General features: G+C 49.5%; 5 protein-coding genes across 13 annotated transcripts in view; 2 read left to right on the top strand and 3 right to left on the bottom strand.

The window, feature by feature from the left end:
• The first annotated feature begins 6880 nt into the window (after positions 1-6880).
• ADA (adenosine deaminase) lies at positions 6881-19246 on the top strand. Its single transcript, XM_015881473.1, has 11 exons — positions 6881-7008; positions 11069-11130; positions 12567-12689; positions 12764-12907; positions 14016-14131; positions 15314-15432; positions 15840-15911; positions 16024-16125; positions 16288-16355; positions 16466-16595; positions 17610-19246. Exons 1-11 carry the CDS (start codon positions 6973-6975, stop codon positions 17709-17711), a joined length of 1074 nt encoding a protein of 357 aa, XP_015736959.1. The 5' UTR covers positions 6881-6972; the 3' UTR covers positions 17712-19246.
• Positions 19247-20300: 1054 nt separating this feature from the next.
• PKIG (cAMP-dependent protein kinase inhibitor gamma) lies at positions 20301-33498 on the bottom strand. Of its 4 annotated transcripts, none has more exons than XM_015881478.2 (4): positions 33205-33498; positions 28136-28203; positions 21922-22097; positions 20301-21186 (listed from the first exon to the last, which is right to left on the bottom strand). In XM_015881478.2, exons 3-4 carry the CDS (start codon positions 22070-22072, stop codon positions 21107-21109), a joined length of 231 nt encoding a protein of 76 aa, XP_015736964.1. In that variant the 5' UTR covers positions 22073-22097; positions 28136-28203; positions 33205-33498; the 3' UTR covers positions 20301-21106. The 4 variants fall into 4 exon arrangements, with proteins under 4 accessions (XP_015736964.1, XP_015736962.1, XP_015736961.1 ...); XM_015881476.2 differs by lacking the exon at positions 33205-33498 and adding an exon at positions 32989-33172; XM_015881475.2 differs by lacking the exons at positions 28136-28203; positions 33205-33498 and adding exons at positions 23770-23956; positions 24254-24347.
• Positions 33499-43791: 10293 nt separating this feature from the next.
• SERINC3 (serine incorporator 3) lies at positions 43792-51403 on the top strand. The gene is made up of 10 exons (XM_015881461.1): positions 43792-43926; positions 44256-44417; positions 44845-45038; positions 45783-45862; positions 46540-46677; positions 47519-47688; positions 48393-48483; positions 48883-49060; positions 49475-49702; positions 50462-51403. The coding sequence occupies exons 1-10, from the start codon at positions 43888-43890 to the stop codon at positions 50598-50600; spliced, it is 1419 nt and encodes a 472-aa protein (XP_015736947.1). The 5' UTR covers positions 43792-43887; the 3' UTR covers positions 50601-51403.
• TTPAL (alpha tocopherol transfer protein like) lies at positions 47865-58770 on the bottom strand. 4 transcript variants are annotated; one of them, XM_015881471.2, is made up of 6 exons: positions 58666-58770; positions 57547-58002; positions 56671-56864; positions 56141-56251; positions 55243-55440; positions 47865-47991 (listed from the first exon to the last, which is right to left on the bottom strand). In XM_015881471.2, exons 2-6 carry the CDS (start codon positions 57989-57991, stop codon positions 47926-47928), a joined length of 1014 nt encoding a protein of 337 aa, XP_015736957.2. In that variant the 5' UTR covers positions 57992-58002; positions 58666-58770; the 3' UTR covers positions 47865-47925. The 4 variants fall into 4 exon arrangements, with proteins under 4 accessions (XP_015736957.2, XP_032304466.1, XP_015736958.1 ...); XM_032448575.1 differs by lacking the exons at positions 47865-47991; positions 58666-58770 and adding an exon at positions 58499-58516 and having other exon boundaries at positions 51815-55440; XM_015881472.2 differs by lacking the exons at positions 47865-47991; positions 58666-58770 and adding an exon at positions 58083-58442 and having other exon boundaries at positions 51815-55440.
• A 4189-nt stretch (positions 58771-62959) lies between these two features.
• Positions 62960-67951, bottom strand: part of HNF4A (hepatocyte nuclear factor 4 alpha) — a 27444-nt gene continuing 22452 nt past the window's right edge. For all 3 annotated transcript variants that reach the window (XM_015881468.2, XM_015881466.2, XM_015881467.2), the window contains exons 6-10: positions 67450-67537; positions 66786-66941; positions 66298-66534; positions 65796-65918; positions 62960-65150 (exon numbers count right to left, since the gene is read on the bottom strand). In XM_015881468.2, coding sequence (XP_015736954.1) covers positions 65008-65150; positions 65796-65918; positions 66298-66534; positions 66786-66941; positions 67450-67537 — 747 coding nt within the window. In that variant the 3' untranslated portion in view covers positions 62960-65007. The remainder of the gene's footprint in view (positions 65151-65795; positions 65919-66297; positions 66535-66785; positions 66942-67449; positions 67538-67951) is intronic.

A 67951-nucleotide genomic window follows, 5' to 3' on the forward strand; every position in this document is an offset into this window, starting at 1 on the left:
ACCTTGCTCTCCCTCCATCCCTTCCCTTTGTTTGAGCCTCTTCCTTTCCTTACTGACAGCTCAGGAAAACCAGGAGCCCTGAAGTTAAAAGGGCTGTTGATGGCTGCTTCCATCCCTCTGTGGCCCCTTCCATCCCCTGGGGGACCACCAGCCACAGTGAGGGGCAGCCACGCAGTCCTCTACCTGGAGGTCACCGCATCCACCCCAAGCCCAGGCGAGGAGAGATGAAAAGTATTTACCATCTGGTGGCCATCCAAGTGACTTGTGAGAAAAGAATTCCAGGCTGCCGTCCAGCTCCTGACGGTCAGGCAGCAGCACCAGAAACACTCTGCTCCAGCTGGGACCACTGACCCCTGTGGGCTGCCATGGGGGGCTGCGGCTGAGCACAGAGGACTCCTACAAGTGGTGGCCATCTCACTCACAGCCCCTGCGCCTGCACAGAAGTTGGAGCTGAGGTTGCACTGGGGAGTCGATGGGCTGTGGTGACTGAGAAAGGGCTCTGTTAGCCAAAATCATGGAGAATGTCATAATTCAGACTTGAGGGGGCTTATCACTACAACATCCAGCTGTGTTGTGAAGGGCTGGTGCTGCTTCTTGATAGGTACAGCAAAACCTGGGCAACAATTCAGAGTGACGGCTGAAGCCCAGACGAGAGCCATCCATAACTGTCCCCATAAGTTAAACATTCAGATAACCCAAAGAATAAGAATTTGGTAAGATGAAGCCTGGAAGCCTCAGGCAGATGAATCTTCCCATTATTATTTGGAAAACAGTGTCAGGAATCATCACGTATCGAGTGTTGTGAGTCTCAGAGAGATTATTTTTGGTACAAAGCATCTCCAAACATAAGCTTTTATAGTCTCACTGCAAGTTTTGTCTCCCAGACAAGATATAAACCCAGACCCTGACCTCATGGTTCCAGACCCTTGGTATTTTCTATGGGGCTAACTCATGTTTCCTGATCACACTGCTCATTCTTTTTGTCTATTTTGTGGTATAGGGCTGAAATAAGCTTTGTTCTCCAGCCCTTCTCTAGGTGAGGTGTGCTGCAGAGGGTCCCAGCTCCCAGTGCCAGAGCCATCTCCCAGGCGTGCACTTCCCATCAATCAGCTCCTCCTGTCCTCGTCCCCAGCCAAGTCCATAACATCACAGCCCAAACCTTTAGTGTGTGTGTGGGATCCAGCCGAGAAAAACAAGCCTCCAGGTCTCACCATGGTTATGAAAGCAGCGATGTCGCCCGGAAAGTATGTACCAGGGAGCAGAGAGCTGCTGTGTTGAGAGGGGTGAGCGGGGGAGGTGGGCACCCACTCAAATATGACTCAAAATCAGGGGAAATTATTTCTGATGAACGTAATTACTTCGGCTCCAGCCCTGATCAATACGAGGAGATGAAACGCTCATAAACCAGCCGAGAATGCGAGCTATGCGCCGTGATTTGTAAAAGATGTTTGGCTCCGGGCTGCTGCTGTCAGGCTGCCTGTGGGGCAGGGACCTGCTGGGGGGGCTGCAAACCCACGGCCCCCTGCGAGTATCCCCTGTGAGGTAGGAGAGGTGGTCACCCCACACGGGTCTGTGTTTGTTAAGAGCACACAGCAGCTGGGCTGGGTGGAATGCATGATCTGATCACAGCATGAGAGCCCCTGTAGGATGGGGTGTGGTGTCCTGGGTGAGAGGGTCTTTGGGGAGGGGCGTGAAGAAAGGAAGCATTTGGCTGCTGGGTCTGCATGCATCATGCAGGGTTGGTGACAGCAGCCAGACCCACAGTTTGCACGCCCTGCTCCTGGCCAGGACTTCTGCTTCTGTTTCAAGCAGCCACAGCCCCAGAGGAGCATCTCAGGAGGCAGTAGTTGGGAATTAGGCTCCAGGAAAGGAAGCACAGCCCAACACAGCAGGGGCTTTGAGCTCAGAGAGGGGTATCTCCCATGGATACAACTGAGCATGGTGTCGTGTACTCTGCTATCACCCAGTGCCCGGCTGCAGGCTGTGTTTAAGCTGCGTTTGGCTGCAGCTCGTGCCATCTGTACCACATTTCCAACAGTTTCTCTGCCTCCTCCTTTGGGCACAGAACTTCCCTATCCAAAATCCCATGCTGGGATTCTGCTGGAAAGCACAACCAGCACAATGTGGTTGAGGTTAGAAGAGCCTCTTCCCTGGCGATGCTGCATGTGGTCCCGCTGTGCTGTGATCTGCCACTGCTGCCACCCAGAGTGAAACACAAACACTTCACCAACCTCAGTCCTCGAGCACAGGGCAAGGAGCTGAGCACAGCCAAAGCCAACAGGAAGCTCCTCAGAGCAGCAAGTGTGTCCTGAGTCACCTGCCTGTGCCCACCCAGAGCTGAGACCTCCTGGTGCCACCTGCAGACCCCATCGCATGGCAGGAGGAGGTGACAGTGATGCTATGTCTTTACCATGCTCGCCCTTGGGACACCCTCCTCGTGGTGCTGCTGCTCATTTGGTGGCACTTAGACCTGGCCAAGCCCTGGCTGCCCATTCATCCTCAATAGCCAAGGACAGACACCTGCACTGAGCCGCATTCCCCAGCTCCAACCCTCCCATCCCAGAGCACGGCCCGTCTGCACGCTGCTCCTGGCAGCATCTGCAAGGAAATAGCTGAAGGTATTGAGAAGGGGAGGCAGGAAACGCTCTGCATTTTTTTTCTAAATATAATGACACTGATGCTGTTTGCAGTGGTTAAAAATAGCCGCCCAGAGAACCTGCCTTTTTCCTGTTTGCTTTCAGCTCTCACTTTCTGAGTTCTGAGGATCTGTGTGAAAATAAACCCAGCAGAGACGATCTCGGCAGCGTACAAAGCCAGAGCAGACGGCCACGTTCAGCACCACCAAGTGCACGGAGCCCAATGGACCCGAGCTCACTTGGGCTGCACTGGGGCACCCTGAGCTCAAGGAACAGCCATGGGAGCCGCTTCTGCTGCTGCAGGTGCTGAGATGAGAAGCTGTGTGTTATTTGTCAGCACAGCAGGACAAGGTGTGTGTGTCCTGGCAGGAGCTCTGCCTGATTTATGGCAGGCCCTGATCCAGGTGCCCTGGGAGAGGCCGTCCTGGCAGAGGATGAGAAGCAAGTGTGTGCAGGGATGGGCTGTGGGGAAGAAAGTGTGGCATTGTAGTAGGGCTGCCTGGAATGCACTGCAGCCAGGAGCAGGGGATGAATGAGTGCATCAGCCCTGTGTGCATTCCCCTGCCCTCCTCACTCCTTTCCCACATGGAATTGGGGCAGGGTGAGGCAGAGGGGCAATGGATGGGAGCATTGCTGGCACTGTGCTGGCAGAGGCTGGCATTGCCATAAAGGTCAACATCACCATACAGCAGCAGCTGACAGCACCATATGGCGGACCCTGAAATAACCATACTCCAAAGGCTGGCATTGCCATACAGTGACAGCCCACTGCTCTGGTCTCGTGTTGTTCTTCCCAGCCCGACCCGGTTATCCCGCACCGCACCGCCGTTATCCCGCACCGCACCGCCCTTATCCCGCACCGCGCGGCCTCTGCCTCCCCCTGGCGGCAGCGCCGGTCCCGCGTACAGCGCATTAACGCGGGCGTTTATCTTCTCTCCTAAGCAAAACCCTTCTGCTGCCACTGGGGAGAATTTCTAGCCAGGCTTGCATCACGCCTGGGGAATGGCTGGAATGGAAGCCAGCTTTGCTAGAGACAGCTGTCTACAAATTGAAGCTGTTTTCTTCCCAATAGTCTGTTTTCAATTTCTTGGGCAGCCCTTCAAGCCAAGAACAGAACAAAACAAGAGCTCCAGGAGATCCTATAGAATATTAATTGGGCCAGAGCCCTGGATTAGGTGGATTAAAGCGTCTCCAGCAGTTTCCAGCTCCACACAGCAAGGATTGGTTTCTCTCAGACATTCCTTGCTTGTCTGTGTGGGGCAGCAGCCAGGCAACCCAAGGGCCCCCCAGCACCGTTCCCATCTTGAGCTGGCACGGGGGGATGGGAGCACCTGGCTGCTTCACTGCTGCTCCTCCCCTTCACCCTTCTGCCTTTCTCTCCATTCCTGCTATTTATCCTTCCATATGCAATAACCCCTGGGGTAGAAGAGATGATCTCCACATCTCCAGCGTCTTCTGCTCCTGGCACAGCAGATCACATTGGCTGGGGACCCCCAGCTTCATGGGCACCCAATCCAGATGGCTGCAGGGGCTGACAGCACTGCAGCACTGCGTCAGGGTGGTGGAGGAGTCAATGCAACCCCAGTTTCACTCAGAAGGATGCAACACTGCAAGTGTCAGAGCTCAGATGGCACCAATTGGCAGCCCCACCTGTGCGCCCACATACCTGGCCCAGGAGCTCTATTGAAGCACAGCCCAGAGGCTGCATTGAGTAGTGCAGGACTCCAGCTGGGCCATACCTGCGTCCTGCTGAGCTGCGGTACTGCAGATAGTCGGAGGGGGGCAACGTGTGACCGCTGTGCTCCGCTCAGTCCCAGGCACAGCGGCTGTGGGGAGGCTTTGTTCCGCCTTTTCGTTTGTCTTCGTCTTTATCTTTTTTTTGGCTGTTGCAGCGAGGACGGAGATGCGCGGCGCCTTCCCCAGAGGAGCTGTGCTCGGGTTAACTCTGCCCTCCGGCGGCCCAGGGCAGCGTCTGGCCGAGCTGCAATCCAATTACCGGGGCCGAGAGGGCAGCTCGGAGCGACACGTGCTGGTCCCCTCGGTCCCGGGGAGGGCTGTGCCGGCTGGGTGTGCTCCCTTGGCCGCATCCCGCTCCCCGTGTGAGGGTCGGGGCAGGGACGGAGCGGTGTGTGCCCGAGTCGGGCTCCTCCTGGTGCGGGCACCACTGGGGGTTCTGCTCCATGTAGCAGAGGCAGCACAGCCCCTACACGAGATCTGTGTCCCTGATACACGGTGACCTCTTGTCATCCCAAAGCTGCGGGTGGGAAAGGGCCCTGCTCTCCCAGGGGCTCAGTGCTCTGCCAGGGTCCTGGAGGCATTTCCAGGGCCGAAGCACTGCCGGACCCAAACTGCTGCTCCTCTCCCCAGCACAAAGCAGTCTCCCTGCCTTTCCTTTGCAGTAGTGCCATTCTGGGGAGGCCTTTCTGCTCCAGGTGCCCAGAGCAGGTCGCATTACCTCGGGGTGACCTGATGCTCAGTGCAAGCCGGCTTGGTTTTACCATCCCTAATCCCATTAGGGGATGAGCTTGCAGCAGCCAACGCGGCTCTGTAGGTGGCTGCAGCCCAGGACGTGACTGTGTGCCCTGTGCTGCCCTGGGTTTACTGTCACACAGCTGGACATGCATCGGGTGTCCCCCTTTGTTTGCTATGGGAAGCTGCAACCAGCCCCCAGGACAGCATCATCTGCACCCCAGAGCCACTACTGGGTTGGCTCACCCTGGGGCAGGGATTTTCCTAAATCAACACTGATGGTTCTTTACTGATAGAACTTAAACACTTTTCCTTCCTTGGCTGCTTGCAATGGGCTGCAGCGTGAGGCTTTTTATTCACACAGGTGTGAAAATGTGAGTTTGTTTTGTTGTTGTGGAAGATCTGAGCCCAACACAGGTGTGTGGTTCAGTATTCTTTGGAAAGCTGTTGGAGGGGAAGCAGGTGGCAGCAGCCCCTCTCCCAGCTGGTCCCCACCTGTGGGGGCAGAGGAAGGAGTGGGTTTAAATATAGACCCTGTAGGAAATGGGCTCTGGAATATCCACTGAGATCACATTTCCCCCTAGTTTGCCTCTTGGGTTTTCCTCCCGTGGTTGCCTCAGAGGCTCCTGTATGTACATGGACAGCCTCAAGCACATGGACCTCATCCCTCGTTCTTCCCTGCTTTGCAAGCACCCAAGGAGTTCTTCCTTTGCAGTGATTCAAAGGTGTGACAGAAATGGGACAGTCAATGAGGCCTGAGGCGCTGAGCATTCATGGGTGGGACCTAACAGGTCTGCGTCCTTCCTGTTTCCCAGGTGGGAAACTGCTACAAGGACATCGATAGGGAAACATTGTTTTCATGTCAACTGTGCAGATTTGCCTGGCTGAGCAGCGGGGAGGATGGATAAAGTGGGTCAGGGTGAGGTCAGTCACTCAGCCCACGCTCTCATTCGGAGGGCTCTAACACAGCTGGGTGCTGCTAACAGCAGCGCTGCTGGTGGCTGTCCTGGAAAGAGCTGAGTCAGCAGAGACAGGCATTAGTCAGCAGGATGAATCCCACACCTCCTGCAGCACTCCCTGCTTCAGCTCTGTTTGCCTCCTTGACCTCGGCTAACAGCTTTTCTCCTGGCCTCTTCTGCCTTGTAATTTCCTTTAACCTCAGCAGAGGCTGTGAACTGACCTCCCACCTCCTGCTGCGGTGACTGAGTGAGGTTGTGCCTTCAGGAGACCATGAGAGAGCATTGTGCTTTGCCTGGGGACCATACGTGCTGCAGATGCTTTGGAGCAGAATTCAGACCTCTGAGCTCTGAAACTTAATGTTTCCAGATAGATATTAAAAAAACCACAAAACAGAAATAAGAACCCAGTGGTAGTACAGAGGTGATGCTGTCAACGGGAGCTCAGCAGGATGGTGCCACCTCCCCCCCAGCTGCCAGCTTTGCTCATCCCTGAGCCGTGTTTGCAGGCTTCCAGCTGGATTGGGCTGTTGCAGGCAGTCGGAGCAGCGCTGAGCTCTGCACCTTCCCCCAAACACCATCCCTGGTGCAAACACAGCTGGGCAACCAGAAGAGAGAACTGTTTTCCACCCACTTGTGGCAGCGCTCACCTCTGCAGCCACAGGTGCTCCCTGTGCCCCTCGAGTGCCACGTGCATCACCTCGGGGAGGGGAAGGCAGGAAGCAAAGCACGAAGGGCGGCTGAAAGGAACGAACGAAGCCGCCCTGCCGTCGGGTCGGGAACCACCGGCTGCGTAACACCCCGCCGATGGGGCGGGACGGCCGGGGGGGCGGAGCGGAGCGGAGCGGAGCTGAAGAGGAGCCTGCGGGAGTGGAGAGGGCTGCGGGAGCGGAGAGGGCTGCGGGAGCAGAATGGAGCGGGGTGTGCGTGTCTTCGGGGAGCCCAAGGTGAGACGGGGCCGGGCTGCGAGCCGGGCTGTGCCGCGTGTCAGCCGGGTTTGTGTGCCGTGCCGTGCCGGGTCAGCCGGCCCTAGTGCACCTTAAGGCACAGCCCGCAGCTGCACCGCGGTCCCTATGCAGAGCCGATCCTCCGGGCAGCCCGGTGAGGATATGGCCCGGGAGGTGGGAGGACTCTGCAGGATCCCTGCTTTTGTATTTCCTTCTTTGCTCTCTTAAATTTATCTTTCTACTTGAGGTCGTGTCTCAGTGACTGGGATCGAAGGGTGCTCGGCTCTTTTGTTCTCTGTGTAAATGCATTGCAAATAGGTTCATTGAGCAACAGACCTGTTGGAGGCGAAAGGGAAGAAGATGAGGCAGGTGTGCTCAGCAATAACCGCCTCCCGGGTGCTTTCTTTGCAGGGAACTCTCTCGTGGGCTGTCGGGGTGCTGACAGCTGCTGGTGGTTAAAGCCTCGTTAAGGCTGCTTCAGTTCTGGAGATGTTGGCATTTCATCAGCTCCACTAAGGGCAGAAGCTGTTAGTTTACCCCAGTGGTTTCATGTTTTTGGCTGAAAGAAGCAAGTTGAGTTCTCCTTTCAGTTGCGCTTCTCCCTGCTTGCTCTGTGCAGGCAGTGGGATGCAGAAGAGAGGGAGCAGGAGGGCCCTGTGCTGCGTGAGCTCATGGGATCAGCTCTGTTGTGTGGCTGTCAGGGGGATTTCATGAGTCAGGCAGTCCCTTTCAGCCCCACCAACCTGCTCACGTGAGGTCTAAAGGCAGTCAGTGGGCCCTGCTCACTTCTATTCATCCCCCAGGACCCTCTGCCATTGGAAACTGTCACTTTTGTGCTTTAGGGATGTTTCTGGAATCCAGAGCAGCTTTGAGCTGGGCCACGTGCTTCTCAGGGCTGTGCTGGACACTGTGGGGCTGAGCTTTGCCCCCTGCTTATTGTGGGCCATAAAGAGCAGTAAAGGCTTGCATGGAATGGGAAGCGTGGGTATTTCTTGCAGGTGGTCACCTGGGTCTCAGTCCATTACATTTCTCATATAGAGACTCAAACCAACACCTTAAGGAGGTGGCAGAGCTGTCTGCCAACAGCACCTGTGGGTTTTATGGGGTGTGAGGACAAAGCTGCATCCCTGCTGCTTCACATCCCTCGGAGCAGCCTCACCTGATGCTCCTGACAGGAGCGGTGTGGCTGCATAGTGACATACATGGCTCAGCTCATGGCAGCGCGCTGTCATAAATGCAGTGCTGGGGAAGCACAGCCCATTCCTTTTGCAGAGGTTGCTGTTATTTTATCTCCTGAGGAACAGTGGTCTCAATGTGCTTCTGCCTTAGGCTTGGACCAGCTGTGGCTGTGGTTATGCAGTTACTGAAATCAATAAAGCAGGCTTCAGATTATCACCTGCACTGATAAATTAATGCATTGATAAATGACCATGGGCAGTCGCTGTTGGGGTTTTAAATCATTGCAGCTTGTGCTTGGATAATCTATGAATATCTGCTAGAAATGGTCGAAGGAAAGGTGAGGTTTGTGGTCCTTCTACCATAGCTTCAGGGCTGTGCAGCTCCAGCACTGACCTGCTGCTGACTGCTTGGTGGATCGAGAACAGTCATAATAAGGAAAGAATGGGCACCTTGTGTGTAAGCTCCTTCAAACACACTCGTGTGGACGATGCCTTTATGCCACATAACAGCCATGCAGAGCAGCCAGCAGATCGGTCACGGCCTGGTGGGCACTGCTGTGTGTCTGCAGCTGAAAGAACCGAGTGTCTCATGAGTCTCTTCCTCCTTGTATCACCAAAGTGAAAATAATCAGACTTGGAACGGTTTTGTTTGCACTTTGCATTGGAGTTTATTTTTTAATCTTACCAAGTTTCAAAGAAAATACTGCAGTGTTTTCAAAGGGAGAGGCCAAGCTGGAGCCCTTAACACTTCTCTTTGTTTTGCTTAAAGCTGAACCATTTTCCTGCTCCCTGCTCTTGCACATTTCGTGCTGTTGTTGATCTGATGTTTTCTTATTTTTGCATAGAAACGGAAAACAGTGCTGACAGCCGCTGTGCTGAGGACACCCGTGGGTCGGGGCATCTCATGTCTTTGGAGCTCACATGGGCTTTGGGTCAATGTGTTGCCAAACTTAGAGGTTATTGAGCTGCCGTAGTCCTGGGCTGAGCGTGCTTGGTCTGTAAGCCCAGGTCCTTCCAAACAAAGCTGCGATTCACAGTGAGATGGGATCCACACACATGTGCCTCCCAGTCAAGGCTGCTGCTTGTTTGGGCAGCATCTCCTGCAACCTCATGCAAACTCTTTCATCTTTATCTGCGTACTTTCCTTGACTTAAAGCAAGGTCACGTTACCCACTTCTATCTGGGAGAGCCTTAGGCTTTGTTTGCCCAAAACAAACACAGAAGAAAGGAGCTGCAGTGGAGCTTTGCAGCCTCCTACACACCTGGGAACTGCAGGGTTGGTGAAGGGGGCAGTTGAAATGCAAGGCATGAGAAGCCTCGTGCTGGTGCTGCAGAGGAGCACTGCTGCTGTCTCAGCTGCCTGCATTAGCAGCAGGAGGTGGGTTGCATTCACAGTGCTGAGTGTGCTTTCATGTGAATGGAAGTGTGGTGTTGGGATAGCAGGGAGTGTCTGAGGGCTGTGTGGGGAAGGCTCAGCTTGCTGGGTTTTCCTGTTGGGGTGGGTGAGTCCCAAGCAGGGGGTCACAGGGGCTATTGAAAACCTCAAGGAATGGAGCTCACATGGTGTTGAAATTGCAGTCAGAGCTCAGGAGTGGAAAACATGCCAGCTGTCCACATCTGGTGATTCAGATCGTGTCCATCATGCATTCCTTTATCTACTGCTCCCCAGGACTGGTCCTTGCAAACAGCATTGCGAAACTCAAGGGAGGGGGAAAGATCAGATGGTGCCCTTTGAAAATCTCCATCTCTGTAGGGTTTGGGTCATGACTGTAGGGTAGTAGAGGTAACAGCCGTATCTTTGTTGGCAGGGTTGTGACCCCTGGCTGGCTGCAGTGCAGGGTCACCCCCACTGGATAAGCAGATGTTTCCCAGCTGTTTGTGGCCCACACCTGGCTGGCACAGGTCAGCCAGTCTCTCCCTGGGTGTTTTGGTATATGGGTGTCTTGTTTCATCCACATTGGAAAGACTTGGAGCGAGAAAAGCTGGTCTGGAGGCTTTCCTTCCCAACAGCTGCTTTGTGCTTCAGATTCTTCCTTTGGTACGCAAATATTTATTATATGGCTATTCTATTCTGTTGCTGAAAAGCAAACAATTCAGAAACACCATGATCTAACTGAACTTTATTTTACAGCTAAAATTTTCCTTCCCAACACAACTTCCAAATTGCATTTGTTGTGTTCCTCCAAGGCTCCAGCTGTCTAATTGGAAAAGCTTGCTTTCCCTTCTCTGTGACTCTTCTTCCAAAACAGGATTTCACAGGGACCTGAGTTACCGTCCCATTTCTTTGGAGTCTAAATGAGTCATCTCGTTTTGAAGTCAGCTTGTGAGCGCTATGGGGCAGCTCTTGTACTTCTGTGTACAGCACCTTGTGCATTGGACTCTGTGTGTAGCTTTACAAAGGCTGCGTGCTTTGATAACGCCAAATAATTAAGATCGTATCTGGAGCAGATTCCTGGAAGTAGAGTCCAAGTTCTTGGGTTATGACTCTGTTATTGAGTTGACTGATGCTTGTTTGAGGGCTGTTTTTTCAACCTTCTGAGCCACACAAGCAAAGTATGGATAAGGCAGCTCCTGGCAAAACACTTCAGGTTACTGAAGAGCACAGCAAGTTTCTAAAGGGCTGTTGCTTAATCTAAAGTTGATGAGTGCCAGATCTGTTCTATCTGGATGTGCTGCAGGAATAAGAAAATAGTTGGACAGGACTTTGGCCATCAAAACTGAACTTTTTAATGGTGATGTCCTTCCAGTGGTTTTGCATTTGGTTTCTGTGACTTGGTCCCTTTATTAGTGGCATTCATACCCGTGTTAGCACCTCATGGCCGTCTTAAGGCTTCGCTGCAGCTCCAGGGGTGCCTCCCTGATGTCTCTTTGTGTTACTGCAGGTAGAACTTCACGTCCACCTGGATGGAGCCATTCGGCCAGAAACAATCTTACACTTTGGCAAGTGAGTACGTGGGGGAGGAAGGCTCTGGGTGATGGTTTGGCATTGGGAAGCTGGTCAGCTTTGAGTGATTGGGGTGAGGAGCAGCTCTGCAGCTGAGGGCAGAGGGAGATGAAGACTTCCTCCAGCTGCTGTTGTTGACAACATGAACAAACACGAGCAGGTAATCACAGATCAAGGATGTGGCAAGCTGAAAGACTGATTTCAGGAAGCAGCTCCTAAGCACAGCTCCATTAATCTGGGGAGGAAATTGGTTTTAGGAAATTTGGCTTAACATCGGCTCCCAAATCACAAGGCCAGCACCAACAGCCTTGTGCTATGGAGTGTCCCCAAGTGCCATCTCTGGAGTGGGACTGCTTTGCTCAGGGCTGTGCACAGAGAGCTCCCAGGGCAGGCAGGGGAGAGCTGAGATAGAACCAACAGCAACATGTAAAGGGCACTGCAGGGAGGAAAGCCGATGCCTTGGCAGCAATGAGCATCCCATCCCCGCTGAGTGCCAGCAACTTAATCTGTGCTGATTGCATCTGAAGGCTGAGCGTGGGGCTGCTTTCCTGCCTGCCTCAGTGGGGAAGTGAGCGGCGTGTGCCCAACCCCACAGCGGTGTTGATGGGGCTGCTTTCCTGTGGGGTGGCTGCTGGCAGCGGGCTGCTAGAGCTGTCACTGCTGCCTTGTCTCTATTAGTGGAGAACTGTCCGTCAGTCGGCCGTAATTCATCCTGACAGTGCTGGGAAGGAAAGAGGATTAAATACAAATGTCTGGTTATTATTCCTGACTTAGACTGGCATTTGTGGGTAGGTGACAGTGTGTGGATGGGGAAGCCTGCCTGGAGGCGTGTGGTGTATTCAGCTCACAACACGCTGGCACTTGGGGACCCATCCCAATGTGGTGCTGGAGGAGGACAGGCACAGGCACCTCATCTGCTTAGTGGGGCTGGGAACTGCTGGGGCTGCCCCATGCTCCTGTGTGGGGTGTCCCCATGTGTGCTGCAATGTGGGGCTGGGGAATGGGCTCACTCACAGCACAGCCTGCGTGTTTGCTATGGTCCCAAGCTTGTGATCCTCCCTGATTGCTCAGGCCCTGGAGCCTCCATGAGAAATGACTTTTCTAAGGAATTTTGGCAATTCCGGGACTGGGAGGTGCCAAAAATAATCCCAAACCCCTTTAGCTGAGCTCACGCTGAAGCTTGCACTGTGCCCTGGCTCTGCTTCCACGGGGTTACTGTGGGCTTGTAACTCCAAGTGTTTTCTCATGGCTTATGTTGCCATGCTCCCTTTGGAGGTCTAGGACCGCGTCTGCTCTGGAAGGACAGTGTGTGCCATATCTCTTCTGGCAAGAAACAGCAGCCGGCTCTGCCAGCTCAGGCCACGCTTGCTGTAAAGAATAGGCTGATTGCAAATGTGATAACCCTCCCCATCAATAAAATGTGGCTTCATTTCCAGGAAGAGAGGGGTTCCTCTCCCCGGCAGCACTGTTGATGACCTCATGAAGCACGTCAGCTACAAAACACCGCAATCACTTAAGCTATTTCTAGAGAAATTTAATCACTACATGCCCGCCATTGCGTGAGTACCCCCCCTCCCCTTGGTGGGTCCCCTGCTGGTGGCAGGGCTGATGGATCCCATTGCTGTCCCTGCAGGGGGGACCGTGAGGCAGTGCGGAGGATCGCATATGAGCTGGTGGAGACGAAGGCAAAGGAAGGCGTCATCTACGTGGAGGTGCGGTACAGCCCTCACCTGCTGGCCAACTGCCGCGTGGAGCCCATCCCCTGGGGACAGCCCAAGTGAGTGTCTCCTCTATCCCATCCCATCCCACAGGGCTGGAGCCCAGACGGGAGTGTTTGGCTGCAGACAGCTCACCTTGCCTACCCCATCCTCCTTTCTCTTTAGGCAAAGTGTTGCAACTCAGTGGGATGTGAAGGCTAATGATTTTATTATGTTTTTTTTTCTTTCATAACCTGCTGCAGCAAGTTAATTAGTAAGATTTTATCACGACTTTTAATGTAATTGTGTTTTTAATTGTAAGTGCTCCCACTGTGCTCCCTGGCTGGTGCAGCTCAGCTCTCAGCACTAAGGAGCCATCACCCATGCAGGTTGGGCAGTACATCAGTCACACGAGTCCTCCTGCTCCTCCAGCACAACCGGCTCTGGCACTCCTCCTTCTCCTAGCCTGTGGTTTTCCTCTTCACATACCTTGGCATGCTGTCATGTTTGAGTGTGCCTTGCTGCAGGCACTTAGTTTTGCATGTGTGAAGCAGCTGTGCTTGAGCTTTTGGCTGGAGCTGTTCTCCACCTGCGGGGAAGCAGGGATAATGTAGGGGCTGCCTGCCTGCAAAGTGGCATTTGGAGCTGGGGGAGGCAGCAGTCAGCATTGCAGGGGGCTGGTGATCTCCTGGTCCTTGTCTCACTGTCACCCCTGCTCTAATTAGTGTCTAGTGAAACCAGGGCTTGGCGGCCCCTTGCAGAACATATCGCAGTGGCTTTTGCTGGGATAGCTGCTGTCTGGAGTCTGGCTTTAACCTTGTACAGATCACTGGCCAAAATACAGCTCAGCTGGGTAGAAGGGACCCCACAGGCCTGTTGTACAGGGGTATTAGGGCACCTACTGCTGCTAAAGTGCCCCAATGGGATTGTATTGGCAGTCCTGTTCTCTGTCACTTTGCTAAACTATACTAGATGTCGCTGTGTGGTTTTACGTCTGAAAAATGTCTTGTAAATGAAGGTGTGGTGTGGGTGTTTTCTTGGGAAATCTGGTTTGTGCTCTTGGGGATGTTGCTATAAGCAGGACCTGGGAAGCTTTGCCTTTGTGGGACCTCTGCTCACTGTGGGTCCCTGCAGCTCCTGCCCACCCGCAGCACTCCCCGGCCTCTCACCATCTCTTCTTCCCCACAGGGGAGACCTCACTCCAGAGGAAGTTGTTAACCTCGTAAATCAGGGACTGCAGGATGGAGAAAGGGATTTCCGCATCAAAGCCAGGTCTATTCTATGCTGCATGCGCCATATGCCAAGTAATGTATTGCAGCTCACCCGCTGCTCTGCTCCCCTTCCCTGATGCGTGGCGCGGGAGGCATCCCCTGGGTTCAGGTCCCTGCAGGAATGTGGGGAGAGCACCAGTCCCATGGCCCTGGGTGTGATGTGGGACTACACATGCTGAGAATGAGCTGTTTTCCCTCTGTCAGGGCCCTCTGCTCTTAGTAAAGGCTCTGCTGGTTGTAAAAATGGAGCAGATCTGGAGCTGAAGGCCCCCAGGGGTGCCGTGATTCCTATACCCTGCTCCCTGCCCAAGGACCAGAGCTCTTCTAGGGCCAGCACAGCTAAAGCCAATGGAGCAAGTTGCATGGCCATAGCTGTTTGACACTGAAAATGAAGCAACAATCCAAACCTTGAATGTTGGGCTTGTGATTTCTAGGAAGAAAGGCTGCTGAAACAGGAAGCTGTAAGCCTGCATTCAAAGTGTCTGCAGCTGCAATACTGCAGGGTGCAGGCAGCACGTGCATCATGTGTTTGCACAGCAGCAAGAGTTCCCCTTGGAATCAACTGAGTCTGCATTTTAGTGCACGTGCTACCTGAAAAGGTGGTGTCAGGGCACAAAGTTTTCCCTCTGAAGCCACCTTGGAACTTAGGAATTGTTGTGAGAGGCAGAAATGTCAGCCAGAGATATTGGAGCTGGTAATAAAATATTGGCTCTAACCTGATGGGGTGAAGGTAGTGATAAGAGATGATGAATTTGCACCGATTTTCTTATGTGTTCCTATGACTTCAGGACTGTAGGTGCACAGCAGGTGCCTGTTAATTATTAACACTGGAGTTTATCTCTGTTTCTTGGCCTTCTTGTTAAGGGTAGGAGGTGCAGTATCAGCTAGTAGATGCATTTCCTTTTCAAGAGGTCATTCTGTGTCCTGGTCAGAGATAACTCTCAAGTGGTTGTTGGCCATTTGTTGCTCTGTTTCTCACCGATACCACAAAGATAAAACTGCCAAAGGTTGGTTTGCTGGGAGGCTTTGAAGCTGCTTTCCATCATCATGTCTGGGGGAGCTGGTGATGCTGTGCAGCAGGGCAGGGTCGCTACTGTGCAAAGGTGCACCCCGACCTGAACCATCCCATGACACCACGTGTCCCACGGTTAGAAAATGCTCAAGGTGTGATTCATACACAAACTTTCTCCTGAATCCTGGTACTGTCTCTTCCAGGTTGGTCTCCAGAGGTTGTGGAGCTGTGCAAGAAGTATCAAAACAACTCCGTGGTGGCCATAGACCTGGCTGGGGATGAGATGCTGATGGCTTCTTCTGATCATAAGAAGGCTTACGAGGTTTCTTGAATAAGCTTCTTAAAAACAGCGATAAGAAAACACCCACGGGGTTATTCCTGGCTAGGGGACGTGCAGCACTTTATTCAAACCACAAACAGCTGGGAGAGCTGAAAAATTAATTGCAGCTGTTAAAAGTGTTTTGTTCAATAGTGGCACTGTTCCCATGTTTATATCCCAGTGGTTCACAGCAAATGTGGGGCTGGAGCTCTGCGAAACAGCCAGGTTGCCATCGCTGCCTGCCCCTGCCCTTTTAATGCCCATGGGCTGGGAAATTCTGCTGCTAGTGCTGTTACCACTGAGATTGTGTGATTCTGTGGTTACCAGCCTCATCCTTTGTGGGCTGGGGGCTGTGTGAGAGGGGCCTTCCCTCAGGGTCAGACCCAAGCATCCCATCCCTCGCCTTGCAGGAAGCAGAACGATGTGGCATCCATCGCACCGTCCATGCTGGGGAGGCTGGGCCGGCTGCCATGGTCAAGGAGGTATGAGGGGTGCAGGGTGGAAGCCCCATGGGTGGCCCCATAGGAAGCCCAAGTGGTTTCCATGTCAGCATTGCCGTGCTCGTGGGCTGCAGCTGCTCTCCCTGCTCCCCAGGCCGTGTACCTCCTGAAGGCTGAGCGCATCGGCCACGGTTACCACGTGCTGGAGGACCCCGAGCTGTACAAGGAGCTATTGAGAACCAAGATGCACTTTGAGGTGAGGCTTCATTCAGGTTTCTCCTGCAGAGCGGGAGGTGGGAGTGCCTGGGCAAGGCTGTGGGCTGCTCAGCCTGCATGCAGCTATCTGCCTGCACAGTTGTGGTTCAGGTCTGCATGGCTGATCCTGTTTTATTGTGTTTGCTTTAACTCCCACAACCAGGTCTGCCCCTGGTCCAGCTATCTGACTGGAGCATGTCTTCCGGACTTCAGGAAACACCCAGTAGTACAGTAAGGCTTACAAATAGTGCCTTACAAAGTCCCCACCCAATTGTGACTGCTTCCAGCTGCTTTACCGCAGTGAGGCTCTTCCCTGCTGTTCTGAACCCATTCCCTTACAGGTTTAAGAAGGATCAAGCTAATTATTCTATCAACACCGATGACCCCCTGATCTTCGATTCCACCATTGACAAGGATTACAGCATAGTGAAAGAGTACATGGACTTCACCGAGGAGGATTTCAAGAGAGTGGTGAGTTGACCTCAGCTGGTGCTCTGCAGGAGTCCTGGTGAAGCCCAGAGACTTCAGCTGTTATTTTTTCTTCATAAACGAAGAGTTTTCAATGGAAATAAAATCCTGCAGGGCATCGTGCAGCATGAATGCTGGAGGCATCACATGGGTGATGCCTTGGGCTGTGTTTAGTGGAAATAGTCCAGGAAGGTTTCCAAAGCAGGTTTGAGTAGTAGGAAGGAAAAGGGACCTTTTGCTTTTTTACATCAGTTTGGAGCTGTAGGGAGGTTATTTCAAAGCCTGCCCCAAAAGTTACTAAGATTCAGCATCTACAGAAGTGCTTGCAGTTTTTGCTCTTGCAAACTCAACTGAGAACAAAATGACCCCTGGCTTGGTGTGCACAGTCACTTGTGTGTCTTATAACCCAAAAAATGGCTTTTCTTTCATAGATTTTTCCAGTTAGGTACCTGAGCTAGAAAGACAGGTAGGAGTGTGGCTTATCTGCACATCAAAGGGAGCTGTGCTCATGACTCCCACCCCCTTGTCTGCAAGGATATTTGCTTAGAAGCAGGAAAATCCAGGGTGCACTGAAAGGCAGCTTGGAGCTGTGGTCCCTGGATGCCAGCTGTCCTTCCCTGCCCTTGCAGAGGCCGAACAAAAGAAACATCCCTGCGTGAGGCCAGTCAGCAGGTGACATTGTGCAGCCAGGCTGTCACACAACATGCATCAAGCTGCCACCACCAGCTGGGCTGGCACAAAGAAAAGCCAGAGTGTAGGATACGCTCTCAAAACCAATTCCTACGAACTCCAGAGTATTTAAAGACCCCCTCCTTGTGCCTGCTGCATTCCTCTTGGGATTGCTGCTAATGGGAGGGACAGAGCAGCTGCCCTGGGAAATGAGTCTGTGGAAATGGATCTTGGAGTAGAAACTTCACCTTCCCTCAGCTTGATGATGGTCAGAGATATTAGGATATGTACAACCGCATCTGTGTTGTGTCTTAACATCTCCTTTCTGTTCTCCATCTGCCTTCCCAGAACATCAATGCAGCTCAGTCCAGCTTCTTACCTGAGAAAGAAAAGCAGGAGCTTCTTAATACGCTATATGAAGCCTATGGGATGGTGCCTGCCACCTCGTGATGCATCCTGAGAGCCAGCGTGGAGCACTGGCCCCTTCCTCGTGTGTGCTTGGCTCTGCTCTGCTGGGGAGCAGCAGGAGGAGGTGCCAGGGGTCAGTCTCCATTATTGGCACCCAGTGTTAACCCTTACAGCACTAAGCACAATCAGGCTCCTATCATACACACCCAAATATCACCTCCATGAACTGTCTCCCAAATGGACATCCAGCTTCCTCTTGCTGTTGAGCAAGCAGACTCAGACTCCTCCATCATCTGCTGCTTCTGCCCAGTAAATGAGAGCAGGAGGAGGTCCCCTGCCATGCCTTAACCCTTCCTGCAGTACAGGAATAACCACCTCCTGCCTGTGACTGTGGCTAGGATTAATCTTCACCTTTCTAGGGCAAAAGTGTGCCACAGAGGAAGCGTGGAGTACTTTGGAAGCAGAGGATTTCTTCCCATTCATGCAGATAGGGAGGTTTGCCTACAGCGGGGTTTTCCTGTGCTTAGGCTTGTGCTAACAAGAACAGGACAAGAACAAGCTGGGAACTGCTTTTGTTTTTAAGTCAGCCTTTTTGGCATCCTCCCTCAGCCCAGGAGTTCTGTGTCTCAGGCCTTACAACGTCACTGTCACAGGAGCGCACCCCTTATGCTCCAGCTGTGCTCATACATACAAAGGAAGTTGGAACACTTTGACCATTTTGGGCCAAAATCTGCCTTCTGGGACTTCCCCCAGTTTTGTACTCACCCCAGGGAATTCCCATGAACTACATTTTGCTTTTCCCTTATCTTTATTTAGAACCTTAGAAAAGCTGTGCTTGATTGCCTGCTTTAGCCATTCTGTGCTCTTCCTGACTTGACTTAATCTTTAGGCGCTGTTAAAACTCAATGAGTAAATGAATAAGCTTGGGCCCAATATCAAATACTGACTCAGGTTCTATCTGAATTGCTTCTCTCGCTTAACCACGACACTGGCTAGAAGTCAGATCTTCATTTTGGTGGAGAACATACCAGGAAATATTCACCACAATTCCTAAGCCATTTAGGTGCATTACAGTATTTGCTAATATGCAATAGAGCCCTGCATCCAGAAGAGAGACCAGAATCTTCCTACAGTCAGATTGATGTACCTGGGGAGGGAGTGTGGTGTGTGCCATGCTTTAGGTGGCTATAAAGATGCGTGCTCCAAAGATACTACACCAAAAAGTTGCCTTTGGCAGAGGGCTGTGGTGGTCACATATATCATCTGCCTCACTCTCAGCCAGCAGCACCTGAGTGCTGGGAACATTTCCATTCTTTCTAGGCTTTCATATTTGTTTTCTCAATGAAGTACTCATCTCTGAAACACATAGTGCGTATCTACACATGGACAGGAGAGAGTGAATTTCTTACTTTTATAAAGATGATCAATCATTACATTTAAGGATGTTGCTGTTAGAACCAAACTTTTTTTGGGGGTAGTTTTTCTCAAATCCTGTTGCTGAGAAATTATTTGTTTGGATTCTGGAAAGTTGATGGTTAATCCTGTTTAATACATTAACAAGTTTATATGAAAACAAATGCTCTTGCCTTTCTGCTCAAGGGAGTTGGCAGGAGCCCTCCTCCATGCTCCTCAGTGTGAGCTGTCATAGCCCTGTTTGGGTTACTGGGTTGGTGTGTTCATGTTCAGAGTTTTGGTAGGTCCTGCATGCTGAATTTCCAGCTGAAATCAAAGGCCCAGAGCATCTGTGTGCTCAGCAGCAGCTCTGCAAGTCATGATGTTGCTGCGTTCATGCTGTGTCTGTGGTCTCAGTGCAGGCAGATGAGTGGCAGGGGAACCTGATGCCTGTGCTCTGAGGCACAGAGGGTGGGTTGATGGGTCACTGGTGACCTGGCTAAATATAATGGCAACAGCTATCTTCTGACCAGGCAGACCCAAGATTAGCTCGTGCTTGATTTCTGGGGGTCATGCGTGGTATGCAGTCCTTCTGCACCGCCCTTCCACTTGCTTCATGTGCATATCTGAACCAAAAATACTGCTTGTGGTGGAAGCAGGGAGAGCTATAAATGGAGCTTAATGCCCAGTTTATACCATCAGCCAGGACAAGAGCTACCTGCTGGTTTGCCCCAAGGGTAGGAGGGGGTAAGCTCTTGGCACCGCCTGGGAACAGAGCTGCAATAGTATCCTGGCAGCTTGGTGCCAAGGAAGCAGATGAAGCCTCCACCTGGCTGCCAAGTCCTTGTTCCTGTGTCGGTCTCTGTTTCATCCATCTCTGTCCTGGCCCTGTGGCCATTGCTTCTTGGAGACCCGTGGGCAATTTGCCCTCTGTCTGGCAGCAACTTCTCTGCTTATTTATGGCGTTGTTTGCTCTGACAAATCCCAAGCATGGTGTTCAGTTCTTTCCAAGGCTGTGAAGGAGATGCAGCCCCTGTGCTGCTCAGGACCCAGCAATGCCCCATGGGGCTGGAGCTGTTCCAGTGCTCTGCCAGGCTCCTGGGTGGGGAAATACGGCCAGTAGATGTCCTTGCTTGTAATATGGATTCCAATCTGCCCATTAGGGGCTGGTGTAACCCCCTGCATTCCTACCTATTACAAGGCAAAACCAAGGAAGAAGAAATGTCCAGGCAGAACACCTTCAGTATTTAAAGGCTGTGTTGTTTATTCCAACAGCTCATATAGTTTTATCAAACCATCTTTAACACAAAACATGTCTCCTAAAAGAATGGTGTGAGATCCTACCAGAGATAATCTCAGCTAACAGCTTGCAAAGTTAAGCCTGAATTTCAACAGTCAAAACAGCAAAATGTTTCTCCCCTCCCTTTAACAATGCCTTAAAACACTAAAACCCAAAGGTAAAGATGCCTGTGGCTGATGCTGCTGGGTCTGTCAGTGGAACTCATCCATGTGGGGCTGTGCTTTGGTCCTTCCCGGGGCTGTATGGGTCTGGCCATGGCTGCAGGGCCAGCCAGTCCCTGCTGCTGCCTGCCCTGGTCCAGAGGCCAGCTCAGGGGTGAGATGCAGGATGAGGGCAATGTGTGGAGAAAACAACTGTTTAAACCTCTAACCTATGGAAACAGAATAAATAATAGTCTAAATTTGCAAAGTGGGAAGGTACCTTGGACAGGACAGTGTATATTATTACTGAAATAGTTTATTTCCCGTAGGGGAAAATTGCAACTAAGGCATCTTGAGAATGGCTCATATCACTACAAACGCTGCAGTGTTGCTCTAAGTCATCAGGGATGGGAGCAGAAGTCTTTCGGAGGTGCCAGTCCTTGTGCAGTATCTTGCAGTTCTTGAAACAAAACAGCTGCAGCAGAGTGATGTGACAGACATCTTGCTGGTCCTGGTTGGCTTTTGTCCATAGGTTCAATAACAGATTCTTGCTTAATGTTCACAGCAAGCCCCTCCTGCTGCCCCATCCCACCCCCTGTGCACTCTCATGGGGAGGGTTTGCTTTCTTGCTCCTTTGGTCTTGCTGCAGGGTCACACTCAGAAGAAGTGCTGGGTTCTTCACCCTCTGCAGAAGGGAGTGGGAGGAAAGCACAGTTACACTCTGCTGGGGATACAAGCGATCAGGCATCACCACAGCTGGTTGTATTCAGCTTGCCAGCTGGAGCCCCATTGCAGCCCACCTGGAGCCAGATATTTGGCTTAAATGTATCGGGTTATCTCATGGTGCTCCCAGAGCACAAGCCCTTCTCAAAACAGAATATCTGCTGATGCTGAGAGGGCGACTCAGGGCTCAAAGGAAAGTGCCAGGACTTTACTTCAGGGTGCATCAATAGAACAGTCCTAAACCAAGAGTCCCTTTCAAAGCAGGAGTGTGCTCTCTGTGTCTAACCTGTAAGGGCAAGATGCACATGGGCAGCCTGGCAGGTACCCAGCCTGCTTGCTGCCAGCTGAGCTCCAGTTAGTGCTTATTGTAGACAGATGCCCAGACATGTGCTGTTATGGACCTGTTTTAAGAGGTGCAGCTGGGGTCACAGCACACCCCCTCACATATACATGATTTTTATGAAGCCAAAGCTGTACCTAATGTGTACTTGGCCCTGGGAAGGCTGTTACAAACCAGCCAAAAACAGGCCCTGGGCTTGGTGGTCATGCACTGGGACCATGATGCTGGTTGCAAAAGACCCTCCCAGGCATCCCCCCACCACACCTGGCTCCCAGGGACTTTGCTTTGCTGTAGTTCCTGGCTGCACCCACCCAGGTGGGGTGTCCTGTGCCATCCCCAGTGCCTGCAGCCCCTCACCTGCCCCTTCGATGCCAAGCTCGCCGATGTCCTTGGTCAGCTTGCGCATGCTGATGGTGTTTGCATCCCGCTGGATGTCATGGACAGCATTCCTCCGGCCAGCCCTGTCGCAGGAAATGAAGTCTGTGTACGTGCTGGACTCTACCTCCATCGCATCTCTATACTCCTTCAATATCCTGCGGAGAAAACAGCTTTGAGATCAAGGGTGCTCAGCCAGCCTTGAGCCATGGCTCTGTGTGGGTTAGGTTACTGCATGGAGTTAAATTACAGCATGAAAAAATAGTCCCTGTAACTCCGCTCCCGGTCAGAGCGGCTTCTGGACTCTCAGGTAACGAGCTGCTGCTGGCTCTGCTGCCATCGGCTTTGTCACCATGTGCCTCCTGCTCTGGGGAAGGGGAGGATTCAAGCCCTGGATTCAAAGCTCCACATTTCAGCTTGGTGTCAGCCTGGCCTAAGCCCTTCTTCCTCCAATTGCCCTGGGAGCTTTGAATGGAGGCTGAATTTGGCTCTGCAGTGCTAAGGGGGGAACTGACCTGAATTAGTAATCAGGAATAGGGCTCTAGCAGGCACTCACCCAAATGGTCCAGGAGCTTGTGAGCTTTACAGACACTGCGGTTTGCATCAGTGCTGCCGTGTTTGTCACATTCATGTGTCAAGTGAGAAGGCTTTGAGAGAAGCAGCACTTTACCCTGTGAAAATCAACCTTACTGCAAAGGTTTTGGATCCCTTTGCTCCCATCGCTGCCAAGCGCAGAGAGCAAAGAAAGGCTCACAATGAGCGCGAGCCACCAGCCAGGTCCTGGTACAGCCCGGAGGGTGTTCAGGGCTTCATTTAAGTGAGGGTTTGGCAGCATGTAGAGTGGGGAGCTCGGCAGCTTTGGGAACACACTGCAAACATCCCAGTGCCTGGGTACCAGCGGGTCACGTGCTGCCTCCGTGCTGAGAATCGGGTGCTCCTGCTTCCTTCTGTTCACTCAGCCTGGCACCCGACTTGCTTTTCCTTGCAAAAGTTGGAGATCAGTGGCCCACTTGTTTTGCCCACTGCCCTGCTGGTGCTGGCAGTACTCGGAGCTGATCAGAAACACTGCTGGCTAATTAAAAAAGCCTAACATCTTGCATCCACTTGCTTTTGTGTCGCAGGGCTGATGCCCCTCTGAGACATTTGTTCAGCTCCCGCACTAACGCTGCTCAATATTGATCTCCCTACCGGGGAAGCCGACCATACAGAGGGTGCGGGGCTGCGCTCAGCTCCTCGGCAAACCCACAGCCCCCGGAGCCCCGCAGGTGGGTGATCGCGGCCCGTCGGACACACGGACCGAGTGCTGCCGCAGGAACCACCGGGAGGTGGCGCCGGAGCTCCGCGGCAGTACCCGGTTATCACGGGGCGGCCCCGACGGCTCCCGGTGCGCGGCTCTCCGGGCAGCTCCCCACACCAGAGCCCGCAGTTTCAAGCTCACTCGCCCTGCTGAGATCAGCTTTTTCTGCCACAGCTGCTGTTTGGCCTCAGCTTATTTTTCTATATAATCTCGTGAGGACGGGAATGAAACAGGATGAATGAGGTTCTGCTGCCAGCCCTGGGCTGCACTCAGAGTCCATCTGAAAGGAGGACACTTTTGAGGTGCCTCTCAGTGCCTCTTTCAAGAGCACAGTGGCCTGGAATTACCATGGGAGGGTTAAACTCAACACAGGACCGTGTACCCATTGAGGCAATGTGGCCCAGGTCCAAGTCAGAGGGCTCGGATGGGCTCTGCAGGCACACCCAGCACTGGACTCCAGTTTCAAGGAAGCCCTTCACATGATGCTGTATCTGCCCCTTGCCTAGGTTAAATGGGAAGGTTTTCCCTCTTACCTCATATTTTCCTCAGAATTTTGCTCTGTCTCTAACCTGGCTTTGCACAAATTGCAGAAGACTTTTGTGTCAGAAGAAATTCTGGACAGCGGTCTGCGGCACAGGTGGCATGAAATGGTAAAGGGTGACTTCAAGTCCTGCTTGGACATCCTCACCCCCTACGGCAGCCAGCACAGCATAGCAGGGGCTGTAAGGGAGGACGTGGGAAGGTTCAATACAGCAGTGGCTTCTTGGCATCTCTTGGCACCAAGAACCACCTGAGCCCACCTCATTTCCCTTTACAGAGCGGGGAATGGGGCCATATCTTTCTAAACACCCAGGTGATCGCAGCACTGAGCAGCCAGTGCCTACCACTGATTCCAGGACCACACAAAGATGTCCCTATTCCTGTGGCACCCAGGGATCATCCCACTGACCACAGCCAGCACGGGCCTGCACTGGGATGTTAAACCCAAGTCCAGAGGAAATGGAGCCCCACACTTACATCTCTGCTGCTGCTGCTGCTGCTGCTGCCCGTTACAAGTGGCCGTTGGGGCCAACAGCTCTGTGCACATGGCAGGGTTCTGACTGGACCATCCCTGACCCACAATGCCAGCTCCTGCTCTTTTGGGTGTCTGTGCCAAGGATCAACCTGCTGCCTTTTGCCCCTGGGAAGCGTAAAACCCCCAAAGCCAATCTAAACCTGGCCATGTTTCTAGGTTGAAATCTTCACCTTGTGTCAATGGTCAGCAGGGGAAGAGGGGTTTGACCCTTTTCTTCTGTTTAGGCATAACATCCCACCTCTTCTTGTATGGACAAGGGCACAGAGCATTTCAGTGCCTTTGAGCTCTTCGTGCTGTGTCTCTCGCCCTTTCATTCCTGGATACCTGGGCTATTATTAGCCCAATCCTGCTGGGGACAGATCCATAACAACAGCAAAACATAACCAGTAGCCCTGCTGGGCTTGTAAAATATTTACAGAGTAAGACAGTTTGCTGCAGAGGGAGCCTGGTAGAGCACACAGGCAGCAGCACCAGGATCTCTGTGCTCCCTGTGCTCTGCTGCGAGGTTCCCCACTGTGAGAGCCTCATCCAACCAGGAGGGAAAAAATCCCACAGGGCAAAAGTCAGCACTTGAGGTCAGGGGGTTTCCACCAACTGTCTGACAGCTTCCAGATGGAATGTCAGTGAATTTTCCATAGGCTCTGGTCTGGGAACATGCATGAGAGGTTGCACATCAAAGCAGGAGGGCTCCGTGGCTGGGTTATCAGGATTAGGGAGTATTTTTAGACCTGTACCAGTGCCTACCAGGCCTCTCTGTGGCCCAAGACCCCCCATGCATTTGAGCTTAGATCAGTGCCAGAAACCGGGTGATGCTGTTTGACATCACAGCACCTCCATGCACTGCAAGGGTTCTGCAAGAACAAAGCTTTTAGGGTTCTCCAGAACTTGGGGGAAAATGTCATTCATGTAGCAGGAGAGGACTTACAGCAGGGAGATGGAGGCTTAGCATGTAAAGTAGATACTGTCATTTGCTTTGGCCCTATTTTGCAATATGAAAATCATTTGAGCACTGGTAACTCACTGCTCAGCCTATGATTTAATGTTTGGCTTGGACTCCTGTAGGGGTTAGGGCCTGACACACCTTCTGTTCAGCTTCTCCCTTTTTCAGCACATCCTGCTCAGAGGGACCCCCACGCCTGTCTCTGCTGTCCCACAGCACCTCTGCAGCTCCATCCCTCCCTCCTGGTCATCACCTGGCTCCCTGCAGACACAGGAGATGCCCTGGCAAGGTTTCATGGTGTCAGACAACCCCTAGCACCCGGGGCAGGCTGACGTGCTGCAGCAGTCCCAGGGGAGCAGGGAACATTACTCAGCTCCCCCCAGCACACACCGACACCGCTTCATTAGCGTCACTCAGCACTGGCCTGGCTCACACTCCAGCCTCATATTTGCTGCACAAGGATGCCAGTCGTTATCCTCCACCACGGAAAACATCACAGTGTTCCTTGACAACTGAGCTTTTCCAGAGCTCCTCCCTCCCCTCAGCATCCAAATCTCATCTGTATTATGAGCCTCTTCTGCAGCTTCTTCATTATTGCTTTATGGAAGTAATTGGTCCCTCCATGTATTTGGAGTCAGTTACTGTGATGGTGATTGTATTTGTGTTTGGTTCCCAGGTTGAGCTTGTTTTCCACATCACACAGCTTCACTGTGTCCCCATAGTGGGCAGCCATGGGGTGCAGGGAGACAGAGCCAGGGCAGCCCCTAAATGTGCAGGGTTGATGGCTCCCAGCATCTCTTGGGGCAGAGCTGGTGTACCCTAAAAGTGCCTTTCCAGCAAAAGGAGCTGAGCCAGATTTGGGGCAGGCACAGAACCTGTCCTAGGTTATATGAGCTGCCTTTCTCTCCCATTTTCCCCTCCTAAAGCTGATCCTGATATGGGAGGACATACCTCTGCATAGAGCTGCCCGATACCCACCCATGCACTTTTCCCCTTGTTGTCCCACAGAGACCCCTTCAGTGCTGCAAAGAGTGAGCTCCACTCCACCACTATTCTTAGCTTTACTTTCTCCCAACCTTCTGTCTTTGTATGTGAATTCTCTTTTACGTGAGCAAAACTGTGGCTGCATGGAAGGTCTGCTAAGGGCTGAATGTCAAAACAGAGTAATAGCAGGCACTTAAAGCCCTTCAGCTGCAGCAGTCTCACAGCTGCTGTTGTACCCACGTCCTAGAAGGACTTGAGCATTGTTCCCACCTGTGATGGGCACAGAAACCCGCCCTGCCCCCTGCAGCATGGCTGGACCATTTGGATCCTCACAGACTCCTCTCCCCAGGAAGAAAAGCCCCTGCTTTCACTTCACCTTTCCAGCAAAGGCTGGAAAGTACCCAACAGTTCCATGGCTCTTCTGATTACACCAGAGCACCATGACCACCCCAAGCTGTGCATAGGATGTGCCCAGCACCCTGTGGGCTGCACAGGTGAGAAAATGCTGGTGAGCCTGAGAGTGATGAGATGCAGCCTCCCTGCAGGGCTGCCCTGGTGTATAAAGGGAGGTGAAGAGAAAGCAGTTGCTGGTGGGATGGCTCTGTTATGGAGGAAGGTTATGGCTGCTGAGTGGAGAAGGGCCTTTCTGCAAACATGGAGGTAAGTAGGGCTGGTGGTTTTTATGGTACAGTGGTGCTGGCAGGAAGGCACAGGACACCTATGCAGCCCACAGGGTGCCATGCTCATGCTGCATCTTGTGTCCACCTCTATGAGCCAGTGTGACAGGCCCTATAGCCTCCTTAGGGGCAGGGCTGTGCTGATTCCCTAGCAATAAACCAGGGCAGTTCTTAGGAGCCTTACAGTGGAATGAGGTGGGCTAATTAACAAAAATGGTTTCAGCTCTGCTCCCTGAGGTGTGTTTGACCTGTTATCTGTGCTGCTGTACAGAGGAAAATCACTTGTGAAGCTCACAGGGTTGGCGTACTGTTTGCTGGTGGTTCATGTGGGATGTGCAAGAGTTCCAAACAAGCTTGCAGGGTGAGCTGAGCCCTTCCATGTGGCTCCATACCTCCTCTCACCCAAAGCAGCAGCTCTGATGGCTGTGCTGCCTTGCTCAGCTCCCACCTGAACAGAGCTCCCTCTGTCCTCATGCACACACCTCACAGCATTGCTGTGGTGGGGGGAGGATGTTAGTGCACTGCATTAGGTGGGAGCAGCCGCTGAGCCCTGCTGTGAGCAGGGCAAATCCCCTGTGCGCCACTGCTCATGAGGGATGTGGGATCTGAGATATGAGCTGAAGTGGTGACCAAGATGCCTCTGAAGTACTGGGGGAGGTGAATAGACAGGCAGAGGATGTCTCCAGCATGTGTGGGAAGATGCTGGATGCAGGAGGTGAGCTGCTCTGGGACCTGCAGCAGTGAATCCAGAGATCTGTCACTGCTCCATCTGCAAACACCAGCTCAGTGCAGCCAGCTCATGAGTGACAAGAAAGCAGCAAGGTGACTGCGAGGCTCTGAGCAGCACAGGGGCACAGGAGGACTGTCTGAGCTGGCAGGCTCACCCCATACACCAGCGTCAGAAAGATGCTCAGCTTTGGGAGTTCCTGTGTTTTGATGGGGTGACCCTCTGTGCAGAGCAGGCAGCAGAGAGAGCAGGGTGGGCCAGAGCTGGTGCTGTGACACAGCTTGTGCATAGCTGGGAGGTATGGAAGGTGCAGCAGGAAAGTCATTACAGCAGGACCACAGGTGTTTGTCTCCTCTTAGCACCTTCCTAGCAACTAATAGTGCAGAGCACAGAGCTGTTGACTTATTGCAAAACAGGAAGGAAAAACCCCTTTTCCTTCTTGCATTAAAACTTTCCTGTGAAGAAAAATGTTATCAGTCTGTATTGGAATCCCTACCTGGTTTAGTTGACTTTCCTTCTAGGCATGATTTCAAACAGGCTTCACACACAGCAGGGCAGCGGCTTCTGGGGAAGGAAAACAAATATAAGAAAAGTGTCTGTGCTGTTATTAGGAAGCATAAAGCTCAATGGCTCTTCCCACCACCTGTGACTACAACAGGGGAGGGATCTGGGGGTGGTGAGCATCAAGAGGAGCACTGAAAGGCTTTTAGGGCTTGCACTAAGAGATTTGTCCTGCTGGGTCTAAGAGCAAAACCTGCCCAGTGGTCTGGGCTCACGGAGAATTTCCCTTTTGGTCTTACTTCTCCTTTCTTCTTGATGTGGGTGCATTGGGGCACACAATCCCCTGACTGGCGTCACAGGAAGGTTAAGTGGGTTCGGTTCTGGCAGTGGGGTACAAACAAATGATCATTTGCAGCCCTGCTGCCATTTAAAGAAGTGAAACTTTCATGTCAACTGCTTTGAGGCAGAAGGGGAAGCTTGCCTGGTGCTGGCAGCTGCTTTGGTTTGCCTTGTGTTGCTTTGTGCACAGCTGTGCCTTCTCCCTTGGTCCCCAGGCCCCTCTCAGACATTTCCTCTGCGGCCTTAACATCTGTGGGTGACTTGCAATCTCCTGACCTGCAGGGCCCAGCCAACAAGACATTTGCTTATTTTAGCAGCTGTTTCAGCTTTTGGACATTTTGGAACATCTCGGACTGCTGGTTGTTTTTTATTTCTTGCTCCCAGGGACAAATATTAGCAGACCAAAAAGCAAGAGATTAACCATTTAAGAATGTGAGCAGTAGCTCATTCAGCAGTTCCGCCTGCTCTGAGCTGGGATCACTGTGACTGCAATAATTCATCACCTTCCAAACCAGGTCAGATCTGCAGCTTTCCTCTTTATTCCTTGTCCCACTTCTAAAACTTACTCATAGCTGGAGCTGAACATTGCTCACTGGCTCCATCCCTACTTCAAGGACAGGGCACTTGCTGCTTTTATATGTCACTTTGCCCATCTGTTAAATGGAACTATTAATACTTCCCTTCCTCACTGGATGTTTCACATACCTGTAAGGCTTTGAGATCTGCAGATGACAGGCTTACAGAAGTGGAAAATACTAATGATGATCATGACAGTATCCAAACAAAGAGCAAGGATTTGACAACATGCTTTTGTTATTGTTTACTCCACTTATGGTGAAGTGCTTGTTGGAAATGCTGGACAGGAAAAGAAACAGCATTCCCACAACTCTGGGAATATACATTACCCTTTTGGGGTACCAACCAGGCAAACAAAAGCAGGAAGGAGGAAAGCCAGCTTTCAAAATCCTTGATCCTTTGTTTCTCTCCTTTGCCTTCCTGCCTCACTCTGGCTCCTGTGTCGTGCAGCCCAAACACTTCAAACCTCTGGCACTTCAGATGAGTTGCAAAACATCTCAAAATCCACAGAGCTGTGCCAGGAGATGCTTAAAGCAAATTGGAATGAGGATGCTGTGAACTGGAAGAGCCATCACTAAGCAATCCTGTACCTGCTGGGGTGTTGGAGAAGCCCCCTATTCACTCAAAAGAGCTGATTTTGGAGGGAGGGACCCTTTAGCAGCCGCTCTTCTCCACCCCTGCAGCCCCAGCCTCACCTCCATGTTTGTCCTCACTGCCCTAGTTAAGGACTTTGGCAGTGGAATGCCCTGCTCATCTTCTCCATATTCCATCCACCCAGCCCTGGGTGATGGGCAGAGCTGCAAGGGTCCAGTGTGGGCAGACTCCCTTAAGCAGGGAGTGGGGGCTTTAAGGATGACACTGGGGCTAGCTGCCGCAGCGGGACTAAGGCAGGGTGGGAGTAACTTGTGAAGAATGTTTTGTGTTTCTTTGATGCGCTGTAGGACCAGATTAGGCACTATGGATTATAGGGACCTATGTGGAAATGTCCAATGGATAGCTGCTCTTCAGGAGTGAACTGCAAGGGCACTGCCATCAGTATGGTGCATGCAGTTTGAGATCCAAATTGCCTCTATCTTTTTTTCAGCTGTTACCCCAAAGGAACACGTATATACACACAAAACAAAGGTAGTTCTCTCACCACATTGCTTCAAAATGAATACATGCTCCAAGAAGCTCAGAGTTCTTTTTAGCAGAATTCAGTGTTGTTCTGCACAGCAGATGTTAAGGTGCTGCTTTTGATCTAGAGAGGAAATCCCTTCTGGTTTTGACCAAGGTGATGATGGCAGACAGAAGGTTGTTACCTTGACTCATAGGTAAACATCAATCCAAATGCATCAGTGAGTAGCTTAGGGGCTGCTCCTCCCTGGGCAGTCTGAAAGACTATCTCATTTGGTATCCTATCTCCAAATATAACTGGCATCCTTGGCTCAGAAGTGCAAGAAAACTTGTAATTATGATGAAATATTTTTCATCAATTACTAATTGTCCTAAACCAGGAGGCTGTATAATTCTTACAATGCAATATCCTCATAATTACAAGCAGAGTAGTTTAGCTACCTCCATAATGAGCTGTTATCCAATAAAATGCCTTCTGAACTCCTACTGCCAATGATATCTAGAGACAATGAGCACCACAGACTAATTACACTTTGTGGAAAGAGTAATCCCAGTAAAGCTGATGACTCTCCGGTGGGGATGTTTGGCTTATTACATCATTGCAAACATCAACAACTGTTGGCATTTCAGTGCTGGCCTGCTCCCATGGCAGCAGATTGTGGCCAGCAATGTGTGGGCATGGAGGAGCCAGGCAGAGCACCGCACCTCTCAGGGCTGTGCTGGGAAGGAAGGATTTAGGAACATGCAGAGCAAGCCAGGAATAAGTGGTGCAAAGGCTTGAAAGGGAGTGTGTGTTTTGAAGTGGGAGAATAAACAGTTCATAGTCCAGTGCTGCTCTTCTTGCTCAGGTCCCAGGCTGAGCCCTGCAGTGATGTCTGTGCCTCTCTGTCATTGCCGTTGGGAGGAGCTGGGGACAAAGTACGTGCAGCAGCCGACCCTCCCCATTGCACTGGCTGGCACTGGTAAGCCCAGGGGAGCACCTCCCTTTATGAGTTGGTTGTTATTTCCTTCTCTCATCCTCTTTAAAGGATGGATACTGTGCTGGAAAACTTGTCTGGATTGCTCTATGTGTATGGCTTTGGTGACTCAAAAAATACCTTCAGCAGTGTGGAGCAACAACCACATTCAGGCTTTGAACATGAAAATGAAGACCACATCAGAGTGGCAGAGAAAGGCAAATAAGAAGCTGTGCTGTAGCTTTAGCTGTTTCTTATTGCTTTGCAGATTGATCCTCTGGTTGTGCTACAGACCAGTGTGAGCCCAGGAGGACCATTAGATTTGTGCCTGACCCCTGGAAGATAGGGATAGCACTTAGGGTTTGGTTGGAGGGGTCGGTGCTGTGATCACTGGTCCTGAAAGATGGGAGTCCCCAGAAAACGATAACAACCTGGACAATGTTTTTCACAGCTGCCTTTTGGAGGGCAGGGTTGTGAGTCCGTGTGTGCAGTCATGCCTTCAAGGAGGCTCAAAAGTAGATTTTCTTTTCCTTGGTAGAAGAGAGTAAGGCAAAGGGGAAGCAAAACAATGCTTGCTAGTTCATTTTAGCCTTTACACCTGGTCAGAATCAGCCACTGTGATACTGAGCTGCTGGAAGATGCAGGCCTATGGATATCTTTGGGTTTTTGTGCTTCTGCTGTGCTGCAGCCAGCCTATGTACTTTACTGTAATGAGCTCCTGTTCTTTGAGGGATTGCAGTTCTCACCCTCGGAGTGAAGATACATACAGAGGGGGACTTGGAGCTCTGGGCCCTGTCCTGTGCTCGGGGTATGTGGAACTTTACTGGCAGAGCCACGTTCATAAATGGCCATTTAGTCTGTATCTGTGCTATGAATTAATTCAGCCATTGGGGATCCCCGGTGCATCCTCCCTCCCCAAGACCCTGTTCCTGATTACAGCAGACATAAAACTTCTCAGACAGCTGGAAGGGCCCACCTTGCTCACAGGGGACCACCCAAGACCCCGAACAGCCAAAGCACACTCAGAGCCATCCAAAGAGCTATGCTGACCGTGGGCAAGCACAGCCCAGAGCCTGAAACCATGCACTCCCTTGGAGCCGTCCTTGCAGCTTCCGTGTCACTGCCAGAGCCTCACCTGGCACAGACACATCCCCTCCTTGCTTGTCCCCCCATGCCATTCTACGGCCATTCCCCCACGGAACACAGCCGTGCGTGGTTCTCGTTCTGCGTGTGCGTTTGCCCCCTCCCGACACAACGGGAACGTTTCCCTCCCGGAGCGAGGTGTTGCGCTCACTCCCTGCTGCCTGCGGGAAACCGGAGGGAGGAGAACGATACGCAGCTCCGAGCCGGAGGAATTTTCAGAGTCCCCTGAGAATACCACCGCACAGCAGTTCTTTTTTTATCCCACGTCTGTGCCTCTTAAAACACTTGCTAGGGCAGCTGGATGCCAGCGAGTCCCCAAGTCTGTTTGTGAGGCTCTCGGCTTTGCCAGGGCTCGGGGCAGCCCCGAGTGGCCACGGGCACGGAGCCCAGCGGCTCCCGGAGGGGCACAGCGAGCCCCGATGTCGTAAGGGCTCCGGTCTGGCCGGTTTCTTAAAATAAACGAGCGAAAGGCAGAAAGGATGCTGGAAGTGCCCGTGGGGGTCGCCGAGCCGTCCTTTGTGATCGCGAAAGCCGCTCTCCCCGCCGCCCCTCCGCAGCAAACGAGGAGCGAGACGACTTCCAAAGCGAGACGCAGCGCACGGCTCGCACCGAGCAAAGCCCCGCCGCGGGCAGCACAAGTTACGTCCGTAGCAACCACCCACCGGCATCCCCCGGCCGAGCACCTGCCCTCGCACCCCGCTCCCGGCCGAGCACTTACGGCGTCCCGCCGCCTCCGGAGGAGCGGGGCTGGAAGCGGCGGCCGGGATGGCTGCGGGCAGCTCCACGCTCACGGCTTCCTCGCTCCGGGAGCCGCTAAATGAAGTTGCACTTGTGGGGCCGAGGGGCGTGTTCTGCTCCCCGCCGGGTGAGTCCCTGCCTGCTGTAATCCAATGCTCGGCCTGATGATGTCAAGCAGCCGCCGCTCGGCTCCTACCTTACAGGCGGCGGGAGGGATCCGTTTCCTCCTCGCGGGGATCTTTGTTTAGCTTTGCATTGTAACCTCATCTCCCGGCAGCTGCGTGTGCCCGAACATCCTTCCTTCGGTGCGCGGCTCCGGCTGCCGGGCTCTTCCTCGCCGTGCCCCAGCTGTCTGACAGTGCCGGCCGCCCCGCACCGCCCCGCACCGCCGTGCTGAGCCCTGTCTCTCGGGGCCGTCTCGCAGACAGCTTTGTACGCGTCTTTCCGGGATGCTTTTTGCACTGCGAGAAGCGTGCCCCGTGCCGGGTGAAATTCGGAGCTGATGACAGTACGTTAATGTTAAGGGGACGGTGTTTGGGGCAGGGCAGCGCTGCTTGCCAAGCACCTGCCTCTGTGCACACCCTGCTGGCAGGGCTCACGGCCAGGGGGAGAAGGAGTTCTGCCCTGGAGTGTCTCCTTGAGTGGTGTCACCTCTGTGTGTCCCAGCTGCCTGTGAGATGGCAGCAGGTGACAGTTACACACAGCTGATGTCCTGTGCTCACTGTCCTCTCTCGGCACAGCCCTCCTGGTAGTGGGCAGCTGCAGGCACCCAAGTGGGGCAGGTGCTTCCTCCTCCTTTGCTGGTCCAGCCTGGAACCGAGGCTCAATAGCACTAAATGCTTGGCCAACAGAATGAAGGATGCGTCTTTTTCCACTGTAAAGATGGTATGAGCCTTGTAAGTGGGAGAAGAAGTACACATAAACTTGGCTGGAGAGACCTCATCCATCTCTGCTGGAGCCAGGGGAGGTCTGCTTTCAGGCTGAGCACACAGCCCGACACCCTGCAGGGCACCACACAGGTCCTGCAGGAGCCCTTCTGCCGCTGTCTGCCATCAGCCCTCTCCTCTTGGCCTGGTGCCACCTGCCAGCAAGCTGCTGATACCCACACCCTGCCATCGCATGCAGGAAGAGATAAAAATACCAACAAAAGCAGCCAGCAGTGCAGGAAACGCCCTGACGGCTCCAAGGAGGCACTGACGAAAGGGAAAGGACCTCGAAGAGGCAAAATCCCCTCGCAGTCCTTGCAGCCACGCTGACCTATAGCTCCACCTCTCGATTCTGCTCTATTTTGTTTCACAGTCAGCAACAGGAAGCCAGTTTGGTTTCCAGAGGGATATCATCTGACAGAAACTAATCTCTCTGCGGTCCCTTTGGGTCATGCATTATTACTCTCCCAGTGGTGATGGCTGAGATCTTGCTGCTGGTCCTCTCTGGACACAAGAGATGGGGTGGCTGCAGCCTCAGGGACAGCTCAGCTGCCTCAGAGGAGCTGATGAGTTCTGTGCTCTCTCCTGCTCAAGTCTGAATGCAACCCAGAAGGATGACGCTTGGACTACAGGGTCTAGAGGCCAGATCTTATGAAATACAAATGCCAACACAGCAGCAATGGCACAGGCTGCCTTTTCTTGGTGATTGCATTGCCACGCATGCAGCATGCAGCTAACAGCAAAGCACTTTGGAAATCTGGGAGAGCAGTATGGGGACTCTCTGGGTGGCAGACTGTACTATAGGGTTGAGCAGACCCAGCTAAAGCCTCAACCAGCTTTTGGTATTTTCTTATGGCTTTTACTCCAGCTGATTCATCTGCTCATCTTGGCTGAGCTTCTTGTTGCCTCTTGCATTAGTGCTGTGCCACTCTGAGTGGTCCTGGGTTGGCATTAATGGTGTTGCCTTTGCACAGGGGGGTGTTTGGCTTTGCTCTGTTGTACTGGTGCTGCTGGTCTGCAGAGGACTGCAGTGATTTTATATTTTTGGCTCTTTGAGGCTCTGCATCAGGGTGGGATGGAGATGGCATTAAGAAGGGATGGGACTGTGATGCTGTGTGGGTACCCATCCACTGCTCTGCAATAAGAGCAAGCAGTTGTCCACAGGACAGTTCCCAGGAGTGAGACAAAGAAATCCCATAGGACAGGTCCCAGGATGAGCTGAGAGTATCAGATTCTTACATAGAGGAAACAACCCCTGGAACAGCACTGTGATGCTGGTCATGGTCTGCATGTCCCAGTGAGGAAAGTCATCAACACAAAGGTCTGCTCAGGGAGCTCCGACCCAAGCACCAAGCAGTCATTGCAGGAGGCTCTGACCTGCTTCTCACCTGACTGTTTTGCAGCCTGGGCCTCTTGTCCTTCCTAAGGCAGAGCTGTCACAGCCCTCCTCTTGCATGGCTGAGCCTCCTTATGCAAGCACAGCTTTCCATGGCATTTCCCAGGTGCTGAGCTGTCTGTTACTCGATGTCATTGAGATCACCAGGAAATGTGGAATGGCACAAGTTAGACACGGAAAAAATGGGATGCACTGATTTTTTTTCAAGACTTTCACTCCAACAAACAAATGCTTTAAATAAACTTTGGACTGAAAAATGCAAGGCAGATTCCAACAGTCAGCTGGGCTCCCTCAGGCAAGTGCAGATGTTTCAAGCCATCCAGCGACGTCTTGCACTTAGAGTCACGAGAAGAGACACCAGCAGGTAAAGCAGAGTCAGTGCCAAGCTCTCTTTTTGCTGTCACAGGAAGGACACTTTGCAGTAGATTAAGGTGAGTGGGTGTTTCCAGAGTGTCCATGAGTTATCCATGTTCGGACCAATTTTGTTGTTAACCTAGAAAGGTTTGTCATCAAGAAGCGGGACTCAGAAAAGCCTTAATGAGGCCAAGCTCATTAGCACAGCTCCCTCAGGACCTGGAGTCCAGGCTGGTGCTGGGCAGCGTGGCTGAATGGGGGCCTGCCATGCCAGCAGGGCAAAACGTGCTCAAGAACTGTTTGCTTTGAGCTGCAGCTATTTTTGGCTCCTGTAATCTGTGCAGAGATGATAAAGCTTTGCAGTGCAAAGTGAGAGGCTGTGCAGTGCTTCTGGGCAATTTCACTTCATGAGCTGCTCTCAGCCCTTCCCAGCCACTGTGGAACATTATCTTTCTGCCTGCTGAGCCAGGCTCCTCCAAGGGCTCACCCCAATGGGATCATAGATTGGACCCGCAGCCTCAGATTACGTTTTTTTCCCCCCTGGGGAATGCATTCAGTTTGGAAAGTGAAAAAAAAAACCACAAAAAAACAAAAAAAAACTTCTTTTTTTTTTTCCCCTAGTCTCCAAAGTTTGTTTAAAAGCCTTTGCAGAAAGCAAATCTTGGCCGGGAGCCTTGAACCGCTCATTTCTGCACAATTCCTTCCAACCAAAGGCTCTTGCAAAATAAGTCACTGGATGGTTACCTCACTGCAGCAACAACAAATACAAGTAGGTCTCAAAGTCAGACCATGCAATGATGGCACCATCCCATGCCATGTTTTACCCACAAGGTTCCCCCAGCTCATTGCAATGTCCTCCATATGTTCTATGTAAGAAGCACTTTACCTGCTGCTAGCAGGAGAAACCATGGCAGCTGTAGCAGGCTACAAAACAAGCATAAATCCTGCTTGCTAAGGGATTTGTTTGTCTAAAAGAATCCAGAACCTACTTCAGTATAAACCCACAAAGGTCATGCATCCAGCACATGCTTCACCAGAAAGTCATCCCCCTGGCCAAAGCCTTCTTGTTTGTGATGGGAGTGGATAGCAGTGCAGGGATGGGGAAATACGCAAGTATTAAATAGGATATCCATATGTGGATACACAGAAAGGGCTAAAAACAACTGGTGGGATGAACAGGTACAATGGCCCAGGTGACACTGTATGGGAAGCAGGTGTCCCTCAGGGGTGCTCCTTCCTTTTGTCTCTCTGTTCCTGCTGGATGGGAGCACAGCTGGAGGAGCACAGGCAGCAGGCTGGGTTGGCACCTGGAGAGCAAAAGGGTGTTCCAGCTTTGAACAAGATTTGTTAAAGGCATCCAACCATCACGTTGTCTTGCAGTGTTTGGCAGCCAGATGAGGATTCCTGCTGCCAGATGTGCAGAAGGCCTGTAAATATTTTGTTCCTTACTTGTGCTTTCACATGGTTTTGTTGCAGGGCTCAGAAAGGGGTCTTGGCTGGTCCTGTTGTAAGGCAAAGGGCTGCAGACCTCAGGCTTTGCCCTGTGCACCCACACCGCACCTAAGGGCAGGAAAAGCTTCAGCCTGCCCTCCTGATGCAGGTCCCTGCTTTCTGTGTCAAATGGAGAAGGTGTGCAGGGGCTGGATGCCTTCTTGTTGAGCAGCAGATGATGGCAGGATGAGCTCAGCAAAGCCATTCCCATGCCCTGAGCATCCCCTGCCCTTTAGGCAGGGTGAGCTTAGCTCCTCTGGAGGCCTCCAGGACTGAGAGCAGGAGGTGCAATGTCCCTGCGATTTGCTTCAAGAGGGCTCCGTGTTCCGGCCAGGGAACAAAATATTCTGTCTGTGCTATATCATCTTTTAAACATGTAGTATGAAGAGAGATAGGAAAAAATCTAAGCATTATTCTTATCTTAATGTTGCAGCTAAGTATGGTGCACAGGTATTTCTTTTAGTCTTACAAGGATGCTGCACTTTAAGGAGAAAACGTGCCTTCTATTTCCTTACCATCAGCTCTAGCTACATTTGCTGTACCTGTTTCAGATCCTTTCCCTCTCCCAGAGTTGGGTTGTTTGTTTTTTTCTTCCACTGGGGAGAAGTTTTCACTGTTTTTATGCAGGACTTTTTATGCTTTCTGGGCACAGCGTTTGCTGTTTTCATGCAGTTCCCAGCTGTCATTCACTTCTGGGGATTAAATCATTTCCTTTCGTGCCAACTCTCAAGTAGTGGTTTTCTGCTTTGTAAAACTTGGCCTGATAAAGCATTGAGTATCTTTATTTAGACTGCCCACTGCAAGTATAGTCTAGCAGTGATATGTAAATAGACATCAGCTTTCTCAAGCTGTGCACTCAAACTCTATCTCTGTTTGTGACCGGCTGGGTACGTTGCAATCCACCGGTGTGACAGCCATGCCATGGTGTTATCTAGGCACTATTTGGCCGTGCTCTGAAGGCACATTTAGTCCTCATAACAGGCTCAGTGTCTGTGAAACACCTTTCCCAGGCTGGATGTGGCTGCTGGAGCCTGACCAGTGCTGAGCACGGGGATGTGGCACCTCACTGCTGCGTGCATTGCAGAATTACAGCCCCAAATGGCCTCAGCTCTCCTCATTGCTATGGCAACCTGCAGGCATCCTGGTGTTTGGACAGGAGGTGTGTGCTTTCCAGAGGCACTGCATGCCTTCCTGCAGAAATGAGTGTTCAAACAGAGGAATCAGAAGGGAATATCTCTTTTATTTTGACTAAGATGCCTCATTAGTTATTTACCCAGGTCTCTAGGCACTGTAACATATCATTACTAATACAATCACATCTCAGCAGTCTTACAGGGATGAGCTAAACAAGAATGCAGGCAGCTGGGCACCTAGAAACATTCCTTTGTGCCTCTTCATCACCATGGGAAGTTCATCCTCAGCTCTGCAGCAGCTCTGCACACGCTGCTCCTGAGCTGGATGCAGAAGGCTGCAAGCAAGCTTGCAAACTGTTGCATCACTGGCTAGTGATTTCATTTGCAGCAAGGGACGAAACAGTAACAACAAAACAACAAAAGCAACAATTTGCAGTTTGCTAGATACATTTAAAATGCAAAGTTAGAGAAGCTTCATGAACTTGATATGGAAAAGCTGGAGGGAGCAACATGTGATCTTTTTGGCCCTGGGAATGATACAGCTTGCTGCATGATGACAGCCTGACCCAAAGACACGCAGATGTGGAGAATTTGGTGTATTTGGGGCTCTAATGGGAGTTATCACACGCTGCCTGATAGTCACAGTGTATGGAGAAACCTCATGCAAAGTAATTCTGAATCTGGAGTAAGACAGTGCACAATCTTTACCCCAAGAATTAATGTGGAGCATCATGCACAAACTGGATTCATCATAATTTACAACATACCAGCTTTGCATGTAAATGGGTCATTTTGGCAGGGTTCATGGCATGTTTATCTCTGTTTATTAGCTCCTTCAAGCTGGGACTCCACCAGAGACCAAAGCATTGAACACTGACTCCTGGCTATGGATACTGCCCAGCGGGAGCCACGATTTGGTGCTGGCATCAGCTGTCAGTGATGGCATCCAAACCAGACTGTTTGGGAAGCAGTCAGGAGTCATTTATCATCAATCAGCTTTTTCAGTTGGGTTCATTTAGTTCCAAGCTGGGTAATTACCGCCTTTTTACAATGAAGAAAAGACTGCAAGCCAGGCAGAATAATTCCTCCTGTTACTGATGCCAAGATGTGATAGCATGTCTGTGCCATACAGAATGTGTTATGGTGTCAATTTTATTAACAGTAAATAATGGCTCTTCAGTTAAGTAATATCTGAGCTTTCTCTGGCTCCTAAGCATAAAAAAACCAAACCAAATATCAGTCCCTGCAGGTAATGAGCAGAGTTCACCACAGCCACAGAGATCTCCACGTCCACACCAACAGCAGCACATCCCCTTCTGTTTTGCTTTGATGGCTGTTGCATGAAATTAAGAATTAAGCCAATCCTAAATCCCTCCTTCTCTGCAGCAGGAGGTCAGTGTGTGGGATGCCTTGTCAAGCCAACACACACCTCTCGGTTCCCATTGTCCCAAGCATTATGCTGGGTGCTGCTTCTGCACCGAGTGTATCTGGGTTCCATGAGAGCTGAGCCTTGATAGCTCTCGCCCAGTGCTGCCCGTGGGAAATGGCTCGATTTAGCCTCCCTCAATCAAAGCCCTACTGAAAGAAACAATGTGACTTAGAGATGGGTATTGTACTATTAGATTCCCCTTGGGTATGTATTTTTTAAAATCATCTCGGATGGGAAAAAACATTTATGTAAAGAAGAATGTCATGACTCACTTTCCAAAGCCGTGGAGATTCAGAGCAACCAGAAAATAGTTAACAGCGCAGCCACCCTCTGTAGTATTCCTGAACTTCTAAATACAGAATTCCTTTTAGATTCGGGTGCTCATTTCTGTTATCTTAACAGTATTTCTGGAACTCACGGCCTGACTCTTAGCCAGCTTTAAACAAACAAACAGGGAGAAGTATTTGCGTAGATAAAGTGGTGTTTGGTTAATGAGTCCAAGCTGAAGGATTTCATTTTTGTGTTTCATTTTTTAATGCTTGTGAACCAAAGGGGGGGAAGGCTTTGGATGTTAAATCACAGCCATTCCAGCTATTGGCTTAGAATAACAATCATTCAACTTAGCAAATATCAAACGTGGGAAGGGATTTATCTGACGCATCTATATGATCATGTGAACTCCTTCCCCAAGGAGAAACAGTCTCTGCTGGAGACTCGAGAGGAAGGAAGTTTTTTCTCTTCTTAGAAAAAAAATAATACAAAAATACAACAACATAAGAAGCCACTGTTACATGCAAACTGCTTCCTGGCTCTAGTGCAAAAATGCAACCTCTGAAATGTCAGCTGGTATGCTGGGAGAATTCACATGATGTCCAAGATTAATGATAAAACAACATCTTGCCACTTTCAGGACCTCTTCTTGGAAAGCAGAAGCACTGGTGTGGGGAACAATAGAAAAGGAGGGCAAACAGCAGCTAAAAGAAATGTCTACGGCCAGCATGATCCTACAGTGCCCTTTATTGTGAGAAGAGACTGGGTCAGGCACTCATCAGACCTTAAAGGCAACGCTCGGGTGGTTAAGTCAGTTCAGACCATGCTGAGGACAGCCCTGGTTAGGCTGTGTGCTTCTGCATGCTGCTGGCTCCCAGCCCCGCTGTGCAGCTGCTCACACTGTGCGGCTGTGCCCCAAGTAATGTCCCAGCAGCAGCTGCTCATTTGGGCTCTGCATTCCCTCTCTGGGAAAATGAGCAGGCACGGTGCTGGGGTTTGCCTGTTTCTCACATACTGACTCCCATGGTCCTGTGGCTCACCTGAAGCTGCACAGCTCATTGCTGCTATAGGCAGGATTAAGCCCAGAAATTCCCGACTTTTCCTTCCCCTGGTGTTTCACTGCATGTTGTGCCACAGCGACCTGACAGGGCTGCCCAGCTGGACCTCAGAGTGGGCTTCATGGGGAGAGGGGGTCACAGAGAGAGGGAAGTCTTGGTTTAATAAAAAATATATATCAGGAAAAGAAACATCACAAAAATATCTGAAAAAATAAATGTGGCAGTGTTGGCAAGCCTGTTTGTGCATTGCTCAAGTAGGAGATCAACTTGCTTCGTGTCCATCCACTTTTGAAGCAGCTACTTGAAAGCAGGACCTTTGATGCCCTGCACAGCTCGAGGTGCTCTACCAGCAAAACCAAGCCCAGCTCAGCCTTGCTGAGGAGCAGGGAGCTGACACCTGGCTCTGTGCTAACACAGTCTCACCTGCAGGGATGGGAAATGTGCCCAGCTCCAGCAGCTGCTCTCTGGCTGCAAGGCTCCTCCTGGGACAGCTGCTAGCAGCAGTGTTGGAGCGGGGCTCTGGCTGCCCCAGAGGGCTTGCAAGAGCTGCAATGGCCCTTCTGTGCAAGATCCTGTTCCCCAAAGGGCAACATCCCGTGCTGCTTGCAGGGATATCATGTTCAGCCATTACAAAAGGACACCTTTCACTCCGTCCTCCTTTTCACCAGCCATCTGTTGCTAGTTCTTCTCATGGTTCATTCACAGCTGTCACTGCAGATCTTTTGTACAAAATATTTCCTCTGGCATATATACATATATATATATTTAACAATTACTATAACCTTTCTTTTTGATTGTTGCTGTTATTTAAACACTTCTCAATGTATTTAAGATTCACTAATAAGTAATGAAATAGCTCAGTAATATCACTGGATAAAGATGAACATTTCTCCATCTGTTTTACCAATAACTTCAAGCATTTTCCAAGCCAAAGCGCATGATCTGAAGAGAACCAGTCAGTGAAAATATTTCTGGCCACGTATGAGGATTTGGAACAGATTGAACAGAGGTGTCCTATAAAATACATTTCTGGCCAAAGAAAACTGGAAAGGCACATCTTACAATTCCTGTATCGTAACAGGAGTGACTCATACAGTCACATAGTCACTTGGGGTGATAAAGAAAACAGTTGTTCAGTCTCTAAGGGATTTAGACACAGAAGAATATATTATGCAAGTTTCAGCAGCGTTACTAATGGCCTTGAAGCACACAGCGTTACTATGACTCTCAGTCAGCTCAGCGGATCACAAATAAGATGACTCATGTGTCCATGACATGATAGGAAAATAGTCTAAGAAGAGCAGAGGCAGGTGTTAATGCAGTCACAATGCATTCAGTCAAGAGAAGATGAAAGCTATAAAATCGTGAGCAAAGGACTGAGAAGAAAAGAAGCCTGAATATTTGAAAGCTCAAGAGCATGGACTAGGTTGAATTTGCTGCCCTGCCATTGCAGGGGCAACTGCAGCAGGTAACACTTGATGGCCTCTGTGTGTTTGTGGTGAATACATTCCTGCATCAGTGGCGTGTGATATGAATATGCCCCATTGAAAGTGGTCCTGGAGCTCCATAAACTTAATGACATTTATACTTGGTAGAGCTGGCATGCAATGGCTTTCTAGAACTTTTAAACCTTTCTAGACATTTAAACCTCTATACAGGTCAAAGCAGCACTACCACAGAAACACTGATTAAATACATCTCTTTTAATGTCTTACAGATGATTTGAGCCAGACATTCTAATTCCAGTTCACTCGGTTGAACTCCGCCTGACGGATTCTGGCCAGTCAAAGGATCATTTAATTATAACCCAGATCTGCTGCCTGCAAAAACACATCCCATGCAGAGCAGGAACCCTCCAATACACCAAGGAGCACCAGGGAAAGTTCAGCGTTTTTGTTATCATGAAAGGGAGACCCTTGAGATTAACAAGAATAGCACTAACGCAAGAGCTTGAGTGACAACCTCTTATTAGCTCACAAAGAACTGCTTGCAAATGACTCTATCTGACACAATGCTTTTAAATACCACCTGATTTGGAGGGGAAAAAAAATATCTAGGTACTTCAAATGATAAACATAGAGGTATTAATGAGATACAACATATGTAAGGGGTATTTTTATAAGGCGAGGATAACCTGCCATGTCCTGCCTCATTCCCATGGCTGATAGCAACCAGGCTGAGTTCATCCTTATCTGCTGATAAAACTGTGTGCTTTGAGATGATGTTACACAGAATTAAAGGGGGAATGTGAATGTGTGGGGAGGTGAAATGAGAGCTTGGAAACCTTGGCAGCCAAAGGAGAAAGAGCGAGGCTGATAACGTTATGAATTAACAGAACTCATCCACTCTCAATGTTAGAGCTGCTGTGGAAAACAAGCGTTTTCCTGCCTGCTCTCAGCCTCGGGTTGCAGTTGGTTTGGTTTCACCCTCACTCCGTCCCTGAGGTGGCCCGAGAGCCCTCTGCGGCTTCAGGGAGAGAGAGGTCCTGAATGGCTACGAGAAATGTCAATCACCGCCCTGTGGATGATCGGTATCTCTCATTGGTTGTTTTGCTAACAGAACGTCTCGCAACCTGAGCTTTTCGACCAATCAGCGCCCTGCTTCTTGTAACCTCTCAAGAACGAGCGGTTCAAACTGACCAACCCCCCCTCAGCCTTTGGCTGGCCCTTCTGACCCGTCCCCAAAGGCTCCATCCTGACTTCCTATTGGCGGGCGGCATGGAGGGCGTAGCCAATGAGAGGCGGCGGAGGCTCAGTGGGCGGTGACTTGAGGCGGAGGACGGAAGCAGGAAGTGGCCGGCGGGGTCCGGTGGTGGCGGCGCCATGGGGGCGGTGCTGGGGGTCTGCTCGTTGGCCAGCTGGGTGAGTGCCGCCGGGGCTGCTCACCCCAGACCCTTTCCGATCGGTTTTCATCCCCTTATCTGCACGCTATGGTGGCGGGGGCCTCGAGGTGAAGAGGGTTTGCGGGGCGGGTGTGGTGGGTGGAGATCTGGCCTTGTCAAGGCCTGACTGTTGCTCTGTGGGGTGGAGCGGGAGCCGGGGGTAGCGAACCCGCAGGGCTGTGGGGCAGAGGGAGCCTGAGCTGTGTGGTGTGGGGTGTGCCAAGCACGGACTGAGCCGAGCTGTTGTGGTGAGCTGTTCTGCCGTGTGGTTACGGCACCTCCCACATCTCAGCCTTTGTGTTCCTTCAGATTCCCTGTCTGTGTGGCGGTGCCTCCTGCCTGCTGTGCCGATGTTGTCCCAACAGCAAGAACTCCACCGTGACCCGCCTCATCTATGCCCTTCTGCTCTTCCTCAGCACGGCTGTTGCCTGCATTATGCTGGCACCGGGGATGGAGGAACAGCTGAAGAAGGTATGGAGGAGAAAATCTCCTGTTTGCTGTTTGTGTATTTAGAGCTCGTGCAAATGGCTGCTGATTTGTATTCCACTCCAAGTAAAACCAAGGAGACACAGCACACAAGTGTGCTTCCATAGGTGGGAGAGTCCCTTGATTTATGAAACTGAAACTCAACCAGGAATGACGCTTCCCAGGTGTTTCTGCCAACAGTTGCAGCGTTCTACCTTAATCTTTCTGAATGCTTTGAATGCTTGTACTGATGACCTGGAGAAAGAAAAATGGCTGTGAGGTCTTTGCAGGCTGACTGAGCAGAAGGTCTTTCGTTAACAGGTTTCCCAGAGGAGAGCTGACTGGGAACCGTGGCTGTTTGAATGCTTGAAGAATGTAATTGCAAATACAGAAGTGAGTTCACAGCTACATTTGTCTTTACTCGTTTACTCAGGTACCTGGATTTTGTGATGAAGGGTTTCATACTCGGATCCCACATCTGGATGGCTTTGTCAGCTGTGATGTATTTGTTGGATACAGAGCTGTCTACCGAATCAGCTTTGCCATGGCGGTGTTTTTCTTTGTCTTCTCTCTGCTCATGATAGCAGTGAAAACAAGTAATGATCCGAGAGCTGCAGTGCACAATGGGTATGTCTGTAAGCTGGCCATCTGGTCTTCTAATTTCTTTCCTATGTTTCTCTTCTCGAGTTTTCCATTGTGTTCAACAAAGAAATAGTTTGAGTATACATTGATGGTTTGAAGCTTCCTTGGAACTGAATAAAGAATAATACTTAAGTCTTTTAAAAGGCTTCCCATTTGTGTAACATAGTCGGTGTAGTGGGAAGCTAAACATCACTACTAACACAGAAAGGAGGTGCTCTGGTCATCTCTGTGTTTCAGCAGAGATGCTGATACTATTTATTTTATATCCCTTTTCTTGTGCTGTCTGACATTTGTTGTGGGTCATTCTCTGGGCCAGTCTGACTCAGAAGAGTCTGCATGCAGTGTAAAGCCTTAACACCTTTCCTTAGGCAGTCGAACACAGTAAGTAGATCCTGCTTTTCCCTTTTCCAGACTGAATGGTGCAGAGTTAGACTTCTTCCCTGTGAGGGTGTGCTGCTGACTCATGTCTGTTTGGTTGGAGCAGGAGCTCCTGTTCCAGCACCCTTTAGTCTGTGGGCTTCCAGCCCATCCTGTTGCCCTAGTTGCAATGCTGCATTTACCCTTTTTTCCCCAATTAATGGACTTCTTTACTTGTAATTCTGCTACACAAAGCTTTTTGCTTTATTTCTTAGACATTCATCTGTGCACAGGGGGCTGCTTGCAGATCTTGTAGAACTTGAATATTGTATGCAGAATAATGCTCTTGTTTTCAATTTTCTTCTTCTACAGGTTCTGGTTCTTCAAAATAGCTGCCATTGTGGGCATCATGGTTGGAGCATTTTACATTCCTGAAGGGCATTTCACAAGAGGTATGCTTAAATCAAAATCATAAAATTCTGTTTAGTAAGCCCAAACTTGACCACAGACTTACTGAGCTCTGGTTGTGACAGTGGAAATTACCTTGTAGAAAACACAGTTTCTGTCCTGCTTCTTAATGATGTTGTGCTGATCAACTGAATTAATGGCAATAAGCAATCTTTTTCAAGTGCATAGGTGTTGTGTATTACTAGGTCAGTACTCTGTTACGTCAACTACTGGGAAGAGACTTCTAATGCTGTTTTGATTGGAGGCATCTCAGAATGCTGACTGTGATGAATGCAAAATAATGCCCTGGAGTCTCTGAAAAATCTCTGCGAGATATTTTTACTGTCTGGCCACATTACACAAACCTCAAGAGGGTTGTTGAGCCTCAGATGAACGTGGCATTATAGTGTACACAAACATGTCTTGTGTTAGATCTTAAATTCATTCTGAAAATACCTTGGGCTAAACATTTCCATGCTCATCCACAACTGTAGTCACACTTAAAATAGCAGTCTCCTTGCATGCTTCTGCAGGACAAAAGCCAAAGTGAATAACAGTTATGCATATAGTTATGTTGGGTTTTTTTTGTTAATTGTCTGCAGTAGAACTATCTTTTATCCTTTTTCCTGGATTAGTATGTAAATGATGAAAATTAAGCTTGTTTTCTTACTCCTTTTTCTAGCTTGGTTTGTTATTGGTGTTTGTGGAGCCTTCTGCTTCATCATTATCCAGCTGGTGTTTCTTGTGGACTTTGCTCACTCCTGGAATGAGAGCTGGGTTGAAAGAATGGAGGAGGGAAATTCTAAGTGTTGGTATGCAGGTAGGAATCTTAAACTGGCAGGGATTTGTTTTGGCTGGCCAGGAGTCTGCAGAATATCACGTACTAGTTTGCAAACATATCCCAGTGTTATACTGTACAGTCTTTGTGAGTCACTACTGTAAACATTTGGAATTAATAACTGGAGTTGCCTTTTTATCATTAAATAAAATGCAAAATATTCTAGGCTTGTGACTAGCAGGTCTGACAGTCATAATAAACAATGCTTGACTTGTCCAGTCTGCAGTGTGAGTGCAGAGCTGGTAGCCTGGTTCTCATCAATTCTGACTTTGTTTTATCAACTTGTTGATTGACACCCTCAGAAAGTCACTTATGTCAGTGATGGGGGCTGCACTACAGCAGCACACCTTGGCATGTTGCTAACTTTTCTACTGAAATCAGTGCTAATAGTTCTGGTTCTTTGTTCATAGATGTAAATGCTGTAACAGCATTTTCTAGCTTCATATCAAAAACATACAAGAATGAAAATGTAAACAGTGGCCTTCAGCTCACTGGAAGTGTGCAGAAAGTGCTGTCCTTTTTGATGCTCAGACTTGACTGCACAGTAAAACCAGCTAAACTGCATCCAGAAGACAGATCTTGTTCCCCTGATGGAAGCATTGGTTTCCCTCTGAGCCACACTGCCTAGAGAACCAAAGCAGACATCTGGCCATGTTGGCCACATTTAATAACACTGCCTTCTGCTAGTCTAGCTTGCTTAATCAGGTTTATAAATGAGGAAGGGGAATGGTCCCTTTACACTGCTAGTCAATATTTAAATCACTCTAGATGGACTGTTAAAGTTTTATGTCCTTATTCTAATAGTTATTTTTCCTCTCTGCAGCTCTGCTGGCCTGTACAAGCTTGTTCTATGGCTTGTCAGTGGTTTTTATTGTGCTCTTTTATGTTTTCTATACAACACCTGAGGACTGCACTGAAAACAAATTCTTCATAAGCTTTAATATGATCCTGTGCCTTGCTGTATCTATTGTTTCCATCCTTCCAAAAGTTCAGGTACTGTTTTTCTTTGCTATTTCATTCTGGCATACAAAGCAAGAAAGTAAGAAGGGTGTCATACCAATGCAGCCAGACAGAAGAGTTCTAATGCTTGGCTATTGTAACAGTGCTAGCTGGGGATATTTAAGGAATAAATAATTGTTTTTAGAAAAAAAGGCTCTGAGAGCAATGCATTGTAGTGATGCATTTCCTGAGGATGGGCTTTTTAATGTTTTTTGCAACATTGTTTTGAAGTTAGGTTTCCGTGGGTGTTGCTGCTGGCATGGCTTTGGTGGTGGAGGTTCTGGCAGAACAAATAACCTGTAAGGGAAAAAGTAACATAAGAATGGAATTTATTATTGTAATAGTCTGGCTTTGTAATCATGGGTAAGAGTGTTTAATATCAGTAAGAAGCTTTCATGTTAGTTGATTCCAAACTGGTATTGCTCCAAACCACATACTAGATTCATATCCAGAAAACTGCTAAGCAAGTTCAGGAAGAATCTTTAACTGACTCTCGAGCACAGAAGAACTGGCTTTGGTTTCCTTAGTCCTTCTGTGTTTGAGTTGTTTGTTGTGTGAACTATGTTATTGTAAGTTTTATTACTCCTGTTTTTCAAGCAGTATGAAGCCCAATGCCTTCCTGAAGACTGAAATTAGGTAGCTGTTCATTTAACTATAGATAGAAGCTGCCCTTTTCATGCTGGTTTGTTATTCAACAGGAACATCAACCTCGATCTGGCCTCCTCCAGTCCTCCATTATTACTCTTTACACCATGTATCTCACTTGGTCAGCCATGTCCAATGAGCCTGGTAAGCAAGAGATTAGTTCTGAGTAATGTATATTCGTGTGAAGTCGTTGGTGTGACTCAGTGCAGGTCACTGCATGAGGACTGCTGATCTTCTGTCTAGATAAAGTCTAATGAAAAAGTACAGCTAAATTAACTGTGAAATAATCAGTTTGTCTCTTTCTAGCACTAAACTGGTGTATCTGTGGGGAGAAAGGAAATAGTATCAGCATATTCTGATTTATTTATTTATTTAAATACTAAAACATTGCCTAACTCACAAGAAGGAAAAACACTGCATGCTGCTGTTATCTATAGGGAATCAGAGATGAGCAGTGAAAGGGAATGGTAAATCATAAACTTCTGCATTAACTGAAACTGTTGAAGCTCATCTAACCTTAATCTGCCTCAAAATTCCTTTCAGAACGGAACTGTAACCCAAATTTGCTGAACATCATTACTCAGATAGCTGCGCCTACGATTGCTCCAGCAAATACTACTGTCATACCTGCTACTCCAGCTCCACCCAAGTCCCTGCAGTGGTGGGATGCCCAGAGTATTGTTGGATTGGCTATATTTGTCTTTTGCCTCCTGTATTCCAGGTAGGATCTGCACTGCTATCAAATAGTTAACAACTATCTGCCTTTTTCATTTGACTATAGCCCAGTAAAAATCAATGTACCTGCTTTTTGTTCATATGTGATTTCAGGCCCAAGCCAAATACAACTAATAAAATGGCCTTCTGTTTTGTGGGTGACCATAAACTTTATTAGCCCAACTCCAGTAATGTAACACAATGTAGGGCAAGGCCTGGATTAGAGCTGCTGGTTTGTTTATGTTAACAAAAGCTCAAGCGCAAACAGATGTAAGAAGTGATATTTTGTTGTTCAGATGGGCTTCACCAATGTTATTTGCTAGTCCTGACTTTCACTGTGATTCGTTTCAAGTTTTATTAGCAATAATAGCTTCTTGAAAAAGGAGTTCTTAACCCTGTTTTTCTTTGGGTTACGCTGCAGCATTCGCTCTTCAAGTAACAGCCAAGTGAACAAACTGACGCTGTCTGTGAGTGACAGTGCCATTCTGGAGGAGGCTGGGGGAACAGGCAGCGGGACTGCAGAGGATGGAGACGTGCGCCGTGTAATGGATAACGAGAAAGATGGTGTTCAGTACAACTATGCCTTCTTTCACTTCATGCTCTCGCTTGCCTCTCTTTACATCATGATGACACTCACAAACTGGTACAGGTAAGAGCAAGACAGAAATTAATAGGTTGCACACATTTGCCAGCATTTCTAGGAGGATGGGAAGCTCCTGCTCAGGTTATTCTTGACAAGCTGTTTAAGGTGCTGCCCTTATGCCAGTTGCATTAGTTGTGACTTGTCATTTTTTGAGTTGCTGAATTAAGGATGTAAAAAAAACAGCAACACAAAGACTTGCACAAAAAGACACAAAATCAGTATACTCCTAGTGGAGCTACCAAACTCTGCGATGCGAGCAGCAGGAAGGATGCATATAAGATAAATGGTCTCCTGGGATGCCCATCTGAGGCCAGACTTAAGCCAAACCTACTGGCTCTGTCAGCCTGGGAAAGCTGTGCAGGGATATGTTGCTAAAAGGAATGTTTCCCTAGATCTGCTGGGAGTGCTGGGACGTAGTTCAGCTTCTGCAGCTTACAACAGCTCTTCCCATAAATGCAACACTGTATTAATTAACAAATATGCTTGTGGAGCAGCAGCTAGCAAGAGTCTATTGCACAGCTCGCTGGAAGACTTCTTTGAAGAGCAGCACATCAATGTATGCAAGCAGATCTAGTTTGAAAGTGGAGTGGAGAGCAAAAGGCCCAAGGAGCCATGGGGAAACTGCTGGTTGTCTCACCAGTCTGGCACAAAGGCCTTGGTATTTGGAGTGTCCAGGAATTCTCTGAATTTCAAATTGATTTGAGAAGTAGAAGAAATAGGGGAAAGCATTTTCTAAATCTGGTAACTTCTTTCTTTGCTTTTCAGCCCTGATGCGGATTTTAAAACAATGACAAGTAAGTGGCCAGCTGTGTGGGTGAAGATAACTTCCAGCTGGGTTTGCCTCCTTTTCTACGTTTGGACCCTGGTGGCTCCCATTATCTTTACTAACAGAGACTTCAGTTAAATAGCTGCATCTGTCTGAGCTTACAGAGGTTGGGAATTCTTTGCTTAAAGCCAAAATGTTTATGTATTGCTTTAGTTATTAAGGCAAATACTGTCTTTTCTTATGTCAATATATTAACATGCAGGTGGATGCACAGTTAAGTATTGCACAATGCTTGCTGCAGGATCAAAATTCTCAGTTACCTTTTTATTTTAACCTTAAGTCATGGTTATCTTATTACTGCATTTATAAAACTCACTACTGCAGTGCTGCCAAAGCACAAAAGAAAACTTATGACCAGTAGCCCCAACCTTAGTGTTAAACAAAGTAAATTTTATCTAAATATGAAGTAATATATTTTAAAGAACAAATTATGTTGGGCATAGTGCACTGCTGCTAACGCTTCTTCCTTGAGGCGTAAGCCACACTAATTTCTACATTCCACTACTAAAGTTTATTTCAAGTAGTTTATTTAAATGATGCTTACCTTCCTGTGGTGTGGCAGAAACCCCTCACTCCCCACCAAAACAACAGGCCTTTGAGCTGAAAAGCTGTTAACTCGTTATTCCTTTAAGCACAAGTTTGCCCTTTCTAAGAGGCAATTTCTATGATAACCTTTTTGGTTGTATGTTTGCCAAATAGTAAGCAGTATAATAGTAAGTAAGACTAGTTCATACATCTTCGTGATTATGGTGGAAAAATAGAGTTTCTAATTAATTTTCACTTGTCTAACATGCTTATAAAAGTGTATATGGAATGAATATTATTGGCACTATGGTATTTGCACTGTAAACTCGTTGAATAAAATGGACTAACTACTGGAACTCTCCCAGCTCTATTGAGAAGTGTTAAGGATTGAAGCAGTTATTCTCTAAGGCAAAGTATTATTATATATGATTATGAAAATATTAATTGGCTGTTAGGCTGCTGCAGTCACCATATGGATGTGACTGGACACTTTCTCAGTGCAGCAAATAGTAAATTACAATGTATTTCTTTTGAAACAAACTGCATCTTCCAAAAGACTTTTCTGAATGTCACATCCTGTTCCTTGAAACTGCTCAGTTTATCATTCAAGCAAAAACTTCAGTAAAAACCAGCTCCTCTTGTAATATAATGCTCTGTTATGTTTAGTTGCAGCCATGTTTTAGTGTGGACTTAAGTATACATTGCTGTTCCTTTTTACTGTAACATACCCCAAAATGACTCAAGGCAGCTATATGGAAAGTACAAAATGAGCAGCCGTTACGGTAATGTATTTAATCACCCAGTCATGCATCATAAAATTACATATTTTGACCACTCCATTTTATAAAATGCAATATAAAAATAAGATTTTGTCAAAATAACATGTACACTTAACCACCCAGCACCTCTAGGCCCACATATGACAAAAGGCAAAATGATTAGTTTGAATAACACCGTGATTAATTCATGCCAAAATGAGATTTAACAAAAAAACAACTGAAACATCAACCCATATCCTGAAAATACCTCAGGGTTTATAATACCCATTGCAAGAGTATAAATTCAAGTATCTTTATGTACAGTATGCAGCTAACTCTCATCCCACGTAATGCTCAAAGCTGTGGCTACCCCCATGCAGTCTGAGTACAATTCATTGTCATGTGTTGGATTTGGCAGGGATGGCTTTCCAGAGGCATACAACCTCTGAAAACAAAGTTATGTCAAGTATAGTAAAATCTCTGATCAGTTTTAGTGCTGTGAAGAGGTGGGCAGGGGGAAGAGGAACCAAACCTGCTAAGTTGAATAGTTTTTCCTACCTATTCTCATAACCTGCAGATAAGGAGACTTAAATCTGATGTGTTAAATTTTGAGAACAATTTTCTTTCTTTGCTAGCAAGTGCTAAAGCTCAAAGAATGCTTTCAGCTTTGTAGTCAGGTGCACTTAAAACAGCTGTGCTTCCTGAGCACTGGCTTCAAACCTAGAAAGGGTTAGAGATACAGCTTAAGTAAGTTCTAAAGCCAAGGAACAACATATGATACAGATAAGTGTGGCTAAAGTGATGTATCCTGACATTAACAATGCAGCTTTAAGATTTGGAGGTGTAACACAAGCTGTTTTCAGCTTGGATAATATTTCATTTCCTATTATGTTAAAAATTAGAGGAAATGATGTATTTTCTCTGTAAGCACAGGAGAAAAGGGGAAGGTGAGATGGATTTGTTTTACTTACTGTGCTAGAGAATGTATGAGCATGAAAAAGCAATTGGTTCCTTTAATGTTCCTCAGGTGCAGCCAGAAGATCATGGCTCTTTTTCATGTGATGGACACACTGAATTTTGAATATTCGGTTTCCTTCTCTAGTAATTAAATAAGTGGATCCAAACAGCTTTTCTAACAGAGCTGTCAAAACACTTTTATTTTTAAGGGTTGTGTATTGTGGCTGGAGTTAAGAGGCACTCAAAGGCAGTAAAGACCAGACCAGCCTCTACATTCTGTCAGGTAAAGAGTGTGGGTAGCCACTTAAGTCATGGCCTGCATACTAACATCTTGCTACATTGCACAAAGAAATCTCTGCAAAACATGTACCTCATTTTGGTCAAAAATGAAGAGAAAGTGCCTAGCAGTACTTTTTAAACTTATTTTATGTAGCAGGAAGTGTTGTTATTTTTTTAAGCCTGTGCTTAAGGTCACAGCTGTCAAAGAGGAGTAAGATTTATAAAGGTAAGGGGAAAAACAAAAAGCTATAAACAAGGGAAATTGATTTCTTTGTCTCTTTGTTCTAAAGCAGGTCAAGTGATGAGTTCCTTACCCACACTGACATTCTGGGCTGCCACTCAGGAATAAGCCTTGTGGCTCACCCCTTCTCAAAACCTGATCTGCTTTTATAGTGCTTAGATGAGAGGTCTGGCATTTGGCACCCCCAAGATCCTGGATGATATCTGCTGCCAGGTCAGCAAGCCATTACTGTGGTGGCAGAGGAGGTTTCTGGCAGAGCAGTCATAATGTAGGGGGTCTGAGAGGGAAAAAGACATTCAAGACAGAATTTGGCACTTTGAAAAACAAATGTGTGAAATTCTCAAGATATCAGGGTTTGCTTTTTACTATACTTGGCACTAAATAAGGTTTTCAGCCAGAGGAAGCTTGAGATAAGTCTCCTGGTAGAAGGGATGTTCTTTTTCACCAAGCAGTGAAATATTTCACCTTGAAATAATCAGGTGTGCTTTCTTGTTTCTAGCGAGGTTACCCACCTCTACACCACTACAGTGCAGAAGAACATGTGCAAAGAGTGTGCTGACGGTTAAGCTCTAATTCTAGACCATTTAACCACATGGAACTTAGGGAGTGGAACAGGCGATTTAAACGTGGGATACCTTACCCTGATGCAACACTGGAGTCTTAGTTCTGTTTCTAGACAAAGACCTCTAAGCACAAGCGTACAAGTTATGGGTAAATATTACAGAGATGAGATTCAAGTTGATCTTCATAAAGAACATGACAACCAAAGACAAAAGAGATCAACAAAGCAGAAACCAGAGTTGTAACATTTCACAAAAGTGCAGACAAGCACAGTAAAAAAATAATAATAAATTAAAATGCTACAATACCAGAAAATTGAAGAATGTGCTTTCAAACAGCCTGACTGCATTTGGTTTCACAAAGACTTAAATTCTGGCCAGCATAGCAAGCTTAAGAAGCACCTTGCTCTCCTGCATGAAGTATTGCCTTCTATACATCGTGCCAGCTGCTATGAAGTTGCCCTACAAATTCTGCCTATGAGTTACTTACCAACTTCCTCGTTGCAACCAGCTGAAGAAAAGAACAACTGGTGACATGGAAAGGTGGGTGAGAGTCTTTCTCGTTTGGTTCCCAAACCTCAGTATCTGAACTTGAATCTAATCAAATGTCTCATTACCTGATTGGAGAAATTCACTGTGTTCTGACCATGAAGACTGCTTCTGTTTACATTAAGCCTTGAGATTGCTGTTCTAATAGTTAATTTCTTTCTGTGAGAAAGTTTAAGAGAATTTCCATACTGGTATTCATAGATAAGAAAGCTTTCTGTGTTAATTTGAGCCAAATATTCACTCAGATATTCCAGAAATGCAATCCAAACACAGTGACAGGGGACAGGCCAAGTTAAACGCCTATGGTTGTAAGCAGTCTCCACTGACAGAACTATATCTCACAGGGTTCATGAAGCAACTGACAGTTGTTTTTCTTGGGTTATGGGTATTTTCAGAAAGAGAAGGGAATGGACAGCCATAAAGCTGGTAAATTGTCACTTTTAACTGGGGTGGGGGGAAGAAACTATCAAACTTACCATCCTGCATTTCTGTTTTGATAATTCAAAGGAATAGGCAAGTTTGCATCTTCCCCAGAGATTGACTAGCTGTAGGTATTCTACATAACTTGCTAATGATATGCTCTTTCCCATTACCCTCTGCAAACTCTGCCCTGCCCCCACTGTGCCCTCTTCAGCTTCCTTTGGTTCTACAGTGTAAAGTGCCTCAGCAGTCTGTTCCTAAACTGCAGGTTTAGGAGTAAGGCAGAGTTCACAACATCGCCTATAAGAACAGAAGAGGTCTTCACTGCTCTAAAGCTTCCCTTCACCAGTTTGTTAGTAGCAATAATAGAGCTGAGGTTTCATGCCTCGCAAGGAATCATCGCATTGCTTTTCATCAGCATCCCCACTCACTAGCATGTCATGGGGAGAGCTGTCACACGGGAGAACCAGCTGGGAGAAATCATGCAGGAAATCCTCTTCGGAGGCCAAGAGAAGCTCGTTCCATGCTGAGATGTCCAGCTTCCCTGCAGTGCCCCCGTATTCTTCAGGGAGAATCACTGGAGGAATGTTTTGATGAAGAGAATTCAGGTCAGAGCCATGAAGAAAAAACTGAAGAAGAAAGCAAAAAATAATGTTACTAGTGCATACCAAATACTTTGTGGCGTATTTCTAGTCAGCTGAAGAGCTTGCTTTGAATTACAGAGCAAAGTGTAGAAGGGATGGCTTTACGTGCAGGTGTCAGCACACAGCAGCGGGCGGGTGCTGTTAAACACGCTTGTGAGAAGGACTGAAGTGAACTAAGTCTAGTGCAGCATAAAGCCCAGCAAGAAAGGCTTCAGGTGTGTCAGTCTGTGCAGGCATTCCAGGTTCAACTTATCCTCAAGTTCATTTGTAGGACCTACAGTATTTTTCCTTCATGGAGAAGAGCATCACCCTTTGCAGTTACATCCAGTCATACAGCACCCACCCAGGGCCGTGCTGGACACTTGGGTAAGGGAGAAAAGCAAGGGGAGGACAAGGCCTTCCTGTGACACCACCTTATAAACCACACAGTGTTACTCGCCAGGATAACACAGCCCCAGAGATGAAGTCCATGTCCTGAACATACAGCAGATATACAAAGCATCATTATTCTTGTTTTACCAATATGAAAGTCTTCAGAGCCCGAAGAATTTGTAAAGGTTAACATAGACAGGACCAGCTCAATCAAGTAAATGGCACCGAGGTTTTTCAACAGGTTTTACTTGAGGGGGCTGAGCAAAGAACTTCCAAACATTAGCATTAACGTCACAATGACACAAATCCTTACCCGGTTTGCTATCTTTTCCTTCAGAAAAGGCTTGATAATGGCAAAAATGCCTTTGAATATACGAGGTTCGTTTATTATGTTAACAGCTTTTATTCGAATGGGAAATCCATCCTGAAGAGGAAAGAAGATTTTTATAGTGCAGTTTAAAAAAACATTTGTTATTTTCCTCTTTTCTTTCTATGTCCTGAGACTGGCTGTCAGCACAACCCCCTGCCTTCCAAACTTTTACCTGATAGAACAACATCAACCACCATAGCAACAGAAATGCACCTTCTGACAGGGAGCTGTATGAGAGCTGTGGGCATGAAGTCAAGGGATGAGAAACCTGCACACAGTAAAGCTTCATTCCCTACATTGTTGGGGAAGCTGGAAAGGGTCTGAGAAACTGCTCGGGCAGGAACATGTCTTAATTCTCCCAGTAAAATACAGGATGCTTAAGTTTCTGGTAATACAATCAAGAACTCTTTTAAAGACACAGAAGCATTCATTTACAATGAACAAACTTATTTTCCCACCGGTTCAGGTCTTACCTGAAGAATTCCAATTACTTTTTTGGCTACAAAAGGACCAAAATGAGACGCCTTAGATAAGCTGACTCCTTTGTAGTCTGCCAGGATTACAATTCCATTCACCTGGGTCTCTTCGGACTGAATGAGTTTTTCTAACGTTAAGTATATGGCACGAATGTTCTCAGTAATCGGATAATTACTGGGTGTCCATCTGTCTGAGGTTACAAGACATGGATGGTAAGTTGAAAAGTAAATATAAGCTAACAATACACATTCCAAAAACTAATTTTCTATTTTCCTGGACTTTAAAGGTCTTTAATAGCCACAGTTCTAGTTCAGAACAGATCAATGGCAACTTGTGTTTACTGCAAGGAGCAAGGCAGTGGTGGTAGGAACCCTGATCTCCACCCAGCACAGCTGATTAAAGCAGCTTTAGCTCAGAAAGAAGGCAGGTAAATGGAAAAGAGGAGAACAAATGAAGTCAAACTAAGAGCAAGCCTGGCAGTGCCAAAAGCACACTGCAACCTGACTGTGTACACTGGAATCAAAGTGACAGGCTCCTCTCCACTTATTATCAAAGCAAATTACAAGCTTCTGTAGGCCAGCAGGCCTGTTGTATTCTGAGTTACCAGCCAGTAAATCTTCTGGCATCACCAAACATTTCATCAGCACACCGCAATGCTTCCTGGGTTTTACTCAACTGCAGCTATTGCTGAGACAGGAAAAGGAGCCGGCATAACGTTGGCTAATGATAAAGTCCCTGCACAAGCTGGCTGTTCCCATTTCAGCCAGCACCCATGTACCCTGCTGAATTAGCCAGTGTTCACAGGAGAGCAGGACAGATTCTGGGCCCAGAAATGCCTCGGGGTTAGAGAAGCTACTCATGCATGTCAGTACCTGGACGGATGCAGACGACGTGGCGTCCCTCCGGGTCTCGATGGGGCAGCACAGTGACAAAACCAGACTCCAGGACAGGCTTTATTGCAGAAGGCTTCAAGTTGTTGAACACCTCGGGCCAGCTCCTCCGACAGCTGTGGTAGTTCACCAGGAGCTGCAGCGCTCGGTCGTAATCGAATTTCCTGGCTCTGAGGAACCTGAGCAGGAAGGCATCGTCCAGGCAGGTCCCCAGGGAGGGGTATTCTTTGCACACCATGTCTCGGAGTGCCTGCACGTCTCGGAGCCGCCATTCAGGTTTCTCCTGGAGCTCCTCGCGGGCTTTGGTAACCAGATCAGGAGACAACGAGCAAACATACTTCGGCCGACCCAGCAGCAACAGCTCAGTGTCTGATGGAGACCCTGCAGATGGACTCGTCCTCGTGCAGTCGCTGTCCCCTGACATCATGTGGCAGCAATCTGTGAAAAAGCAAGCTCATAAGTGACAAGCAACGCGACAGACCGCTACTGCATAGAGAACTGATTGACGTGGGAGAGACCTTTGACACGTCTGCATTTGGGATGTGCCGTGTCCCTGCAGAGGAACCGGCGCTACAGGCTGGAGCAGCTCAGGCACTGCCAACCTGTTGTTGGCATTAGGAAGCACAGTGTGTCTGATGTGCTCATCCCGCACAGCGGGCATGGAGCGCCCTTGGGTGCCAACCAGCCAAACAGAAGTTATACAAGAATTCGGGTTGCACGAGAATCACACGGCTCTTAACACGTATTTCTGACAGCGTCCAACTGCAAACTACAGCCAAAGGAGAGCACCCCGGTGAGGGACGCTCCTAAACCCAACACCGAGGGGAGGAGCGGGAGGTGACAAAGTCCGGAGCGCGGGGCGGCTCCTGCAACCCGTGCTGGGAGCGGAACAACGCAGCTCCATCCCGGGGGGCTGTTCTCTAAGGGCCGGTACCGGTCCGAGCGGTGGGCACAGGCCGCCGGAGCGCTCAGCTGCGGGCTCGGGGCCGGGTCCCCGCCTGCACCCAGGCAGCTCTGCGGCCCTCCCGGCTCCGCTCCCTCTCGCCTCTCGCCTCCCGCCCCGCTCCGCCCCGCAGCCCCCGTTCCCGTTCCCGGCCGTACCGGAGCGGCCCCGCCGTCTCCAGGCAGCGGCGCCCCGGAACCAGAGCAGCCGCCAGGAAGCGCCGCCCCGCCCCGCAGCGCTGCGCACGCACCGGAGCTGTGCGGCCATACAGCCAGCAGGGGGAGCCCGAGAGCGGAGAGGGAGCCGCGGTGCCGGCACAGTGTATGGGGTGCTGGCATTTAGGGCCGCGTGTCCGTTCTTGGTGCAGTAGGATGAGGGGTGTCCGCAGCTGTGCTGCATCCCGGCTCCGGGCTGTGATCAGCAGCGGGTCCGGCTGGGCTGAGGAGGGGCTTAAAAACACCGAATGCTGGGCTTGTGAGCTGGAGTTTGTGCTGTGTGCAGAGAGTGGGGTCCTTGTGTCCCTAAGAAAGAGGGGAGATGGGTTGGTCCAATTGGAGCTGGTTAATTGCTGCTGTATCGGGGTGTAGGTGTGGGTGGCTGATGGGATGGGTAGGGACAGGCTGGCATAAGGCAAAGAGAATAAGGAAGGAAAGCAGAAGTGAGAACAGCGTGTAGTGAAGGGCTGGAGATGGAATGTAACTCGGGGTCGGTCCTCAAACAGGAGCTCGGGTTTGAACTCTGCTCATGTGGAGAGCATTGAACTCAAATGGAACGGTGGGTGGTGAATATGAGGGAGGATCTGAGTCCAGAGCTGAGTGCTGGGGGGTTGTTAAGATACTGGCTGTGACACCACGGGGTGGTGGTGAGAGTTCCTGTAGTTTACTGAGTGCTGTGCTGTGCTGTGATTGGAAACCATTAAACATGAGACATGTCTATAAGGAAGTAAGAGCTTAAAAAATGGAAGCAGGCATCCAGGCAGCCCTCCCCTCACTGCGGATCCTGTCCTTACCTGTGGCTGCAGGAGGCAGGATGCACTGCACTGTGTGCATGCACAGCTCCCTGCATGATGGGCTGCTCTGTGCTCAGCTCCTGCCTCATCAGCTCCGATTCTGATACACTTTGTAGGAGCCTGGGCCAGGAGTTGTGCTGCCTGGCCTTGGAGCCATGCTGAGCCCCGTGGGGATCCCAGCCTTCCTCTCCCCTATTGCCTGGTTGGTCCCTTTCTCAGCTCCGCTGCTGCTGGGTGCTCCTGCCCTGCCATTGTGTTATAAATGGGTGGCTGTTGGTGTTGGTTGATATTTAATGAAGTCCATGTAGTACTCTTCACTCATTTACTTATCCAAACAGTCTTAATGCCTGGCCTGGGAAAGTTATCTTGGCTTCTTTAAGCTTTTCCACCATTAGCAATAAACATTTTACAGTCTTGGCAAGCTGAGGCCTAAAAGCGAGCATGACTTCAAACAGCACTGCTAGCAGAGAAGGCTTTAAACTGATATTAGATCTCTAAACTGAGCAAACATAACAGTCCGGTAATAAAGATAATCTGTGAGCAGTTCGGGCAGAGAGGGGCTCTGGTCCCTGGGGTGCAGCAGCACCCTCTGCAGAGCTCTGCCCCTGCTCTGCACGTGCTCTGCCCACACGTGTGGCAGGCCAGAGGTGCATGCAAAGCGATGGAAGCAGGCAGCACTATGCAAATGCATACAAATCTGCCATAGGAGCAGCTGTGTGCAGGCAGACACTTCGCACCCAGACCTCGTGGGGACACGTGGTGGTCACACACTGCGCATGCAGCATTACAGCTGATGTCCTGTTGCAGGGCCGTTCTCAGGCCTCAGAGCTGACAGCAGCCACAGCACACCTGGCAGTGCTACAAGACCAGAGCCAGAGGAAGCCTTGCCATCATGAAGTCATTAGGGTTGGAAAAGACCAGTAGGACCACCAAGCCCAACCCCATCCCACCCTGCCATGTCCCCCAGTGCCACATCCCCACAGCTCCTGAACACCTCCAGGGATGGTGACCCCAGCACTCCCTGTGCAGCTGTGCCACTGCATTAGCACTGTTTTGGAGAAGACATTTTCCCTAATATCTAACATCAGAAATACGATTCCCAAACCGCCCTTCTTCCCAAGACACAGCTTAGACCAAGAGCTCTTCACCTCTTTAACACAGAGCACACACGGCTCACACCAGCAGCCCCTTACACAAGGCAGTGAGCTGCAGGAAGTGCCTTGTTTGTGCTGAGCTGTGCTGCTCAATACGCATGTCATGAAGCTGACACTATATTGCTGTGTTTATTGGCCTGGCTGGCAATTTTTCAGGTGCTAGGTGTGTTTATGGCTGTCAGGGTCACACCTTAATAAGGAATGGGGAGAGGGATTTGAAACGTACTAACAGCTTACCCTTCCTCCTCTGGCCTCTTGGGGTGGAAGGGGGTTGTGCAGTGCCTGGCCCACATCCCCAAACTGGTTGGTGTTTGTTGCGCTCAGCCTTGAAAGAAGCACAGCCTGGCAGGCGGAATTGCCTGGCTCAGCAGTGCCACGTTGCTGAGCTGTCTTTCCTGCCTCTTGTTTTTCATGGCTATCTGTGGCTCTGTGTGCACTTGCGAGTTTAATAGCAGCAATAGTTGCTTTTGTCAGAGATGATATGCGGGCCATAAAACTCATTTGCCTTATTTATTTATTTATCCTGTTGTTTGTTTCTTTCCACTGAGATACGAAAGCTGCGGAAAAGGCTCCAAAGCCTGTTGGCTATTTCAGATGAGGGTTATATAAGGAATATGAAAAGAATGCATTTCTTAGTGGCCAGGGTACCTAAAAATACCGCTTCTGCAGATCTTCGCTTGGACATCATGAAAATATCTTGCAGCTGGAGATTCTGATCCCCAGGATAACGTCCTCAGTTCACATAGCGGCGCCAAAGAGGACAGTAAAAAGCTCTCCTCACTAAAAGCAATGGCAGATAGTTGTCTTAAAGGCCAGTGCTGCTGTCCTTATGGAGGCCATCTCCTGTGATGTCGGACACTGCCTTTGTGGAGGATAAAACACAGCCCATGCGTGGCCAGGCCGGTGCCATGGTGTGATTTTGGGCTGGAGGGACAGGTGGGGTGAGGGCTCTGGCTGAGGATGCCACGTAAGGACAAGGTTGTCTCTGGGGCATATTGTGGGTTTATTTTCAAGTGAGTTGAAACCAGCAATGAGAAACCTTCTGTAGGGACTGCACTGATTTAAGATTAACCAGGTAAAGGGCAACCTTGATAGAGTAGTTCACAAAGGGATCCATGAGAATTTATTGCTTCGAAGATTTGATATTGCTTATATGGTGTTATTAGGGCATATACCCAACTGTGGTTCACAGGGTTCCTGTGGCAGGCAGGGGAGCCCTGGGTTTAATTTCACATTCATGGCAAAGAACTGCTACCTCTTCCTTCTTCTGCCTGGCCCAGCCACTCAGTCACTGTGTTCACATGTTCAGCCATGGCACTGGGGCTCTGCTGCTCAGCCAGGGAAGGGAACACAATTGTTGAGGGAGTGTTATTCAAGGTCTGCCCTACTCTGGGGCCTCATAGTGGAGCCTTGTCTCCATGTAGTCCTCAAGCAGAGCTTTTCATCTCATACCTGCTGGCATCATTCACTGACACAGCTGTCACTAAAGGTCAGTGCATGGTACAGGCTGCAGCTCCCCCCAGGGCAGGACTGCCCTCATTTTGCACTGGGGGAGCAGGTGGGGGACACGCAGGGCATCTCCTGGGGATCAGAGCTGGATGGTGCTTCTGCCGCTGACCTAATCTGTGCAGCACTCTGGTCCTCTCTCTTGTCTTCCCGTTATCTTCCTGGTCATGCTGCAGCTGAGAACAGACTCGTGTGATCAGGAGAGCAGGTCATTAAGAGCCTTCTCTAATTGTTGGTGTATTTCTTCACCTTTATGACAGGTGACAGGCTGACTTTCACTTTATTGTCTCATTGTGCCCTGTAGGCTTTGCCTGCTTTCGGCTGTACCTGCTGCCAGCAGTAGCTGGATGTGTGTTAGCCAAAGCAGAATCATCACCCAAACTGCTCCAAAATAGCCTTTAAAATGCAACAAGGACCTCAAAATTCATGGGTTCAGAATGCTAATAACATATTTTGGCTTCCATTGCTTGGCACTCAGAGCGAGGTTAATTTTTTAAGCTCTCTGTAATCGTAGAAGGTAAATATTTATTCTTCATGTGTGTTTGTTTGTTTTTTAATGAAAATTGAGTTTGCCATTCTGTCTTATGCTTCTGGCACATGTGGCCTGAGGGCCTCAGACTCCAGCTAACATTAGGATTGCCATGAAGCAGCAGCAGCATCAAACACTTGTTTGGGTTGTTTCCTTAATGCACAAATGCTTTGTGCTCATAGCAGCAGGGAGGTGTACTCCTTGGTTTATAAGAACTCCTCCCAGAAGAAAGAAATCCAGCTGTCTGGGAAAAGTTAGAAAATAGTTTGGCATTTATTTATTATCTTTTTTCTTCTTATTTTTTAATGAATACAAACTCTAGTGAAGAAATATTCCTCTGTTTCCATTGGAAGGCAGTAAGCAGCAAAAATGGATGTACAGTATTGAGGAATGCTTGGTGTAAATGGACCAAAATGGTTCCCCACAGAGTAGCTCTGCATGCAGGAAATGGGGTTGGAAAAGACAGCCTGGTTGTGAAGGTTGGTTGGTTTTTTTGTTGTTTTTTTTTTGCATTTAATTTCCCAATTATAAATAATCAATGTGATTTACAAAATAATTTACAGAAAGTGATTGGCTTCATCATTGCAATAAATTACTGGGTATAATGTCACCAGCTCTGAGAGACAATACAATACTCGGGATGCCACCAGCGCGAGGCGAGGCGGTTCCTTTTTGCATTGGTGATCAAGGGAGGGATCTGCAGCTCCTCTGGCTCAGCTCAGATCCATCCCAGGGGCCTCTCTGGGCCCCTCGGCAGCTGTGGGCATCCAACCATGAGGCTGGGACCCTCAGGAACATGGTCTATGGATGGTTAGACCTGCTGCTGCCCCAGCGCTGAACCAGGGTTGTTTTCTTCCATGCTGGGTTTCCCAGATCACAGGTGCTGTGCATTTGCTGCTGTTGAGTCTCTTCTGATGAAAAGCTCTCGTTCCAGGTTTTCTTGGTGCCTCTGCCTTGGTGCTGCCAGCAATGAGTGAGAAGGGAAGCCTGAAGTTGCTTTGTGAGCTCCAGGAAGGAGCTGGCCTGATTTCAGCTGTAAACCAAAGGTTGTATCGGTGCAACTGCAGCCCTGGAAGAAGGACTGGGCAGCAGGAGACCAGGGCACAGCTGGGGCAGCACTGATGGTGCAGGCTGCAGGGATCTGGCCCTGACCTGTGTCAGTCCTCACAGCAGGACTCGAAGTGCTCTGCTTTGAGGTGACCGCTCCCAAACCCTCTGAGATCTGCAGGAGCCATAAGGAATTCTTATCCTGTTACGAAGCCCTATAAATCTGTTATCAGCCACTCACTCTACGCAAAGGGAGTGGCACTGAACTGGACACGTACCTCAGCGTTAAGCTGGCTCTGAACTGAACTACTGGGTCACAAATCCCCTGGCATTGGGCAGCCCGTGTGTGAGGCTCTCTCCCCTTCCCATGTCCTGCCCGTGCTTCTTCTGAACCAGCACCACATGGTTCTCTGGCTGCTCAGGGGCAGCACTGGGCTGGCTGATATTTCAGGCAGTGCTGCCCACAACCAGCCTGTGCAGGGCCGGCCCCATCCCACTAGGTGACTTTTCCTGAATCCCCAGCTGCCCTATATGGGTGGTGAGAAGGCAGCAGTGTGAAGGGTTTGGCAGTGGCTGCCTCTGAGGCTTGAGGTGGGGGGCAGCCACAGTGAGGAAACAGCAAAACCCATCCAAAGGCAGAAGGGTCCAAACAGTGGAGACTCTTGGTGGAACAGACTTTGCCCCAGCATCAGCTGGAAAGATTTGTTAGACCTGGCTGAGGGTTGCTGGAGAGTGACCAAGGAAAGGTCTGGGATGGGCTGAGCCTGAGGAGCAGTTCTGACAGTGCTGCCAGGCAAACCCCAGCATACTTTTTGATGCAGCAGTGCTCCTGGGGCAATGAAGCCTTTCCTTTCACCCAGCACAGCCTCCTGGTTTGGAGGATCACTTGTTCACAGGGTCTGGTGTACAATGAATGGATGCTGAGAGGTAGCAATGGCGAAACAGCTAACTGCAGCGTCCCCAGCCAGGCACTGCAGCCTCCTGATGGGGAAAGGCAGCAGTCTGGCCCTTCTTCCAAGGAACGTGGGTTTCAGTAAGGCTTCAGTCTTAGTTCTATGACTCGAGGCTCTCCATGGTGCGTGCTGTCTGTAGCTGCAGGAAGACAGCTTTTGTAGTGGTGGGCTAGTCCGATAAGCAAGTCCGTGTGCTGGTGCCCGAGGACCTCGGGATGGCTTTTTTTTTTCACAGTGACGGAGTCTGCTCGGGCTTTTCTCCCACACGGTCTTCTAAATGTGGCTGGCTGCTCTGCAGGCTGCTAGATGACCTCCTGCTTTGTGATGGCAGGCTGTGGGATGGAGGTGGGCTGTTTTGCCACGGTTGCAATGGCTCCGGGCAGCAGCTTGTACTGCTCTGGCCCTGAGCCCGCGGGTGGAGATGGCTGAGGAGTTTCTGGAGTAGCTACAGAGAGAAAAGCAAAATTAGGAGAGGGTCACATAGACCTGATGACACTGGGATTTGTCTTGTCTGTGTGAGGTCCAGGTGTAAGCGTGAGGCTCTGTAGCTAACCACTAGCTCCTAATGGCCTGCATGTTGGCTGCATGGCAGCTTTGACATGCAGACCTGAACAGTTGTCCTGGAAGAGCCACAATAATGAGCAGTGGATGAAGGGAGCTGCTGCCTTTTCACCTTTTAACAACACTCTTTGGTCAGCTGAGTGGAGCTGAATTCAGTCCAAATTCCCATGTGGGAGCCCTGAGTGGTGGATCAGATTCTCCTGTGTTTTTGTAGTGGGAGTGGTCTGTGTTTGAGGCTTTCAGGGGAATGGGAGCCTTTCCTCTGATTTCATTATAGGCACTGGAGGGGATCATTCATCCCTGAATTTAAGGGCTATGTAAAAGTCGCAGTCTGACAGGGAACATCTTGTTGAATCAGTTAATTTAGTCTAATCTAATCTAACCCTCTTCTCTGTTTGTCTTTGCCTCCTTTGTGCATAGGAATTTCTCACACACTTGATCAGAGACTCTATCTTGCATTGAAATTTCCTTGCAAGGTAGAAACTACCTCCACACACTGGAGAGCTCCCATCTCCCTGGTGATACTCACACATCTGCCCGTTGTGCATCTGAGGAGGCATTGTGTTGGCCACAATGACGTTTGTTCCCAGGTTCTCCTGGATCAGATGAGGATGCAAGGGGTGGTGAGCATGTGGCGTTTCACTTGATGAACCTAAAAACATGCATATCACCTTAGTTGCCACAGTGACAGACAGAGGCAGCTCAGGTGGGCAGACACACGCTATCAAGCTGATCTTTCAGACCCTTTAGTTTTGCTGGCTCTCTTCTGACAGAGGAGGACTAGTAAAACAGCTGGCTGGTAGGAGTTTGGGTGTTGCAAAGTAAAGCAGCTCTTTAGGGGAATAGAAATGGAGTACTCTGCATTATCACTGCAATTGACAAGGGGAGATGTTTTCACGTGCGTCAAGGTGCTGACCTGCTTATGGGCTGTCTCCACCTCTTTCAGGTGGAGAACAATGACTATGTGGTTCCCAAGAGGATGGTGATTGGGGAGCACTGAGAGTCCTCTTGCAGGACCCTCACATACTCACCTCCCAGCAGCATCTCCTGCAGCAGGTTGTCGATCTTAGCCATACCAAAGAGCTTGACAAACTGGATCTGCTCTATCATCTGCCAGGTGATGCTCTGCAGCACAGGCAGCAGCAACAGCAGCTCCCCAAAGCGGCCCCGTGAGTCGTATTGCCTGTCATTGATGTAGTCCTCCAGGCTGACCTGCACCTGGTACCTCATCCGCTTGATCTTAGAGGGATCGCTCAGTCCTTTGGCATCTGAAACAACACACAGAGTAAATCCATCCAGGCTGCTCCCCTAGTGACTGTCCTTTAGCAATAGCATGAGCTCTGGGCGCAGGCTGTGGTGAGCTCAGTGATCTCTATAGCCTGTAGCAGCAGGTATTGACTTCACTCCTCCCTTTAAGAACAGTTTGGGCTTGGGAGATCAGGCAGCATTTCCACAACTCCCAGCTGGTATTAGTGGGCATTACAGACTGTTCCCTTGTCTGCTGCAAGCTGGCTCATACCTGGGTCGAAGAAGATGATGGCTTTCAAGCAGGCGTATTCATTGTCGTCTATCTGCAGCTCCTGGAAGGGGAGGACCAGCTCATCTAGGATGCGGATGGCCACGCGGCTCACCTCTACCAGCTCAGGGCAGTTCCGTGGGACGATGTGGTCATTCCCTTTGGACAAGCAGCACAGAGACCATCACCTTGGCACTGCCCAAGCCTTCATAAGGGTAGCAAAGAGTTCAAAATCCAGGGGACTAATGTTGAGATAATGTTACAATGGAAGCCTTGAGAAGTTTCTGTTTCTACCCCATCCCTAGCATAGCCCACCAGAAATGCTGATCTGAGTTGCCAGAGTGGCCTTTTGGGAACCACTCAAGCAAGGAGAAGCTGCCTAAGGAGCAAGAGCTGTTTTCTCAGCCATATCACTGCCTGCTCGTGCTGACCTGAGGGAGCTATATTGATGTTCACTCTCCCCCATGTTTGCCACAGCAACATGTCATTGATGTGAGTGTGAGCCAGGCCTAGCTACACCTAAAGCTTGTGCTTGGCTCCCTAAAACAGAGAAGGGCTCAGTCCACCTGCAGAAGGGATGCCCACAGACACTGAGCCACCCACCCCTTCAGCCTGGCAGGGAAGCTTAGCAGAAGCAGTTGGTGGGGAGCAGTAGTGCACTCTTTACCTAGCAGCAAGACATCCTTGAACACCATGGACCTCTTGGCAACTCCCAGTAACAGATGTTCACCTGCATGTGCCCGCAGCAGTGCCACCTGTAAGAGTAGGGCTGCGTTACTTGTGTGATACAGAGACAGACACGAGGCTGAGTGGCCCAGTGGCCCAGGAATGATTCTTCTCCAAGTGCCTGTGTGAGAGGAGATGATGTTTTGATGTTTTGCTTGCTCTTTATCTCTCAGCAGTGCCCACCTCCTGCTGAAATCCCACTTGTGGAGACCCACGTCCACTGGCTGCTGGGGTCACCTTCTGGTCACCTGCTCCCTCTGCAGCAATGGGCGTTTGGGCCAGGGAAGCCAAGGGGATGTTTTTCTGCCCTGGCGTTAATGATTGAAGTGTTTCATTTTATACCCTCCATTGGCTCCTGAGAATGTTCTGAATCTTTTGCTCTCCTTCAGTTAAAAATTTCAGAGATTTAGGCAGAAACAGAAGTTAACAATTGGACAGCATGA

Source organism: Coturnix japonica, chromosome 20, assembly GCF_001577835.2.
Source record: "Coturnix japonica isolate 7356 chromosome 20, Coturnix japonica 2.1, whole genome shotgun sequence".
NCBI classification, from domain to species: Eukaryota; Metazoa; Chordata; class Aves; order Galliformes; family Phasianidae; genus Coturnix; species Coturnix japonica.

Excerpts from the sequence above, each read along its gene's own strand:
- ADA (XM_015881473.1), top strand. The coding sequence starts at position 6,973 with ATGGAGCGGGGTGTGCGTGTCTTCGGGGAGCCCAAG. Across the intron at positions 12,908-14,015 it reads ATCCCCTGGGGACAGCCCAA|GGGAGACCTCACTCCAGAGG; the intron begins GTGAGTGTCTCC and ends TCTTCCCCACAG. Across the intron at positions 16,596-17,609 it reads AGGAGGATTTCAAGAGAGTG|AACATCAATGCAGCTCAGTC; the intron begins GTGAGTTGACCT and ends CTGCCTTCCCAG.
- PKIG (XM_015881475.2), bottom strand. The coding sequence starts at position 23,918 with ATGTCCAAGCAGGACTTGAAGTCACCCTTTACCATTTCATGCCACCTG. Across the intron at positions 22,098-23,769 it reads AATTCTGAGGAAAATATGAG|GATATTGAAGGAGTATAGAG; the intron begins GTAAGAGGGAAA and ends TTTTCTCCGCAG. Across the intron at positions 21,187-21,921 it reads GCTTGGCATCGAAGGGGCAG|AGGGTGAAGAACCCAGCACT; the intron begins GTGAGGGGCTGC and ends TCCCTTCTGCAG.
- SERINC3 (XM_015881461.1), top strand. The coding sequence starts at position 43,888 with ATGGGGGCGGTGCTGGGGGTCTGCTCGTTGGCCAGCTGG. Across the intron at positions 49,061-49,474 it reads TTTTGCCTCCTGTATTCCAG|CATTCGCTCTTCAAGTAACA; the intron begins GTAGGATCTGCA and ends GTTACGCTGCAG. Across the intron at positions 49,703-50,461 it reads ACACTCACAAACTGGTACAG|CCCTGATGCGGATTTTAAAA; the intron begins GTAAGAGCAAGA and ends TTTGCTTTTCAG.
- TTPAL (XM_032448575.1), bottom strand. The coding sequence starts at position 57,991 with ATGATGTCAGGGGACAGCGACTGCACGAGGACGAGTCCATCTGCAGGG. Across the intron at positions 56,865-57,546 it reads CGTCGTCTGCATCCGTCCAG|ACAGATGGACACCCAGTAAT; the intron begins GTACTGACATGC and ends TTGTAACCTCAG. Across the intron at positions 56,252-56,670 it reads AAGTAATTGGAATTCTTCAG|GATGGATTTCCCATTCGAAT; the intron begins GTAAGACCTGAA and ends TTTCCTCTTCAG.